General features: G+C 31.4%; 7 protein-coding genes, 1 long non-coding RNA gene and 1 pseudogene across 9 annotated transcripts; all 9 read right to left on the reverse strand.

Moving 5' to 3' along the window:
- Positions 1-9,441: 9,441 nt before the first annotated feature.
- Positions 9,442-14,005, reverse strand: LOC128187327 (protein draper-like). Its single transcript, XM_052857728.1, has 6 exons — positions 13,797-14,005; positions 13,146-13,195; positions 12,785-12,958; positions 11,105-11,252; positions 10,916-10,947; positions 9,442-10,267 (listed from the first exon to the last, which is right to left on the reverse strand). The coding sequence occupies exons 1-6, from the start codon at positions 13,874-13,876 to the stop codon at positions 9,834-9,836; spliced, it is 918 nt and encodes a 305-aa protein (XP_052713688.1). The 5' UTR covers positions 13,877-14,005; the 3' UTR covers positions 9,442-9,833.
- Positions 14,006-14,785: 780 nt separating this feature from the next.
- Positions 14,786-17,744, reverse strand: LOC128187982 (protein draper-like). Its single transcript, XM_052858732.1, has 6 exons — positions 17,544-17,744; positions 16,588-16,637; positions 16,273-16,431; positions 15,749-15,920; positions 15,539-15,570; positions 14,786-15,258 (listed from the first exon to the last, which is right to left on the reverse strand). Exons 1-6 carry the CDS (start codon positions 17,621-17,623, stop codon positions 14,846-14,848), a joined length of 906 nt encoding a protein of 301 aa, XP_052714692.1. The 5' UTR covers positions 17,624-17,744; the 3' UTR covers positions 14,786-14,845.
- Positions 17,745-20,354: 2,610 nt separating this feature from the next.
- LOC128187985 (uncharacterized) lies at positions 20,355-21,202 on the reverse strand. The gene is made up of 3 exons (XR_008244117.1): positions 21,040-21,202; positions 20,837-20,868; positions 20,355-20,701 (listed from the first exon to the last, which is right to left on the reverse strand). It is a non-coding gene; the product is annotated as an uncharacterized LOC128187985 (long non-coding RNA).
- A 6,942-nt stretch (positions 21,203-28,144) lies between these two features.
- Positions 28,145-37,073, reverse strand: LOC128187984 (uncharacterized). The gene is made up of 6 exons (XM_052858733.1): positions 36,866-37,073; positions 36,325-36,374; positions 36,077-36,235; positions 33,329-33,509; positions 33,142-33,173; positions 28,145-29,229 (listed from the first exon to the last, which is right to left on the reverse strand). Exons 1-6 carry the CDS (start codon positions 36,943-36,945, stop codon positions 28,784-28,786), a joined length of 948 nt encoding a protein of 315 aa, XP_052714693.1. The 5' UTR covers positions 36,946-37,073; the 3' UTR covers positions 28,145-28,783.
- A 1,067-nt stretch (positions 37,074-38,140) lies between these two features.
- Positions 38,141-42,464, reverse strand: LOC128187987 (protein draper-like). Its single transcript, XM_052858735.1, has 6 exons — positions 42,262-42,464; positions 40,812-40,861; positions 40,499-40,660; positions 39,975-40,146; positions 39,768-39,799; positions 38,141-38,649 (listed from the first exon to the last, which is right to left on the reverse strand). Exons 1-6 carry the CDS (start codon positions 42,339-42,341, stop codon positions 38,237-38,239), a joined length of 909 nt encoding a protein of 302 aa, XP_052714695.1. The 5' UTR covers positions 42,342-42,464; the 3' UTR covers positions 38,141-38,236.
- A 5,850-nt stretch (positions 42,465-48,314) lies between these two features.
- LOC128187990 (uncharacterized) lies at positions 48,315-56,771 on the reverse strand. 2 transcript variants are annotated; one of them, XM_052858738.1, is made up of 6 exons: positions 56,545-56,771; positions 50,645-50,694; positions 50,391-50,549; positions 49,290-49,464; positions 49,085-49,116; positions 48,315-48,928 (listed from the first exon to the last, which is right to left on the reverse strand). In XM_052858738.1, exons 1-6 carry the CDS (start codon positions 56,622-56,624, stop codon positions 48,483-48,485), a joined length of 942 nt encoding a protein of 313 aa, XP_052714698.1. In that variant the 5' UTR covers positions 56,625-56,771; the 3' UTR covers positions 48,315-48,482. The 2 variants fall into 2 exon arrangements, 1 of the variants encoding a protein (XP_052714698.1); XR_008244118.1 differs by lacking the exons at positions 48,315-48,928; positions 49,085-49,116; positions 49,290-49,464; positions 50,391-50,549; positions 50,645-50,694 and adding exons at positions 55,527-55,868; positions 55,956-56,005.
- Positions 56,772-57,832: 1,061 nt separating this feature from the next.
- On the reverse strand, positions 57,833-61,083 carry LOC128187989 (multiple epidermal growth factor-like domains protein 10). The gene is made up of 6 exons (XM_052858737.1): positions 61,004-61,083; positions 59,555-59,604; positions 59,248-59,403; positions 58,719-58,896; positions 58,513-58,544; positions 57,833-58,292 (listed from the first exon to the last, which is right to left on the reverse strand). Exons 1-6 carry the CDS (start codon positions 61,081-61,083, stop codon positions 57,880-57,882), a joined length of 909 nt encoding a protein of 302 aa, XP_052714697.1. The 3' UTR covers positions 57,833-57,879.
- Positions 61,084-68,053: 6,970 nt separating this feature from the next.
- LOC128187986 (uncharacterized) lies at positions 68,054-71,206 on the reverse strand. Its single transcript, XM_052858734.1, has 6 exons — positions 70,693-71,206; positions 70,197-70,248; positions 69,946-70,102; positions 68,865-69,039; positions 68,660-68,691; positions 68,054-68,499 (listed from the first exon to the last, which is right to left on the reverse strand). The coding sequence occupies exons 1-6, from the start codon at positions 70,836-70,838 to the stop codon at positions 68,054-68,056; spliced, it is 1,008 nt and encodes a 335-aa protein (XP_052714694.1). The 5' UTR covers positions 70,839-71,206.
- Positions 71,207-71,490: 284 nt separating this feature from the next.
- Positions 71,491-72,089, reverse strand: part of LOC128187988 (multiple epidermal growth factor-like domains protein 10) — a 4,827-nt pseudogene continuing 4,228 nt past the window's right edge.

The raw sequence follows: 72,089 nt of genomic DNA on the forward strand, positions 1-72,089 counted from the left end.
TTTTGTAGGAGTATGACCGGTAGAAATTCACAAGTCGGTATGTCGAATAACATTTATTAACGATCCAAACTTGTCGTTTCTACACGATCTATGCAGTCGGCATGGACAATACAAGGTCCAGTCTCCAACTGACGATCATTGTGGATAACGACTAATCTATAGGTAAAACATACATGAGTTACTCTTGACACAATAGATAATTAATTTAAAGGATTACTCAAGATATATAATTAGTTCAATAACAGGTGACATCTTAATGTCCGGCGGTGAAGGTCTAATTAGAAATAATTAGCACTAAATCAAGAAACATTATGTCACTCGAAATAAGTATTTTTCACACGGTGACAATACCCTCTTGCCCCCCGAAACACGTCCTCGTGTTTCCGATAGCTCCTTGCATTCCCGGTGGCACTTCCGGTACATGGATGGTTCGAATAAGCATAGTGAGGATTTTGTTGTCCTTGGTGACGTTTTGATGCGGTACGAGGGCGGTATGAAGCTCTTGGTCTCTCGAGTAACGCTTTTTGGTCTCCTTTCGAATGCATTGATTCAAATTTGTCTTGTAAAGCCTGCAATGCGACTTGGAGCTCTGCTTGTTTTATCCTCGCTCCCGCCAGATCTTCTTTTTGGGCACCGAGTTCTTCACTCTGTTTCTTGATGGTATTGTCTTTTTCCAACATTTGACGTTCGAGGGTTTTTCGGTCACGTTTCCATTTGTTTCTGAAAAAGTCCGCTTCTGCTTTCATGGATGACGCCTGCTCTCTATATTTTTCGATTTCTGTTTCGATCATTTCACAGTGAATTTCACTTACATTTACGGTTGCAAATGGCATTTCGCGTAAATTATTTCTTTCACTTCGATCTTTGTTGAATCTTTTAATACGTTCTTTATCCCTAGCTCGTTTTCTGTCCGATTTTCTTTTCCCAACTTCTTCTGTTTGCGTTCCAATTGTGCGATTTGGAATAGAAGAGACGGCGTTGATGGCAGCTCCGGAGTTCCTAGTTCTGCACATCCGCGCATAATGTCCTTTTCTACCGCACTTGAAACATTGAGATGAAATGGCGCTGCAGATGTTCCATCCATGCCTTAATCCGCAGCGTCCACACGGTTGTAGAGGGAAGCGCGGCCGGACTGGATGCATCCAAGCAGGGCTTAGGGGGGAGAAGAAATCCATGGACTGGGGATTGCTCGCTGCTGTGAGTAGGTACTGGGATCCGACTACTACAAAGTATATGTAGCAGCCCCGGGAATCTTTACCCTTAGGAATTCTCCACCAAATATGACCGGTAGAAATTCACAAGTCGGTATGTCGAATAACAATTTATTAACGATCCAAACTTGTCGTTTCTACACGATCTATGCAGTCGGCATGGACAATACAAGGTCCAGTCTCCAACTGACGATCATTGTGGATAACGACTAATCTATAGGTAAAACATACATGAGTGAATAAATAGAGTTACTCTTGACACAATAGATAATTAATTTAAAGGATTACTCAAGATATATAATTAGTTCAATAACAGGTGACATCTTAATGTCCGGCGGTGAAGGTCTAATTAGAAATAATTAGCACTAAATCAAGAAACATTATGTCACTCGAAATAAGTATTTTTCACACGGTGACAGGAGCATGTAATAAATGAAACTGCAAATAAGGAATTGAAGTTACAGATAGGTTTTTTTTTCATGAATTTGAGAATTCATCCTTTTAAGCTCACCTGAGCTGAAAGCTCAAGTGAGCTATTCTGATCACATTTTGTCCGTCGTCCGTCTGTCCGTCCGTCTGTCCATCTGTAAACTTTTTACATTTTGAACTTCTTCTCTAAAACCGCTTATCCAATTTCAACCAAATTTGGCACAAAGCATCTTTATGGGAGGGCGAATATAAATTGCAGAAATAAAAGTCCGATCTGTTTTCAAAGCGGAGAAAACCTTGAAATTGTAGAAAAAGGGGGGTGCATTTTTAAAAATCTTCTTCTCAAGGACTACCGAGGCAAATTCAACGTAGTTTAGCATATATTATCCTTATGGGAAGGAAAATATAAATTGCAAAAAATAAGAGGTAATTCTGTTTCAAATCTGACTTATTACGAAAATAATAATAAAGGAAAGGCGTGTTTCAATCAGTTTAATAGCTTCGGGCTCGGCATCCGGTAAAATGGGTAGGCAAGACTTGGCCAGGGCAAAACAAAAGATTGGCAGTTATTAATCTGCCAATCTCATTAAAATTTCAGGATATTTGATGGACTAGTATATTTGTATTCGCTGTAAATATTGCTGCAAAATAATGCGTATTTGGAATTGACGATTGCCGATCTGCCCCGGCTTTTATTTTGCCACGGCTCGGGTTTGCATACCCATATTACCTAGACTCGTATTCCATACTTCTAAAACGAGGTTCTTTGTTTAAAGCAGCCATGACATTATACGAAAAAGGGTCGATCTGACTATGATGAATTTGCTTTTTTTTTTTTTTTTTATTTCATAACATACAAAAGAGATTTTGAGGCAAAACCTCCACAGAGGCCCTCTAACTATTCCTCACCTGGGGTGCCAGGGGCCCCCTGGATCGGAAGTTTGTTATATACAAAACATTTTTAAATATAATCATAAATGACATAAGTTGATAACATAACATACAAAAGAGATTTTGAGGTAAAACCTCTACAGAGGCCCTATAACTACTCCTCAACTGGGGTGCCAGGGGCCCCCTGGATCGGAAGTTTGTTATATACAAAACATTTTTTATATGTAATCATAAATTGATAAAGTTTACATTCTTATATTGGTATCTGGTTCAAAAGTAGATAAAACTGAGAAATAAGAATATACGTGTCTATAAATCTATACATATAATGCCTTTTTAAGCATACGCATGCGTAGTTATATAAATATTCTGATATATAATTATGTTATATAGTTCAAAATATAAATATGCAGTATAGTAAGGTATAACAAAGCAAGTGCAAAGTAGCAAAATATAATGTATTAATACATGAGCCACTCTCTTTCAACCGGAGGTAGCATCCCAACACATCTCCAGAGTCTCTATAAAGCTACCCCCGGACTGAATTACCTACATGGTGGCTGATCTACCATGTAGTGAGTTTTGTACAATTATAGCTTTAAATATAATTTTTTAAAGAAGATTCCATCACAGGTCTTACGCATATATTTTAAAACATTTGAGTAGATCAAAACAGAATCTTTTACCGCATAAAACAAAGATTGTTCTGTTTCTTCAGTGTTCTCAAGTCGACAGTACATTTTATGTTTATATATTTTATATGAAATAAAAGAGAAAAGTAGGTTGTACATTTTGATTGTGTTGTTTTGTGATGAGTAAAAACCTATAATCACATGTTTCCACTGAACTTGAAAAGTTACAAAATCACTGATTGCATTCCATATTTTCTGAACATTTTTACAATCAAAAATTAGATGTCTTATATTCTCTGTGTCATTTTGACACACTTTACATTTTTTATTTACTTGACTATTCCATTTGCTTAAATACAAGTTATTACATAAAATGTTATTAAGAAGTTTATAATTAAATTCTGCTATTTTTTTATCTTCCATTGATTTTATTTTATTGAAATAGATACGTTCCCAATCTGACTTCGAGCTAATTTGGAACTCGTTACTTAATTTTTGCTGTGAACAAGAGATTTGAAATTTCTTTTTTTTTAGTATGGAATAAAAAAAATTGGTGTTCTGTTTTTCTGGAATCAATTTATCAATCTCTAGATGAATGTAATTTTTCTTTGAAAAATCAAAGTTTTTTTCATATTTCCTAAATACTTTTTGTAGTATGGTATATTCACAAAGCCAATTACTTTTGTTATGTATAACAGTTGCAAAATCATCTAAGGATTTTAGTTTTCCATTTGTATTGAAAAGGTGTTTTGTAAATAAAATTCCACTTTTTATCCAATTTTTAAAACAAACAGTTTTGCCCTTGTAAGTAAAAGAGCTATTAGACCAAATAGGTTGCTTCAAAAATGATTCTGTAGTTTTAAATTCAGGTCTCGTTTTGCAAATATTAAAACACGAAAAAATTTCTTTGTAGAATTGGGGCATTTTTTGAACAATATCGAATTTCTTAATTGATATTTCTGATGTGATTGAGATAAAGCGAATGTCTATGTTTAATTCTTTGAAAAAGCTGTTTACAAAGTCGTTTATAGCATGTTTAGTTTCTAATAATCTTGGTACCCATGCAGCTTTTAAAGCTTTTAATTTTGATTCAATATCTATTAAACCTATTCCTCCGTCTTTTATATCCCCTATCACAGTATTTCTCTTTATTCTATCATGGTTGTTCCATAGAAATTTAAAAATTAATCTATTTATATTTTTTATATAGTTTTCTTCCGGTAATTCTAGTATTGTGGATAAATATATTAATTTCGGGACTGCTAGAGTATTTATTATAGAGCATTTACCAAAAAGTGTTAATTTTCTTTTCTTCCAAGATTCAAATAGTTTTTCTATGTCATGATAGACTTTCATCCAATTTTGTGTATAACATTCTGTTTTGTCGTGGCCTAGGTATATGCCTAGGAATTTTACATGCTTTGAGACATTAATTCCGCTTATGGTTTCGTATTGATCTTTTAAAGTACCCAAAAGTATACATTCCGTTTTGTTTAAATTAATTTTTGACCCAGCATGTTTACCGAAGACCTTGATTGTATCAATTGCATATGCCAAAGATTCAATATTTTTAAGTGTTAGCGTCATGTCATCTGCATGTTGTATATTTTTAATTTCTTTATCTGAATTTCTGTGTTTAAACCCCTGAATGTTTACATTATTCTTAATTTTTGCCGATAGGATTTCCGCTACAAAAAGATATAGAATCGCGGATATAGGACACCCTTGCCTGATTCCTCTTTTCATCTGGCATGTTTTTGACATCCAACCATTATTTTTTAATCGAAAGAGTGGGTTTTTATACAATATTTTTATCCAGTTTATGAAGCATTTCCCAAAATTGAATTTTTCTAGGGTTTTAAACAGAAAATTCCATTCAACCGAATCAAAGGCTTTTTCAAAATCTAGAAATAAGAGTATCCCTTCCTGATTGTTATTTTCGCAATATTCAAAAATGTCTAAAATCAATCTTGCATTTATACCTATAAATCTACCTTGAATATACGCTGTTTGTTCATTGCTGATGTATTTGTCTATGATATTTTTTAAGCGTCGAGCGAAGATAAAAGCGATTATCTTATAGTCCGTATTTGTTAAGCTGATTGGCCTGTAATTTTTTAACAAACGTTTACTTCCCTTTTTATGTATAAGTGAAATAACTGAGAGTTTTTGTGTGTAGCTCATTACGTCATTTATGTATGTTTCTTTCATCATACCATAGAATATGGTAGATAAATCTTTCCAAAAACTTTGATAAAATTCATTTGGTATTCCGTCTAGGCCCGGGGATTTATTTGATTTTAGATTCATCACTGCATCTTTACATTCTTCAAGTGTTGGAAAACTATCACAAATTTTTTTATCGTTTTCTGTTAAGTGTTTTATTTCACAATCACCTAGATATGAATTTATTTCGTTATCGGGTATTGAGTTAGAATTGTATAACTTTTCATAAAATCTGCACATTTCTCCTAAAATATCACTGGTGGAAGAGCGAATTTCTTTTTTTTCTGTTTCGATTTCATTTATCACATTGTTTGATTGATGTTTTTTTTCTAGTCCTAAAAAGAAATTGGTGTTTTTTTCACCCTCTTGGATCCATTTAGCACGAGATCGAATTTGTGCACCGTTTGCTTTTTTATCGATAAGATAACTTAATTGAGTTTCCAATTCTCGTTTTCTATTCATATTTATTAGATGATGAGGTAGAAGTTCGATTTCTGATATTTCTTTTTCAATATTCAAAATACTTTGTTTCAGTGTTTTCTGACGGTTTTTCGAATAATTTATTGAAAAATCTTTGACCCTTTCTTTAAGCGTTTCCCATTTTTCAACACATGATTTTTGTAATTTTTCTATATCTCTTATTATTTGAATAATATTCCTTTTAAAATCATCTTCATTTAAAATTGAAACATTCATTTTCCAGTATCCTTTCCCTCGTTGGTTATTATAAATATTAAGTTCAAATTTAAGCGCTCTGTGATCTGACATCCTTGTACCGTTGCTATGGGTACCAGGGATTTTTCTAATTAAGATGTTTCTAAATTGATTTAGCAGGTCATTATTTACAAAAACAAAATCTATTCTACTTCTTGGTGTATCAGATGCATCGCACCATGTAAATCCATTTAAATCTTTGTGTTTGTCAAACCATAAATCGGTAATGTCTAAAATTTGTAAACATTCTTTGAGAATTTTTGTACTTTTATCATTCATGTTATTCATGTTGCAGTTAAAGTCTCCACAAAGGATAACATGAGACTCATATAATTTATGAATGTTAATATAGGTCTTCAATCTTTTTAAAAAATCTATTCTACTCGATTCTTTGTTTGGAGCATAAACATTAACCAAAGTAATGTTTTGTTCATTAATCTTGACATTGACAAGTAGTTTTCTACCATCTACTGATTTATGAATATCTATAATTTCTACATGTGTGTTTTTTTTAAATAAAATTGAAACTCCTCTGCTAAAATTGGATTCTGAAAATGCATGAATTGATTTTCCTGACCAATTACAATTGTACTGGAATTCGTTTTTTTTCAATGTAGTGTGTTTCTTGTAAAAAACATATGTCTATATTTGTGTCTGATATCCAGCTATAAAGTTTTTCTCTTTTTTCTTTTAAAATTGATGAATTTGCTTGTTGTGCAACAGTTCGCGGATGAAGGGAAATTTTGAAACATGCAAAATATATTGGTGCCGATTTTGTGAAGTAAATTGAGGCTAAATATTTCAATGCGTTGACAGTTTTCACACATGACGTTGGTGTTCGCTTTTTCGGATTTTCGTTTCGTTTTCATTATTTATGCTTTGTAATCTGGAAACTATCGTCTGTATTTCGTGATTTTTACGTATTAAATCAAACAGAGACTTCGGTAAATCAAACAGTTAACTGTTTACCTGCGCAAATTCAGCAAAATCTGATGTAGGGGTAGGTGCCTACTGAAATACAATTCATTCTATCGGTAATTCGGCATTATCTTTTGCGTAATGATAGATTAATGCAATAGGTTTTGTTGAGATGCTCGGCATTTTCTCGAGTTTATTCAGTTTAAATAGAGTTTGATATCGCTGACGGAAATATGTAGGTATATATGATTCATTTCGAAAAAATAAATTGTGTTCTTTATTTGTTATACATGTAGTTCATGTTTCTTGTGTTTAATTGTTTACAATTTCTATTTACTAACCATATTTGAGTGTTAAGCTTCGAATTATAAGTAAGATACAGAGATTTGCTAACAATTCTATGTTTGTACACAGATCTTAAAACCTAAAGATTAAAAAAGTAAAAAATTGTCAATATTTATTAAGAAAATTTTCAAAGTCTGTTCTTCCAGAAACCAACTTTAACAACTTATTGTATTGTAAACTTTACCTTTTTTAGCTCACCTGAGGGTGGGGCCACAATTGGGGGTCGAGCGAAGTTTAACAAATGAATATATAGAGTAAATCTTTAAAACTCTTCTTCTCAGAAACTAATCAGCCAGGAAAGCTAAAACTTGTGTGAAACCATCATCAGATAATGTAGATTTAAATTTGTGAAAATCATGACCTCTGGGGGTAGGGTGGGGCCACAATAGGGGATCAAAGTTTAACATAGGAATATATATAGAGTTAATCTTTAAAAATCTTCTTCTCAGAAACTAATAGGCCAGGAAAGCTGACACTTGAATGGAAGCATCCTCAGGTAGTGTAGATTCAAAATTGTCAAAAATCATGACCCCCGGGGGCACGGTGGGGCCACAATGGGGGGTTGAAGTTTAACATATGAATATATAAAGTAAATCTTTAAAAATCTTCTTCTCAGAAACTAATCGGCCAGGAAAGCTGACACTTGTGTGGATGCATCCTCAGGTAGTGTAAACTCAAAGTTGTGAAAATCATTACCCCCGGGGGTAGGGTGGGGCCACAATGGGGGATTGAAGTTTAACGAAGGAATATAGAGTAAATCTTTAAAAATCTTCTTCTCATAAACTAATTATCCGGCAAAGCTGAAACTTGTGTGGAAGCATCCTCAGGTAGTGTAGATTCAAAGTTGTTTTAAAGTCGTGAAAATAATAACCCCTGGGGGTAGGGTGGGGCCACAATGGGGGTCGAAGTTTAACATATGATTATATAGAGTAAATCTTTAAAAATCTTCTTCTCAGAAACTAATCAGCTTGGAAAGCTAAAACTTGTGTGAAAGCATCCTCCGGTAGTGTAGATTCAAAGTTGTGAAAATCATGATCCCCAGGGGTAGGGTGGGGCCACAATGGGGGTTCAAAGCTTAACAAAGGAATATATAGGGTAAATCTTTAAAAATCTTCTCAGAAACTAATCAGCCAGATGATTCTTTATCATTGTTAAGACTTTGGCCCCAGGACAATTCTTTGGCCTCACGAGAAGGTTCAGAGGTTGATGTACGTTTATATCCCACATATAAACTATTGTTAAGGATCTTTTTGAGAACTGCAATACTCAACATATGATATGACTATAAAATCATCCTGTTAGAAAAGGGACTAATGATTATAAACATAAGAATATCCAGGGGAAAATGGATTTTATTTATACAGGATCTACATGTATTATTGTACTATGTCCAGATAGTTTGTATTATGACTCCATTAAGCTGATTTTATCATACCTATTGTTCCTCAGGTGAGCGATGTGGCCCATGGGCCTCTTGTTAAATTGCTTGTCAAGATGATTTTGATGAAGCTGTCCCACACACATTCAAAAACAAAACGTGTTTGTATACCCTTTCATATTTTATATGGTTGGTAATTTTTAAAAATGCCTTTTAGTTGATTTTGCATCTTAATATAACAAATACAATTTTTTTTTAAAAAATGACTATTTAATCTCCAGCTTTCAAGCTTACATGCACTTATATGATATGTGTACATTCCTAAAAAAATGAATTAATAAAATAATGGAAAATTAAGAAATTCATTACTGATAAGAAGCCTAATTGATACATGCATGCTTCCATTGAATAATTTTGTTTAGTCAGGCAAGCTTTTTGGAAAGCTATTACTTGTGTGAATGTAAAGCATTAGCGCCCTCATTTAGCAGCTCTGCGTGTATGCTTCCAAGGGAGTTGAGGATGCTATGGATTGTACAGGTCTCGCAAGGGGGTAATATGTAAAAGTCGTGCGAGGCAATTTACTTGGCGAGCAATACTATAACCCCCTACTTTTACCTTTGGATTAACGTAAGTATTTTAGCGGGTATTATGAAATACTCTTTTTTATCCACACAATATATCTCATTTGATGATCAATTCATTTATTGAGTTACAAATACATTTTTATTTGTTGCCAATAAATACTCTGATTCTCATATAACAAACGACCTAGCTTGCAGAACCCCAACAAAAACAAGAGTTAACAATGCAGTACCAATCACCAAAATATTTCCAGAACCTGCTGGAATAATTTTTTAATTGCACACGAATTAGAATATTGATAAAAATGAAGTTGTTCACTTCCGTTTGAAATTTAGATATAATTGTGATAATGCAAATCTTCCTGTTTTCCCGACAATTGTTTTTAACCTTATAAACTTTAAGCCATGAAAATGTATTTCAATTTTAATCTGTCTATGTTATATAATATTTTAGCAGAATAAAACCGTCCAATTTCCCCAAAAAATCCAAAGGACACGTACATACTAACTAAAGTCTCGTGCTATGATACGATACATTTTCCCCATCGAGTTCAGATTGCATAATATCCGGATTAGACGAGCGACAAGGTGCCTTATCGCCTTCCTCCTCTTTGAACAGATTCAATAGGCACTCTGGCTCTATATCAAAGTCAAAATCTCTTCCTTCACTTTCACAACCACTGAACTTTGAACGAGGCGGTAGCATGACTGAATTACAGTCTTCGTCATAGTCATTTATTGTCGATGGGAAATTCCTGAGGGAGAGAATATTGTAGGTGACTGTGTTGGACTGGTCCGACTGGTCGTACATGTTGTTATCAAGTATCGGTGGGAGAGTGCTGCTCGGAGCGACAAAGGAGCCAGTGTAATCGTACACAGAGTATATGTTTGAATCATCCCCAGCTGTAGACTCGTTAGATTGCCAAAGATTTTGTAGTTTTCCTTCAAAATAATAAATATGGACATAACATCTTACTTTATAATAGCACAAACAAACAACAAGTATAAATGCACACCAATTAATTTGAATATCAATAAAGTATTTTAATGACAATAATACAGTTATAACCGTGGAAAATATTTTGTAGTAGAACTAAGGAATTGATCCGTGAATGTGTAACTGGGGCATAAACCAGCAGTAACTTTCGAGAGAATTGCGGGAGCAACATTAATTGTTGCATATCCAAGCACAGGAGCTTGTGTAAAAAAAAAACAGTGGGTACCTCAGAGGAAAAATAACCCGAGGTACCCACTTTTTTAACGATGTTTTTTCTTCTACACAAGCCCCTGTGCTCCAAGCATACGCTTGGTCGCGGAACAAGTCGCACTGAATTGGTAATTAACATTGGTAAAAGGTAAAAATAAAGTCATTGCGAAAAAATTTGGTTTACAGCAGTTTTAATTTTTCATATTTTAATTTCTTTTGAAAAGATGTGCGCAGTTTTTAGAAAATTTAATGTCATACTAAATATGTAAAATTTTTACAAAAATTTGTTTCATTGCAGACATTTTTTAAACATTATATTTCGATTCCCTTTGCATGCACCATTTTGTAGCTGTATAACTGTCATCGTCTATATAAATACTTACGATATTCACGCTTGTAAAACCGTTTGCTTACTCTAGAATTTAAAAGGAAAAACATATTTAAATTAAACCAATTCAGATATACGTAATAAAAAACAACAAATATATTCTTAAACAATAATAATTCGTTTAGCTATGAAACAGCGTGAATAACAATATTTGTAACTTTGTAAAAACGCTATAAGAGTATACCTGATGAGAATACAGGCGCATATCGTGCTGAAGACGATGACGGTCATAATGGACACGATCAGTGACGTGGTGAGGCTCTGTAGGGGAGTCACCACGGACTCCGTGGGTGGATTGTGTTGATTGGCAGAATTTGAAGAAGAAAGGGTAACTACAGACAAATGATGAAGTCATTGTAAACTTATGTGAACTAATTCAATATTAATATCAATCAAAAAATAATTAGTCGAATCTGAAAGCTTCTCTATTAGTTATTTGCATCTGATAGTTGGAAATTTTCATCTACGCTTGATTGTAAATGGTTCATTATTTGAATATATTATACACTAGCTGTGTATACTCAAGCCTTTACTTAATACAACTTACATGTAGCATATGGTCATACATGTAATTATGCCATAGAGAATAGACCATACAAGCAACCTCCAAACGCTTGAAGACAGACTGAATTGATGGTAATTATTATAGATTAAATATCTTTATCAATACTTATAACATTTTCAAACATAAAGCTTCATATACCCAGAAACCACTCTATATCCTATCAGTGCCAGTCTAGTGCACTGACCGCTCTAAAACCTTGCCTATAAAATTTGTTTTCAATTGTATGCGAATGACACAGCACTATTAGCTGAAACCTCAAAAAGGATAACAAATTTGGATCAATTAAGTCATATTTGTAACAAAGAATGGTCACGTTCTGCCAATTAAGGTAGAAAAATGTCATATTTAGTTTACAGCCTAGAACAGCTTAGACCAAGATAAAGTAAACTTTACTTCCTTTTTTCTTTGTTTTTGTTATGATAGTAAACAAAATTAAATTCTGTGCATTAGCAAATCGTTCTCTGAATAATCATCCCGGGAGAAATTAAAAGCAGAATAATTTGAAAACTAACTTGATAAGTTCATTATGTAAAATTTAATTCAATGTGATTTTTTAAATTTAAAAAAGTTCTTTATGGGGAATATTAGACCATACCCAGTGTTTTAGAAACTGTTGACCCATTCGTCACATTAATCTGTGTTATTAATAATAAGGCATACGATCTCAAATAGCTAAATTATGAATTTCTTCAAAGACGTTGGTTAAAAAAACTTTTAGAATTCATTTAAGTAAGTATATTCATATTACATGTAACTTCACCTTTAACAAAAGGCTTTCTTTATCTGAATTGCAGCAATGGTAGATCTCGAGTGAATATATCATACTTGCACATGACATTTTGATTGTTATAAAACTTTTAAAGTGAAAGTAAGCAGTTTCAAATTGAAATTTTCATATTTAAGGCGTTAGAGGCATGTTTGAAACTAGAAGTTACAATATTCAACTCTTTGACATTGTCAAAAAATAACAGCTAATTTTTGAACTAACAAAAATTTACACTTCATGTTCAATTTATGCATAACTGCAAGTTATATTTTTATAAGATGTGCACCCCAAAAAGGCAAACAAAATCAAAAACAAATTAAAAAAACACAAAACAAAATAAAAATAAACAAACAAACACTTTTACATATTTATGATTTGAACTGAAATTGCCACGGGGAAAAGTCATTCATATATCACTCAAAAGTACCCTAAGACGTTGAAACTCCCTCTGGTATTGTCAGCATGTTCACGCGTTTTATTTTATTAATTTTTTTTTGCCTGGATGACGTAATAATTATATTTACTATATTTACCTGTCGTTATATCTGTAGTTGTATTATCTACAGTCCTACTGTTGTTGGTACAACCTACTACAGGATCACAGAATTGTTCATCAGAACAATCACAAACATGGTAACATCCCTGACCGTATGTACCATAGGGACATGGTTCTGAACAGTTACAGCCATAACTACCCGACTCGCAGGCTGTAATTAACAATACCCAGTTTCATGTAAACAAATAAACATTGTGTTGCGTATATAATCAAAGTTCCTTACATACAAGTATTTTTCTCATTATGCAATTTATTTTAACTGAAAGTTCTATACAGTTTTTAAAAGGTTAACTATTATTAATGTTAATTAACGATCCTCATGCTAAGAGTATGCTCACGTTCACATCTCTGAGGTCCTATTCTGAAGTTGGCTTGACATGAGTGCGGCCTAGGCAACAAAAATGTAGGAATTAATTATTTAGTTAATGCAAATGCTATCTTTCAGTCTGTTTTAAAGAAACAAGGATGAGTTAATTCATTGTATAATAACATAAATATATAATTATTTATTAGGTAGGTACCAGATTATTGCACTGATTATGTGTAAATTATTTTGATTAAAATGTTTCATTGTTGCATAATAATTTATTAACATTCCATTTGAAATATTGTTTTATTTTTAAAAACTATTTTTTGGGGGGAGGGGGGGGGGGGTGGTTAGACTCCAAAATCAAAACCAAGATTTCTGACCAAGGATATTTGACTGTAAGTATATGACCCCTCTTCTCAAAACTTTGAACAAACAACCCCCATAAAAGTTTTATCTTAGTATTTTAATTATTTGCGTAAGCGGGCCCAGGAGGGGGCGTCAATATAGTAACCACCATTTGTTTGTATGAAACTTCAAAATGAGTGGGAAGAAGAAATTGATACTTTATTCTAGGTTCATTAGAAATAAACATATAAAGCATGGATTTATAGAAATTATTGATTTCATCGGCACATCGGTGTTTGATGCATTATAACCATATACAATTAGATTTACTTACCAATCGTTTACATGACATCCTCCATTGATATTACTTACATATAGTGAAAGAGCAGCTAGTATTCTAAATCGAACAATCATATTCTTGCAACAATAAAAGTTAACCAAGGTGAACTCATATCTTGAGGTAAGTATGAAATCTTTGAAGTCCCAATAGTAATATTCACTTCATATCGACTGCTTAATAACAGCTGATCATGATTAAAATTTCTGCGAATTGCCGGTGACCGGCGTAATTTATTCCGGAATTTCCTTCTTCATATGTGACGGTGTTAAAAATAGCATAAATAAATGCAGTTGACTATAAATCATGCATCTACATACATGTATTGTATTTTTTAGACTCGTAATATAAACGGGACATGGTGCACGTAGCAACCATCTATACCATCCATAATCTTTATGCTATTTCATTTGAGACTTGTGTATGAGAGTTGCTAAACTGCAATACAGGATGAGGATAACATTTTAATAATGAAAAATTTAAAAAGAGAGGAAACACACACAGGAATTGGTTTTTAGCAAAATTTAAAGAAAAACACCACAAATTGATTGAAAAATGTTTAATTTGCTTTTATAAAGCATTTTTGTGTTCACTTAGAATGCATTGTTCCCACTGAATTAGAGTGATTATTATATGGAAAAAATATTCATTAAATCTTTACTTTTCACATGGATTTATACGAAATGATCTAATGTAATATGTGGTGTTGCATCAAACTATTGATGATAGAAATATCAACACAAAACCGCTTAATTGAGTCAATCCATAAACATAACACGGAAATTTTAATAAATTGAAAAAGCATTGAAGTGGCCAACAATGCTCAATAACCAATAACATTTAATTTTCAATACAAACTTTATTTAACTTCAATACAAAATTTATTTCAGATAATTTTAATGCTCTGTGTGTGTGTGTGTGTGTGTGTGTGTGTGAGAGAGAGAGAGAGAGAGAGAGAGAGAGAGAGAGAGAGAGAGAGAGAGAGATTGATTGCTGACATTAATCTCATTAATTAATGTATCAGAATAGAATTAAAACATCAAAATCTAAAGTTTTGTTTCACTGATGAACTCAGATTGCACATTGTCTGGATTTGATAAGTGACAAGGTGACACGTTCGTTTCTTCCTCTCGGAAGAGATTAAACAGGCACTCTGGCTCTAACTCAAAGTCCAACTCCTTGTTTGCATGATTGATACGCGAAGATTTGTAAACTGGCTTTGAACGCGATGGTATAATATCAAAATTACAATCTGAGTCATAGATATTTACTGTCAATGACTGATTCCTTAGGACGAGAATATCGTAACTCGCTCTGCTGGACCGGTCATATATGTTTGTTTCAGTATGGAGAGAATCATTGCTTGAAGTGCCCCTATAATCGGTGAATTCGTAGTCAGAATATATGTTCGTGTCTTCAGCTCTAATTTCGCTGGATTGTAACTGATTTAATAATTTACCTAAAATGTAAGATAAAAGTACATTTAAACAAAGAGCAGTAGGAAAAATAGGTACTTGTAAGACTTGTTAGATTACTTTCAAGTTTGTTAAAGTACATGTGCTTTTGATAGGTTTGTTAAATTCAGTTGATGGTATAGAAATCAAATCTTATGCATGGAACGGCACCGGTTAAAAATAATTACGAAGTTTATACTTACGACTTGCAATTTCACTTCTGTGTTAAACGTACTTATATTTATATTTTATTTACTAGATTTAATGTAATTACGTTTTACTTACTATATTTGCGCCTGTAGTAGCATTTGCTTACTCTGAAGCAAAAAATAGAATCATGATGTAAATGTATTGAGATTGCATGAGAGAAATCTCAACAAAAGTTGGTATTATCAGTATGAGTTTGTTTCAGTTAAAAAAGGATGAATATTTTGAAGAATAACAACTTGTTATTGTACGAAGAACGACATAAAAAGATTTGCATTCACAACCTACCTGATTAAAATACAAACAGAAAATGTACTGAAGACAATGACAATAACAGATGAAACAACAAGGGACATTGTTAGGTTCTTAAGAGGATTTCCACCAAATATTTGTTGTTTTGAAGTCACATATACATCTTCCTTATATTGAGAAACAGAAGAAAAATCAACTGAGGGTCTGTCTGTTGAAATAAAGACATACAACAATATCTTATTAACTATTTAATGTAAAAATGTTCAATCTTTCTGGCTGTTAAGTTTAAAGTCTGTTCATATGTACTTCCTTTTGATAGCTTAGTATATTTATTGTATATCCAGAATTTGGAAACAATGTTGTTTGACCAATGAAATATGTGAAATTTACTTTATATTTAATGATGAATTATATGATATATTATGTAGCGACCGTTATGTATTGAAACAAATAGTAATTACAAATGAATGAACTGTAGGTGAAAAAAAAATAATCGAATCTTTTTGACAATAAAGTTGCAATTTTCTGGAGTAACAATGGTTTTATTGGTGTTTATTTACCTGTAGGCTCTGTTGAAACACTACTATTCTTTGTACAACCTCTCACGTGATTACAGAATTCGTCATCAGAGCACTTACAAACGTGGTAACATCCCTGTCCATATGTATTATCTGGACAATATTTTGAACAATTACAACCGTAACGACCTGACTTGCATGCTGAAATAAAAATAGATGTTTAGGTATACATGCATATGTTGTGGAAATCAATTCAAAAGTTTCAGCGTCAAACGTTTACTTAACATTTTTATTAAAATTATTCATTTGATAGCACGGATGATAATGTTTAATAAGGTTTATGTAAGCATTGCTTACGTTCACAGCTCTGAGGTCCTATTATAAAGTTGGCTTGGCACGAATGTGGCCTAAGTAACAATAGAAATGGTACACCAACGTATTATTAGTTTACGAAAACGTGAATATAATTTGAAATATTTTCTGTTTTCTCTCTGTGTATCTCTCTTACTCCCTCTGGATGTGTCTGTATGAGTTTATATGAACATGTAAATGGTTTCGTTTTAATTAATTTCTTCCTTACAGTAAAATGGAAGTGTTTTTCCTGGTAAGCTCTGCTCTTCATATTAGCAGTTTATTAGAAAAAGTACATATTAATTCGTACAAATTGTAAATAAAATGCCTAAAACATACAACAGAATGAGTTAAATCAAAAATATTTAAAACGTAAATCAAACCACAGATATATAAAACAGTATATATTAGAGTAGGAACAGAAATCTCCATGATTCATAAGATTAACTTTTGATGGAAAAGACGTACGTTTTCTATTCCTTTGACATAATTATTGATGGAATGTTGGATACGTATTAAAACCAAGGAAGAGCTTTCATCTTATTTGATAAATTACCATAAATGATTGATTTTAAGACAATGATAGTTATTCCAATGAAATAATATAATAAACTATTGAGTTCATTTTAGTGTTAGAATACGTTTAACACTTAGATAAACAATATGTTTTTGAATGAATTTGAGTAATTGTTTATCTTTTATATACGAATATTGCTTATATGAAATTAAGAGAGCTCCATCATCGTGATTATTTTACGGTAGTAAAATGCCAAAATTTTAGAAGACAAAATGTAATTATGGATATTTTAAACTAAATAATAGTTTAAAGCTAAAGAAATCACATATTTTAGTTTTTAGTAGATCTAACGTTTAATATATAAAATTGATATAAATAATGAGCACCTAGCCTCCTTAACTGTTACATGAGTTATGATTGTGTACTTATAGGAGTAGTAACTGACCAGTCGTTCACATGGCATCCTCCATCATTGCTAAGCACGGGTACTAGAAATACAGTCAAAACACAACCGTAGATCATCATATCTTACAAACAGTAAGATCCTGTGTAACTAATAGGCAAATCTTTGGATTTTCTATGGTCCAATGTTCCTATTCAACCTGAAATTTTTTTTAAGTAAATGTAAAAATGTTTAAATGATCGGTGAAACTCGATCCGCGAACAAAAATCGACTTCGACCGGAACTTCCTTTTTCCATCATAATTTAAACAAAAGTCAAATAAAAATAGCAATATTTTCAATTAACTACATTAGGTACTTGTAAAACACTCAGAGATATGATCGATTTTTGGTTCTATTGTTAATGTAACAATAAAAAGGAAAAGATTAATTCAGACATTCAAAACATTTTAAAGAGCTCATCTTAAAAAAGTAAGATAAGGGCATATTTTTAACCGGGTATTCCAAAGTCAAATGCAGGTAATGAAGTGCTGTAAATGGTGGGCGGGTGGCTGACAAAAGGGTACCCCTAGTGTACGGATAACTCCTACCGTTTTCAAGATGCATATTACTTGGATTTTGATTTTTGATAATTTATAAAAAATACTAGCTGTTGAACTTCGTCATTTTCTCGCAGAATAATGCATACATGGTCCCCCCCCCCATCCTCCTACAGTTTTCAAGATATGGAGTTGTTCTTTTGCAAATCAATTGAACATATATCAGAATTGTGCTTATTACTTGGATTTTGATTTTTGGCATTTGATGAAAAAATTACCAGCTGTTGAACTTAGTAGTTATTTTCTCGTAGAACTTTGCATATTGTGTACCCCTCTTCTCTGGATAGGTATTGTTTATTAATTCAGGGTTGACAAATGACTATAGATACTGTTCACACAAAATACAACCCAATTTACTGAGACATTTACAGCTTTTGTCTTGTTTTTTTTTTAATAAGGAAGAGAAATAGACTTGGTATTCCATTGCCTGAACAGGACAAACACATAGTTGTGTAAATATAAATGTAAAAACAAACAGGAATATAATGATTTACCCTTATAATAATAATAATTAAATAATGAAACAAGAGGCCCATGGGCCACATCGCTCACCTGAACAACAGTTCCTTGTAACATTCAATTTGGTATCATATGCTACTTCTATTTTAAACTTTGAAACCCTTTCTGGGGCCCCAGTATTGGTCCAGGGTTTATGGTTGGCTTAAACAATTTAGAATCTACACTATTTGAGGATGCTTGCATTGTAATCTCACAAACTGTAGGATTGTAATTCTCGAGAAGAAAATTTTTAAACATTTTCCATATATATTTCTATGTTAAACTTTGAACCCCTCTTGTTGCCCCAGTATAAGTCCGGGGCTCACAATTTTAACAATTTAGAATCTACAATAGCCAAGGATGTATGCATAGTAATATCTCAAACTGTTGCATTGTAGTTCTTGAGAAGAAGATTTTTAAACATTTTCCCATAAATGTTAAACTTTGAACTCCGCCTGGGGCCCCATTTTTAGTCCGGGGGTCACGATTCTTACAATTTATAATCTTCACTATATGTGCAAGCTTTTGTGTAAATATTGGCATTTCTGGTGCAGTGGTTCTTAAGAAGAAGATTTTTAAACATTTTTCCTATGTATTTCTATGTTAAACTTTGAACCCCGCCTGGGGCCCCAGTTTTGGTCCGGGGGTCACGGTTTTTGCAATTTAGAATTTTCACTATATATACAAGCTTTTGTGTAAATATTGGCATTTATGGTGCAGTGGTTCTTGAGAAGAAGATTTTAAAACATTTTGTTTACGTATTTCTATGTTAAATTTGAACCCCGCCTGGGGCCCCCGTTTTGGTCCGGGGGTCACGATTTTTGCAATTTATAATCTTCACAATATATACAAGCTTTTATGTAAATATTGGCATTTCTGGTGCAGTGGGTCTTGAGAAGAAGATTTTTAAACATTTTTCCTATGTATTTCTATGTTAAACTTTGAACCCCGCCTGGGGCCCCAGTTTTGGTCCGGGGGTCACGATTTTTGCAATTTAAAATCTTCACTATATATACAAGCTTTTATGTAAATATTGGCATTTCTGGTGCAGTGGTTCTTAAGAAGAAGATTTTTAAAGACATGCACCCTATTTTCACTGTTTCGCAATTATCTCCCTTTTAAAAAGGGATTAGCCCTTTATTTTAGCAATTTATAATCCCCTTCCCATAAGGATGCCTTGTACTAAGTTTGGTTAAATTTGGCCCAGTGGTTTTAGAGAAGAGGTCAAAAATGTGAAAAGTTTACAGACGGACGGACAGACAGACGGACAGACGGACGGACAGACGGACGACGGACAACGGGTGATCAGAAAAGCTCACTTGAACCTTCGGTTCAGGTGAGCTAAAAACGATAATCAAGAGAGCAAACTGTATTAACATACATTTACATCTATCGAATATGATTTCTTCTATTTCTAACGGAAACTCACTGAAATTAGCTCTGTAAAAACTGACAGGACTGAAATAAACCCGTTTATTGATTGGTCGAAACCTACAGCGACTAAAAAAATCGGACTGCATGAAATAATCCTGATTATGTCAAACTCAAATTCCCATGGGATACAATTAGGTTTGGCTAAGGTGCTGATGTACAATTACTTACTTTTTACAATCAGTGTATTAATTTGTTCAAAGAAAGAAACTTTCTTTGACGATTCACGAGTATTACATTGAGACTAAAGTACACTAAATTTTTAAGCTTAAGAAAATAAAATAGTTTTATGTTGACTCATTTAGCATTTTAATTTTTTGCTTGCCTTATAAATAAAACATATATATTAACTATTTAAATATAACCCAAATTGTATGAGTAAATGTTTAGGTTTTTGTATTAAAGTTCATTTCCTCATAATCACTGGGTGCTTGTCAGTCAGATTTGACCCTTAAATCACCCTCTAAAATATTAACAGTGTCACATTCGTTGTTAGTTTCCCCTTTTATGCAGCAGAGTGATGCAGTAGGACTCTTTCCGCTTTGTTCCACGTCGTCATAGTTTACATCTGCATAAGATCTTGCAGACCTGTCACTTATTGTTAGATACGAACAAACATCTTTGTTTTCTTCATCAGTCCCAGATGCACGTACATTTTCTTTAGATTTTGCTTCTAGAATTTTAAACACACATCACATTTTTAAAATAGAAAATATAACACAAAATAAACCTATTGAATTATATGTTTAAAACATTTTATTATATCATTTGATTATTAGCAATCTAATTTTAAAAAGTTTTTTTTTACCTGTTCCAAGGGAAAATTTGTCTGATTTCCGTCTACAGAAAAAATCAGTTTGTGTAATCATCATTATTGTACTATGTTAGAGATATTCGATGAATACGTACAGTTGTTGTGATATTACATAAACGTGCATCAGTCTTTCTGTTTATAATTTTTTTTTTGTAAACATATCATGTATAAGTTACTCGTGATAATTTAGTTATTACCTTTATAAGACACAAAAGCAAAACACGTTGAATATAACACCTAGCACCATAGTGTGGCTATGGTAATTCCGACAACTTTCAGCAATTGGTATGCATCACCCTTTGCATATGGAATAGTTAAATTATTCCTCCTAACGTTCAGCGGGTATTGCGTAGTGTTATGCAACTCTCTAATAAAACATTAAAACATAATGATTTCATAAAGACAACATCGTCCATACAAAAATGATTAGTCTTGAGTCTTATTACATATGATGGGAATTAAGATACTGATTATTTTGTAAATATCTGATTTTTTTCTAGAACTGTCAGATATAAGTGATTATAAATGTTATATTTGGACATACATGTACATAAAAATGATATATTTATAAAAATATTATTTTTGCTTTACATATTGCGTTTCAAATGTATTTGAGTTTGTATAAAAATCATGATGTAACACTAAACTTACATTTACATCTTCCTGTTTTGTAGATCAAAAACATGTTTTTTGAATAAAATAAAATGATTTCTTCTTTTGATAATTATATGATATTTTTAATACAACATGCGCATTTGGTTGATTGGTATTTTGAACGAAAAATCGGCTGGTATTATACCATTCCATTGTCATATATAAACATTTTTAAATACTAGCAAATGCAGTTAATTATATAAGTTTGAGCTTTACTGAAAATCAATTCAACCGAGTTTTCAAATTTATTCGGAAAATATATCTTGTTATCTATAGTTTTGCTGGCATTGATACAGTTTACAAACATTGGATTGCAGATCAATTTAAGTTCAACCTTTTATATCAGTCGCCTATAGAAAAGGGAAGTGAAATCTTTAGAACACAATATTACCTTTTGTTTGGTTTATTGTACTACCGTTGATTGTGCAACCTTCAACGGGATCGCATTATTCATCTGCAGAACAGTTACAAACATGGTAACATCCCTGACCACATGTATTATCTAAGCACCGTACAGAACAGTAACAGCCATAACTACCAGTTGCGCAAGCTGAAATGATTTTATAGGTATCTAAATAAATGCTTCTAAACTACATTCGATTGTGTTAAATTTTCAAATAGTCAAATAGTTAAATAATTAAAACTTACGTTCGCAGCCCTGAGATCCTATCATAAAGTTGGCTTGACAGGAATTTGGCCTGTTTGAGATCACGAAGAGTGAAACAGAGCAGACATATATTGCATGTTAATTTAAGCTTCCTATAACTTTTAATCTTTCAAACTTATCGTAGATGATTAGAGCAAAATTAATTTTATACGCAATGTTAGAATATGATCAGGTGCCTATTCTGGAGAGAGAAAAAACCCAACGCACGTCAATGAAACACATCAAAAGATTATAATAATAGTGACTTATTATGAGTTTGTCTTACACCTAAGTTACGTATCTACATGAACAACACCTACCAATCATTTACATGACATCCTTCATGGATACTCCACGTGCATATAATGACACTCACTAATACACTTTCACAATTAATCATTTCTGCTGTTTGCCATATATATTAAATAGACTTTTTCTACAAATCTACTTAAGGCGTGTTTAACAATTTCAGTTCCATCAGAGCATTCTGAACAGATCATTTAGCATATGTAATTTGAAATAAACAGGAATTTCCGCTTTCAAGAATGTTGCATTTAAGAGTGTTGTTTACTCAGGGTTTGAGTTCTCAAATTCCGATTGTTATTAAGTTCAATGTAATGAGTGATATTTGTTCTAAACACAAAAAGTATTTATGAAATGAATTATTATTGACAAAACATTCAATATTTTTACTTTATTATGGAATTAGGCTCAAACAAAAATTGACTTTTAGCCAAACAGAGGAAATTCGGACTAAATTTTGCAGATTTTGTTTTCTGCTAAAATTTTATTGGCAGTAGTCTATTATTAAAAGTTAGGATTTTATATTTAAGTCTATGTAATTTTGCATATTTTCCGTTGGTTTTACCTCACTTATTCATTAAAATAATCTTATGGCACGAATTATAAAAATATTGAAAAATGCTTAAAAACGATAAAAGACACCATATCTCAAAATTTTGATCATTGACCTCATATAAATTTTATGACAACAGAATAAGGTCAATATAAGTAGTTTAATACCATAAATGTTTTTGTATTATCATCATTCAATTTTTTGTAAAATTGGATCAAAAATGGGAAGGGATTTGAAAACTGATAGAGGAAATTCGGACTGGATTATTTCTTAAAATTGTTGCTGAAATCTTAATGCTGTGTACTTATTTAGTGCCACTACCATTCATAAACTGTATCGTATTTTTTAAAGTGTTTAATTATTTGTTATATTTTTATCATTAAGAAAATTTCAATCGTGTAGTAAAATTCTATGGGATTTTTCTTAATTGTTCAATAAATATTCAATGGCCATTAACTCAAAAAGTAGGTCATTGACCTACTTTTCTGAAAGTGAAAAATATCAATACAAGCAAAGGTCTATAACACACAATAGATGGTTTTTCATTATCATCAGTGGATTTTTTTTTCATTCTGAGTAAACGTCATCCTTAAATTAAACAAAATTACATTTCTCCTAGAGATTTCACATGTTACAGAGTTTTAGAAAAGTGGTGTTAAACAAGGCACCATGGTTTATAATATTGTTGAAAATTTAATTGTGAATGATTTCTCCGTGTAAGAGCAGTTTTCCATTAAAACCGAATCATTTGTATCTTCCATATTTATCATATTTTTATCTCTGTATCATATTTGACTCCATTGCATGCACAAATGTATGTTTTTGGTCTTTCTTATTTTTTTTTTATTAAAAAGATACCCAACATATCCTTTAAAATCCGTTTAAAGTATACAAGTAGGCAGACATCGTTTGTTTAAACAATCTTACATGTATATATTGAGCCAAGCCCTTTAGTATACTAAACAACTTAAATTGAGTTGAGAAACTAACGAAGTCGAGACAAATCATCGATACGATCAATTTTGAATAGCCATACTGTTTGATTTACATACATGAACAATTTCTGCTGCTATTTAAACGCGAGTGTTTGTTGTTTTTTTTTTCATATTTTTATATATTTATGTTTTAACTTTAAAAAGACCAAAACATTGCAATTCAGACAAGGTCGTCTTGAAGTTGTGACATTTCAATGATTTTACAATGCTTTTTTTATAAGATCGATGTACATTTATAGTTAATTCTTTGACATCACATTACAACGCACAAGTACAAGTAGAATAGCATGGATGGTAGCGTTGCCATTTGTCGACGAAAAGTCCGATCAAATTTTCTTTTTCAAAGATTTGCAATTTCACTAAGCTATTTTATATTAACATATAGACTTTTATATAAACGTGATGAAAAAGTTTAATTTTTCTGCATGTAACATTTCAAAGATTCCATTGGCTAATTTTTCATAAAAATTGAATTCTGTCAATTATCAAAAGTGTACTGAATTTGAACCTAGAACTGGTTATTAAAATTTTTCTGCACACTTTGTGATTACTTGAATTTTTCATCATCACTCCACTGGTGTCACAGCAGGTGACTGACAGTAGTGTGATACCGATATCTTACTGGTATCACTTTTAATACTTCTATTTTCTTCTTTTTTCTGTGGAGGAATAAGGGAGGATTTGTTTTCCTTTCGACCTTGTGGCCCTCTTTTTATTCATTGTGTAGTGATAAGGACGGACTACTTTTTCCCTCCTCCGCCTCGTCATAATGGACGCTGCATACAATATGACCGATCTTTCACTGATAGTAAAATAGGAATGAACTTCGATGTTTTCGTCATTGGTACTCTTCCAGTTGATTTCAAATTTGGATTGACTTAAATAGTTTAACATGGTAATTATATAAACGTATACGTTGAGATTATTTTATTGGACATTAAAAAAACCGATATGTTTGCTATGATTTATCTTGTTATAATACTTACATATGTAATAATTTCACTAATGAACGAAAAAGTTCTACATAGTCTATAGCTTGGCCAAGAAATGTTCATCCTGATCTGCGTCTGCATAAAAAAGCATCTTTAAATACTCAATCATACACTGGTATTGCAGTCATAAATGAATGTGCTGGAGTGTTTGACAATCAAGATAAGAATTTGTCTTCTTATATGTTATGTTGGAACAAGAAATTGCGATTAAGCTGCTGAATGTACATCTTTAATTTATAAAGATAATTGGTAAGCATAAAGTACTGTAATTTTGTGGTTTTGTGAAAAGTAAAAAATCAATATTTACGTTGGATACAATATTTGTACACCCACAACTCATAATATTTGTTTTAATCACTTCTACATGCATTGAAATAGGAAACAAAGTACATAGGAAAGAACACCAATTGACATCTATTGTATTAAAATATTAAAAAAATTAATATAATGATTAAATTTTTTAAATGAATAATTTTTTTCTAAAATACTTACACTTTATTATATCTGTAGTCCTAGTATTTAAGAAATGAAGATAATAATTTTTCTATTGATCGACGTATCAAAGAAAAAAATTGACCGGAAAACTTCATCAATGCGCGTTATCATTTAATAAAACATTTTTAAATAAAAAAAATGTGAAGTGTCATTGATCAAAAATGTAAATAATGTAAATGAAGCGGCGCGTATGAATACAAAACAACAACAGCAACAATATTCAAAACAGATGCACCTTCAGCTGATGCAGAGCTATTGAGCTGAATTTAATGGATTTAACACAAATAGTGAGTTAAAATCTGAACCGGCCGAATTGAAAACGAAACGAAAATACATGCGATAGCTTGTGATATTATTCACTGTGCAGAAAAACTCGTAATAAAACTAGTTTTCATGTGAGATCGCTGGAATATGCAACTGGACATAGCCATCCAAGGAGAGGCGATCGTGGACGAAAATAGTTTATATGTCGACAAATAATAGTATGTAAAAGCGACTTTTGTAAACGTTGTGAGAACTAGATAGCCAGTGATGTACTTAAACGGTGTATCTGCCGATTGGAATGCGCTGAAGGAGTTGATGCATTACTCATAGCTTTTCTTTACGACGCTTATTCTGATGACCGATCATGTACGTGTGTAAATTTTAAAATTATCGGTACCAAATTTGAACAGCAGTGTTACCGTGAAAGTTTATAGGCCTATCTGTTCATTATAATATTCCTGGAAAAGGAACAGCCAGCCTCGCTGTAAATGTTGATTGATCTCAAGCAGACGAAATCTTGAGAAGACGCTTAATTTTCCATTTCGTGAATCAAATAATGTGTTTTGTTTATTTTTGAAGGTTAAACTTTAAAGTTTTTATATTCACAAGGTTGCATTTTGTGTTTATCTTCTAAAAAAAATTGTATCTTGTTCGCATGTATTGTTATAATCAAAATGAAAAAATCATTCCTCAACCCCGATATGCAATGATTTGCTTGTATGTTATTTTAATACTTATAAATGCCCGCATTGATCACTCATTTACAATCGCTTAAAGTTGGAGTTAACATCAACTTTACTGTATGCTTACACAGTAACACATATTTATCCATGCAGTGGTAGACCCAAGCCGCACTACATACTTTAGCATGCATAAAATATATTGCGTACCCTCACCAGTCATTAACAAGGCACCCTCCATCGTTATGTCGCACAGCTATCATAAGAATGACGATATTAGAGAGGTTGAGATTTCAAACGTGTACGTGTACGTGAACTAAGGGAATCACCTAAATTCTTCGCGTATTACGTCATCAGTTTTTGTGACGACATGGTTTCTACAGGTTTACTAAACTTGTAGAGTGCGGTCTAAACGTTAGTACAAACGTGTAGCTTTTTACAACAAATAAAATTTTATTGATGAGTGAATGTATTATTGTGATACATGTTATAGATTTTTAAACTTCATTTGCATGAAAATTGATAAGACATTTACCATTTATTTGGAATTAACTAAATAAATTCATGTCACAAAACTGCATCGATTTACGTACACGTTTATATCCTACAAGTTAAGAAATTTCAACTGATAAATTACAAAAACGTGTACGTGTAGTTTTAACACGCGTATCCGTACACGTTTTAAATCTCAACCTCTCTAATATATGACGTCATTATAACGATAGAACAATATAAAACGTAGATATATCTGGATGAAATTGTGATCGAAGAATCCATTTCGAAGCATTTTTTTTCCCAACATGTCACAAGAATACAATACAAGCCAAAAATAAGCATGTTTTTTTTTATCTATCACTTGGTTTTGTCCCTAAGAAAGTTTATACATGTCAGCTATTTTAAACTGAGGAAGAGAACGCTTCGGGTCAAACAAAAATTAATGTATGTATTGCTACTTTTTACTAAAATGATTTTTATTAACATTCAGAATAAGATTTTTTCAAAATTTAAATCAAATAAGATACATTTTAACCTTTCAAACTATGTCCATTCTGTTGATTCAACTTGCACTGAAAACTAAATTCTGCTGATTTTGATAGTTACTGTAGCAGTAGGCGAATAGTATTGTTCAAATGGTCGAGCACATCGCGTACAGCAAAAAATGATTACAGCTCATGATATTTTGGAATTTTCCAACTTTTATTCACAATAGCATAAACACAGACTTAATTTATCATTTTGACATATATACGAGGGTTGTCCAAAAAGTTCGTGGACATTCGCGTTTTTGTCATTTAAAATGGGTATATTATACATATTGTATATCTAAATTTTTGTCATAAAATTTCAAATCAAACTAAAGTGGTTTTGAATGTTTTCCATAGAAATAAAGTAAAAATTTAATATATCAAAGGATTGCGAAAAGTACGCACGACCCATCGTCAAAATTGTCCAAACTTTGTAATTGAGTTTTTAGATATGAATATTTATAGATTTTATAAAACATTTGAAAACTTCATAATCTTCTAATGTGAAGTAGTATGTATGGTGTACGTCATTTTCATACGTCGTTTGAAAATATTTTCAAACCAGCAAAGGGCTTTTAAAAGATATTACGGAAAGAATATGTCTTTAAAAATGCCTGAAAAAGCGACGTCATCTGACCGCACGGAACAGCGACATCGATAGAAACCAGGCAAACGATTGAGGAAACAGAAAAAACATCAAAATAGTTCGAGTCTACTTATTCACAAGTGACATTTTGATGGAATATGCGATTGTACCCTCTGACCAGAGGGTGACTGCGGCATATTACTCTCAGGTAGACCCAGGACTACGACGTTATGGAAACATCGTTGTAACTCAACGTCAGACTAGGCCGTGCGGCCTGTATAGACAATGTATATTGATAACCCCATTACAAAAATCTACATTGATCTGATTTTTATACATACACATTATCATACTCTATATTACAATATTTTAATACTTTCCTGATAATGGTGCTGCTATTTTGAATAAAATTACATGTGTCCACGAACTTTTTGGACAACCCTCGAATGTATATATCTACCTATACAAATCACCGATTAGGGCGTAAAATTTGTTTTTTCCACATAGTAATCAAGAGTAGTGAAACTTTCAATATTATAATGATTTTTAATTCCATATATGCATTACACTCTATTTAAGGCACATAAAATTTCAAATTAAGATTAAAGTTGCCTTTTCTAGTAGAAAAATAAATTCTAGTTAACGTCTTTAACAAAAAGAGCATAACCTAGGTATTCATATGAATAGAGGGAAGGAAAAACTTTCATCTTGAAGTATTATTTTAGCGATTCCGTTGGCTTATCCTTAATCAAAGTTGAACACTGTCAATTTTGACCAGTGTACCCAATTTGAAACTCAGGCTGGCTGGAGATTCGAAATTTTCTGAACACTTTGTGACTTCTTGAAAATCTTCATAATCACTAGATCGTTGACTATCCGATTTGGTTTCCTCGGCTGTTGTCACAACAGGAGTCAAATATTCCTGTGATATCTTACTGGTATCACTTTTAATGCTTGCATCCTCTTCTTTCTTGCTGTGAAAGGATACGGAAGGACTTGTTTTACTTTCGATGCTTAAGTCCTCTTTTTCACTGTGTAGTGATAACGAAGGACTACTTTTTTTGTCCTCTGCCTCGTCGTAATGGACAGCTGCATACATTCTGACTGATCTATCACTGATAGTGAGATACGAATGAACATCGATGTCCTCTTCATTTGTTCCAAGTTCAAGTACCCCCTCAGTTGATTTTACATCTGTGGTGTCATTCATATATTAACAAATATGTTTTTATATGTATAGTAAAAACATTTTGTTTAATTTGAATTAAACAATTTTTTTGCATTGTTTTCATATTCATTTATCAATATACTCAATAGAGTTAATTTGTTTTTAAAAAATATTTAAAATATATACCTTTTTTAAGAGAAAACGAGTCTGATTTTCGTCTGCAGAAACAAAAAACAAAATAGTACATTTTTCGTTTTGTATAGTCAGCATCGATCAACGTAAAATTATTTTCAGCAGTTATTTTGGCTTTTGAGAACACAACTTTGTTTAATTTTCATAAATAACATTACTTGTACAACAGCTACTCATGTATATTTTGTTTTTAAGTTACCTGCATAAGAAATAGAAGCAAAGTACATTGGAAATAACACCTATTGACAGTAACGTGCCAGTGGTTATTCCGACAATAGTCAAAATCGTCAGTTGGTCTTTATCACTCTTCAACGAAGGAGTGCTTTTCACATCTCTTGTATTACTTCCAATATATGGCGTAGATTCAACTTTACCTACAGTAGAATACAAGACTGTTTCACAATTAATTGTATTCTATCAAAAGTGACATTCAAATTTATTTTGTAAATTTATCAAAATATTAATATTTTCATTTAACCACATGTATATAGCAAGTGATAAGATACAATTTTAAATTTTCACTACTCTTTCAATTTTAAGCGACATGTATTATTAGTTTTCTGTTTTCAATACAAATTTAGAATATGATCGATTCAAAAAGATTTTTTACAAAAACTCCAGGGACCAATTATGTGTTTTGGAGTTTATGGCATAATCTTTATAGCTTTTTAAAATTTTTACATGTACCTAAAATATAAAGCCATATTAAATGTTAAAACATGAAAATAATGAAGTCATGTACCCCAGAATGGTTGTAATTATAAAAAAAGTACTTTTACTCTAAAATGGGTTTGATTAAAAACAAACGTAAAAACCAGCGTAAACAGATATTTTCATATTTATTCAATATTTTTAATGTTCACAACTAAAATAGTGATTGACAAATTACACTGCCCGCCAAACCAGTAATCATTGCACAAAAAGGAATTGTCCGTACATCATGTGACGCTATAGTATGGTTTACAAGCTTAGTTATTTCAAGTCTGAATAGAAAACTTCTGTGCAAACTTCAATCCTGTTTCATATCTGGTGCAAAAACATTCAGTGTTCGATTTAAATTTTTGCTTTTAATCTGACTTATACCTGGAATCACATTATACTCTTGTCTTTTAAACGAGGTTTAACAGTACATGTAATTTACAATATATTAAAATGTATGTTACATGTTATAGGTTAAATAATTTCTTAAAGATATATTTGTTCCTTAATTTTTAATCTGACTTGACTTCGAGGTACACCATACTTAACCCATAAGCAATTTTATTGCACAGTACCTAATATGCTTAATGTTTTATTACCGGTTGTTATACTCTGTAGTCCTACTGTTGTTGGTACAACCTACTAAAGGATCACAGAATTGTTCATCAGAACAATCACAAACATGGTAACATCCCTGACCGTATGTACCATAGGGACATGGTTCTGAACAGTGACAGCCGTAACTACCAGACTCACAGGCTGTAATGACACGTAAATATGTACAAAATGATATTGATAGTACGTACATTTGTTGTGGCTTATTTTTAAATAACCAATCTTTTAAAAAAGCATACGTTCACATCTTTGAGGTCCTATTCTAAAGTTGGCTTGACACGAGTGCGGCCTGTTAAGAAAATAATATAAGGTATGATAACATGTCATTGTCGTAGTTAAAATTGTGTCATATTTACATGTTGAATTAAAAACAAGGTTCCCTCTTTTATACAACCTTGTTCATAAAAAATATATTATATCAAATAAAATTTGATAATCATAACAATGATGTGATATAAAATTTATTTTTAAATTTTAACCTAAATAAATTGAGAAGCAACATCGATCTTTTTCGAATATTGAATGTAACATGATCAGATCATATTTAAGATTATTTTAAATTTAATAGAACTTGCATGGCATGAATATGTTTAGTGCGCGTTGATTTTCTATTTTCATGGTTAGGTCAATATAAAAGCTGCTTACATACACCATGCAAAATACGTTCGAATTCTGGAATAGACATAATACATATAAATACAGATAACTAAAAAGTAAAATACGTCTAAACAAACACCTACCAGTCATTAACATGGCATCCTCCATCACTATAGTGTACAACTACCATAAGAAGTGCAGTAACAATACAATATGCCATCGCTGTTGGAATGGTATAATGACTTGTATTCTAACTATCAATAGTCCTTATTTCATATTTACATCTCATATGTCACTTCCTATTGTTTGGCCAAGCTATATATTTAAGATCTATTATCTCTATAGATTTTGCAATAATTTTTTTTAATTCACTGATAAAATATATTTCACGATTTAGAGAATATTCAAGCGGTTATGCATTTAAAAACCATGCATATTTGTAAGGTTGTGCAGTAAGCATACAGTACTGTAGGTTCCAACATGTGTATTGTTTAGGTGCTTTAATAAGACATACTTGACACGATATACATGTCTATCAATGCGCTAAGATTGTATGAAAGTTCTCGTAAGTGGAGCAGCGACTCGAACCGATTGCATCAAACCCAAAGCAAACTTTATAAAAAAAGTTGATTACTTGAGGTTTTACGTATAACGATATTGTAATATGAATAGTGAACTTAGTTAAGACTTCTTTAATTCAAAATTTGAAATTCAGATATCAATTTGATAATGCAAATCTTCCTGTTTTCCCGACAATTTTTTTTTACCTAATAAACTTTAAGCCATGTACATGTATTTCACTTTTAATCTGTCAATGTTATATAATATTTCAGCAGAATAAAACCATCTAATTTCCCCCAAAAAACAAAAAAACCAAAGGACACGTACAGACAATAGCCATTATTAACTAAAAACTCGTGCTATGATACGATCATTTTTCCCTATCGAGTTCGGATTGCATAATATCCGGATTAGACGAGGTACAAGGTACCTTATCGCCTTCCTCCTCTTTGAACAGATTCAATAGGCACTCTGGCTCTATATCGAAGTCAAACTCTCTTCTTTCATTTTCACAACCACTGAACTTAGAACGAGGTGGTAGCATGACTGAATTACAGTCTTCGTCATAGTCATTTATTGTCGATGGGAAATTCCTGAGGGAGAGAATATTGTAGCTGACTGTGTTTGACTGGTCCGACTGGTCGTACATGTTGTTATCAAATATCGGTGGGGGAGTACTGCTCGGAGCGACAAAGGAGCCAGTGTAATCGTACACAGAGTATATGTTTGAATCTGCAGCTGTAGACTCGTTGGATTGCCAAAGAGTTTGTAGTTTTCCTTCAAAATAATAAAAATGGATATAACACCTTACTTTATAATATAACAAACAAACAACAAGTGTAAATGCACACCAATTAAATTGAATATCAATACAGTAAATTAATGACAATAATACAGTAATAACTGCAAATCAACAGTAACTTTCGAGAGAATTGCGGAAGCAACATTAATTGTTGCATATCCAAGCATAGTCTTGGTCGCGGAACAAGTCGCACTGAATAGGTAATTAACATTGGTAAAAGGTAAAAATAAAGTCATTGCGAATAAAATTTGGTTTACAGCAGTTTTAATTTTTCATATTTTAATTTCTTTTGAAAAGATGTGTGCAGTTTTTAGAAAATTTAATGTCATACTAAATCTGTAAAAATTTTACAAAAATTCGTTTCATTGCAGACATTTTTTTTAAAGATTATATTTCGATTCTCTTTGCATGCGCCATTTTGTAGCTGTATAACGTGTATTTTGTTACTGTCATCGTCTATATAAATACTTACGATATTCACGCTTGTAAAACCGTTTGCTTACTCTAGAATTAATAAAAACATATTTAAATTAAACCAATTCAGATTTAGGTAATAAAAACAACAAATATATTCTAACAATAATAATTCGTTTAGCTCTAAGAAACATAATGAATAAGAATAATTGAGACTTTGTAAAAACGCTATAAATACGGTGTACCTAATAAGAATACAGGCAAATATTGTGCTGAAGACGACGACGGTCGTTATGGACACAATCAGAGACGTGGTGAGGCTATGTAGGGGAGTAACTCCGGACTCCGTGTGTGTGTTGTGTTGATTGTCAGTATTTGAAGAAGAAGAAGAAAGGGTAACTACAGACAAACGTGTTGCATCTGTTGCTGAAGAAATGATGAAGTCATTGTAAACTTATGTAAACTAATACAATATTGATATCAATCAAAAAGTTATTACGTTAATTAGTCGAATATAAAAGGTTCTCTATTTGGTATTTGCTTTTGATAGTTGGAAATTTTCATCTACGCTTAATTGTTAATGCTCCAATGTTTGAATATTAATATTATACACGAGTTGTATATACTCAAGCCTTTACTTAATACAACTCTCATGTAGCATATGATCATAGTTTTACCATAGAGAATAGACTACACAAATAAGGCCTATAAGAAAATTTGTGTTTAGGGTAACACTGATGAAAAAATTAGGTTAGGTGGTAGGGATTTTTTGTTTATTTTATCATATTTTTTTCTGCATGAATCATATGAATGTTTGTTTGTATCATATTTAAAAACGGGTTTTTAATAGAAATAATATAAAAATTACAATCGGATAAAAACAGAAATCTAAAAATGATAGGATCGGGGCATTTCTGTAGGTTAGGTCGGGTTACCCTAAACACACAACTTTTCTAGGCCTAACCTCCAAACGCTTGAAGACAGACTGAATTGATGGTGTTATCCGCTTAATTATAGTTTAATTATCTTATCAATACTTTCAACATTTTCAAACGTAACGCTTCATATTCACATACACCACAATCTTATTAGTGCTAGACTTATGCACAAGCGGTTTACCGCTTTCAAACCTTGCTTATAAAACTTGCTTTCAAATGCCAACCCGATTGATATATCAAGGGGAATACACATGATTAACACTGTTATTGTATGCGAATGATACAGCACTATTAGCTGAAACCTCAAGAAGGATAACAAATTTGATCAATTAAGTCTTAGTTTTACCAAAGAATGGCCCCGTTCTGCCTGTTTAGATAGAAAAATGTCATATTTAGCAATGTTTGTAAACTGACACTAAAGAAATCCAATGTAAGCATGCTTATCATTTGTAGGATTGAACTCTGTTCAGTAACCCTTCTTAAGAACTGGTGACAGTTTTGATCAACAAATGCTTAATATTTAAGCATTTTTATTTCTTCTAATAATGTTTCGCATTATGATAACATAAAATAGATAAGTTTATTTATAATACCCGTGTCAGTCAAAACACATTAATTATAGAATAAATACTTTAAGAAGACTCATGTTTGATTCAAATTTGGAAAGAGGTAGATATAGGTAGATTTCAAAGCAACAGATAAAGTGCACCTTTTGTGATATGTGGTAGAATCGGATTTTAAATAGAAACTATGAAACTTTGAAAAAAAAATTACATCAGTCGTTATATCTAGTTAAAACATCATGAAATTATGCAACCTTGGAATAGATCAAAAGTGAAAGCAAGAAGATAGAAAGCTTTTTAATGACATGATGCCTTGTGGTCAAATGATGGACAACACAAAAAGGTCAATATGCAAGGCTAACAATTTTGGAACATAAGAATATATTATTCTTTTATATTTGACATCTAGCAGGCAAACTGAAAAACTTATAGCATGATAGAGTCTACACTTGCCTCGTAAAATTCAACGTGGGTTAAAATCTTTTGTCTGGTAAATTAAATTCACTGCAATCTACTGTATATGAGATAATTTGTCACAATTTATAAACTCTAGCAATCGCTTTAGACCAAGATAAAGTAAATATTACTTCTATTTTTCTATGTTTTTGTTATGATAGTAAGCAATATTATATTCTGTTCATTAGCTTTTCATTTTCTTTGAATAATCATCCCGGGAGATCGAACTTAATAATTGAATTATGTAAGATTTTATTCAAAATATTTTTTAACTAAAAAAGAAAAGTTCTTTATGTGGGATTTTTAGCTAGAGATGAAAAAATGTTAACCCATTCGTCACGTTACTATGTGTTATATCCTTAAGGTAAGGCATAAAATCTCAAATAGCTCAATTATGAATTTGATGAACAGTGTAAGAATTCATACAAGTGAGTAGAAATATTTAGACTAACTTCACATTTAACTAGAAGCCTTCTTTATCTGAATTGCAGCAATGATAGATCTCGAGTGATTTTATTAAACTTGCACATGATAACTTGGTTGTTTTAAAACTTTTTATGTTAAAATAAGCAGTTTACGTTCTAATTGAAATTTTCAAATTTAATGAGTTATAATATGTTTAGAACTGGAAGTTACAATATTCAACTCCTTAACAAAGTCGAAAAACAACTAATTTATGAACTAAATTTTGCACTTAGTGTTCAATTTATTATCTGCATAACTGCATGTTATTTTTATAAGAAATAAAATAATAATAATAATAATAATGATAATAAAAACCAAACAATTAATCAAACAAACAAACAAAATAAAAAACAAATATAAACACATTAGCAAAACAAAAACAAAAATAAACCAACACTTTTACATATTTATGATTTAAACTGAAATTCCTTTGGCGAAAAGTTATTCACATATAACTCAGAGGTATCATAAGAAGTTCTCTCTGGTATTGTCAGCATGTTCACGCGTTTTATTTTATTTATTATTTTTTTTATTGCCTGGATGACGCAATAATTATATTTACTTTATTTACCTGTCGTTATATCTGTAGTTGTATTGTTGTTTGTACAACCTACTACAGGATCACAGAATTGTTCATCAGAGCAGTCACAAAAATGGTAACATTCCTGACCGTATCTACCATCGGGACACGGTTCTGAGCAGTTACAGCCATAACTACCAGACTCACAGGCTGAAATGTCAAATAAATATATATTTATAGATCGATACCTCCATGATTGTATACCAAAATAAATCGATTTGTAAAGTTAAATATCTTACGTTCACATCTTTGGGGTCCTATTCTAAAGTTGGCTTGACATGAGTGTGGCCTAGCGAACAATAATGTAAGATTTAATTAATGCGGATGCTATCTTTCAGTCTGTTTTAAAGAAACAATAATAAATCAATTCAGTCCTTATATTATATGAATTCACATTTACTGGGTTTGTATTAGTTCATTTAATGATATTATATGAACTATTTTGATTCAAAATATGTTTTCCTTGTTGCATACTAATTCAATTACAGTCCATTAAAAATATTGTTTTACGTTGGGTTAAAACTCCAAAACCACAAGCAAGATTTTTGACAAGGACTTTTAACGTTGAACGAACATTCCTATAAAAGTTTATACAATCTAAAAATGATCTGTTTCAATAAAACTCCAATATGAATAGGAAATGCAAAGCGATACTTTTTTAGATTCATTAGAAATTATTATATAAAGCACGATTTTATATGATGTGTTATAGTATTAATTTTTTTCATCAGCACATCAGTCTTAGATGCAGTAAATACGAGTACAATTAGATATACTTACCAATTGTTTACATGACATCCTCCATTGATATCACATACATGTAGAGAAAGAACAGCCAGTATGCTAACGCGAACACTCATATTCTAGTCACAATAAAAGTTAATCAAGGTGAACTCATATCTTGAGGTAAACTTAAAATCTTTAAATTCCTAACAGTAATATTCACTTCATATCGACTGCTTAATAACAACTGATTATGATTAAAATTTCTGCGTATTGCCGGCGTTATTTATTCCGGAATTTTCCTCTTCATATTTGACGGTGTTAAAAATAGCAGACAATAATTGAAATGAATAATAAATCATGCACATACATGTTGTATTTTTTAGAATTGCAAAATAAACGGGACCTAGCAGAACCCATCTATACCCTCCATAATCTCACAGGATTGGTGCTGTTTCATTTAAAAACGTTTGTATGAGAGCTGTATGAGAGCTGCTTAACTGTAGTACAGGATGAGTATTAACTTTCAATTATGAGAGAAAACACACATGCATCCTCTTTGTTTTTATCCCATGAGACAAATTTGACTTTACTAGAAAAAATTTCTTTTTGCTATACAGAATGACAAACGTACGTAATATGTGTTAAATGAACTGTCCTTTAACACGAGAATGGTCTTATCCTGTTGAGATAAAAATGTGGTTTCTTCAATTATTGTTGAACACCAATTTTTGTGGATTTATATGTCAGTGCTCATGTTCACTGAAGTGCAATATCCATTAACGTAATGTTTTGCAGTTATTTTCACTAAATCCACCAACACTGATGCCCACAAATGTAGATAAAACAATCGAATTTGAATAATTTTGTAAATGTTTATTATCATCCTGGTCTCCTAGCGAGAAGTGGGCCAGTAAATGTTTTTTCGCAAAATGAAAAAAACTCTACCAATTGATTGAGGAATGATTGCTTTTTAAACATTTTTTTTTGTTAATTTAGACTGCATTGTTCCCACTGATATAGAGTGATTATATCATGGCAAAAAATATTCATTAGATTTTCACTTCTCACATGGATTTATACTAAATGATCTAATATTATATTAGCTGTTGAATTCAACCATTCAACTGTTAATGTTTTAAAAGCTCAATACAAAACTGCTTGACACCATCCATAAATATGACACGGATATTCTAATTAATTGTCAAAGCAGTGAAGTGGCTAACACTGCTCAATAACCAATAACATTTACTTTTAAAATTAACTTACAAACTTTATTAGCCTTTCAATACATAATTGATTTCATACATAAGTTAAATGCCTATTGAGAGAGAGAGAGAGAGAGAGAGAGAGAGAGAGAGAGAGAGAGAGAGATATTGTTGACTTTGATTTTAATAATGTATCATATTAAAATGAAAACATCAAAATCTAAAGTTTTGTTTCACTAATGAACTCAGATTGCACATTATCCAGATTTGATAAGTGACAAGGGGACACGTCCTTCTCTTCCTCTTTGAAGAGATTCAACAGACACTCTGGCTCTAATTCAAACTCCAAATCCTTTTTTGCATGATTGATAGGCAAAGATTCGTAAACTGGCTTTGAACACGGTGGTATAATATCAGAATTGCAATCTGAGTCATAGATATTTACTGTCGATGACTGATTCCTTAGGACGAGAATATCGTAACTCACTCTGTTAGACTGGTCATATATGTTCTTTTCAGTATGGAGAGGATTGCTACTTGGAGTTCCTCTATAATCAGTGTAATCGTAGTCAGAATATATGTTCGTGTCTTCAGCTCTAATTTCGTTGGATTGCAACTGATTTAATAATTTACCTAAAATAAAAAATAAAAGTACGTTTAAGGGTGTTGTTTACTCAGGGTTTGAGTTCTCGAATTCGGATTGTAATAAAGTTCAATGCCATGAGTAAAATTTGTTCTAAACACAAAAAGTATTTGTGAAATGAATAATTATTGACATAACATTCGATATTTCTACTATATTATGGAATTATGCCAAAACAAAAATAGACTTTTAGCCAAACAGAGGAAATTCGGACTAAAATTTGCAGATTTTGTTTTCTGCTAAAACATTTTTGGAAGTACACTACTATTAAAAGTTAAGATTTTATATTTTAGTCTATACAATTTTGCATATTTTCTGGTAGTTTTACCTCATTTATTCATTATAATAACCGTATGGCATGAATTTAAAAAATATCGAAATATGCTTAAAAACGAGAAAAGACACCATGTCTCAAAATTTTGATCATTGACCTCATATACATTATATGCCAACAGAATAAGACCAATATAAGTAGTTTAATACTATAAATGTTTTCGTATTATCATCATTCAATTTTTTGTAAAATTGGATCAAAAATGGGTAGGAATTTGAAAAGTGATAGAGGAAATTCGGACTGGAATATTTATAAAAATTGTGAAAGAAAACTTAATGCTTTGTATGTATTTAGTTTCACTGCCATTCATAAATTGTATTTCATTTTCAAAAGTGTTGAGCAATTTGTATTATTTTTACAATTAAGAAAATCTCAATCATAGTGTAAAATTTTAAGTGATTTTCCTTAAATTTTCCAAAAATATACAATGGCCATTAACTCAAAAAGTAGGTCATTGACCTACTTTTTTGAAAATGAAAAATAACACTACAATAAAAGGTCTATAACACACAATAGTTGGTTTTGCATTATCATCAGTGGAATTTTTTTTCATTCTGAGTAAACGTAATCCTTAAACAAATAGCAGTAAGAAAAAATTGATACTAGTAAGATATCTCTAAGACAGAATACTTTTAAGTTTGTTAAATTTCTTTGATAAGTTTGTTAAATTCATTTGATGGTATAAAAATCAAATCTTATGCATGAAACAGCACCGATTGACAATTTTCCTTATATGATTTTTTACTAGATGTTATGAAATTACGTTTTACTTACTATATTTACGCTTGTAGTAGCATATGCTTACTCTGAAACAAACACAAAATCACGACGGATGTGTATTTATATTGCATGAAAGAAATCTAAGCAAAAGTTGTATTATCAGTATCAGCTTGTTTCCTAAAAAAAGGATGAATATTTTGAAGAATAAATTTTTTTTATTCTACGTAGAAAAACATATTAAGATTGGTATTCACAACCTACCTGATTAAAATACAAACAAACAATGTACTAGAGACAATTACAATAACGGATGAAACTACCAGGGACATTGTTAGGTTCATTAAAGGATTTCCACCTAACAGTTGTCTTGATGATGTCACGTATACACCTTCTTTGTATGGAGTAACAGAAGAAGATTCAATTGGGAGTCTACCTGTTCAAATAAAGAAGAAATAGAACAATCCATTACTTGCTTTTTTATGTAAAAATGTTTAGTCCTTCTTTCTGACTATAAAGTGTAAAGTCTGTTCGTATGTACTTAATTTTGATAACTTAGTATATTTATTGCATATCCAAAATTTGAAAACTATGTTGTTTGAACAATAAGATATGTGAAATTTACTTTATATTTAATACAGAATTATATGATATTATGTAGCAGCTTTTTGTATTAAGACGAATAATAATTACAAAAGCATAAACTTTAGGTGAAAAAAAATAATGGACTGTTTTTCACAATAAAATTGTTGTTTTCTGGAATTATGTTTTTACTTTTGTTTATTCACCTGTAGATTTTTTTGAAACTGTAGTTCTGTTCTTTGTACAGCCATTAACATGATCACAGAATTCCTCATCAGAGCAGTTACAAACTTGGTAACATCCTGATCCATATGTATTATCTGGACAGGAGTCTGAACAATTACAACCGTAACGACCTGACTCGCATGCTGAAATGAAATAAATGTTTAGAAATAAATGCATAGGTTGTGGAAATCACTTCAAAAGCTTCAGCGTCAAATGTTTAAATTTAACTATTTAACTATTCATTTGATAGCACAGATAATAAAGTTTAATACGAATTATGTGAGTATTGCTTACGTTCACATCTCTGAGCTCCTACTATAAAGTTGGCTTGGCACGAATGTGGCCTAAGTAACAATAGAAATGGTACAATCAATTTATTATGGATTATTTATTTGCGAAGACGTGAATGACATGTGGTGATATAACGAATACTGTTCAAAAACAAAATTCCAAAAGAAAAAATACAAAACAGGAGCAGAGCAAAAACATTTAAGGTAGGATCAGGTGCCATGGAGGTGTGAGCATCTTCTGCTGACCTGTCACACCCGCCGTGTGCTCTTTGTCGTAATCGGGGAAAACGGAAAAATTCGTAGACAATTAGGTAATTAATTACGGTCACAATAAGTATGAAGAAGTCAGTGAGCATGCGATCCAGTGGAAGATTGTATTCGCTGACAAGATCGTTATATCGACCATAGAACTTTCAACAAGATGACCTCAATCAAGACTGTTGATAGTCCTGTGTTATCAACTTGTTTGTCAGTAGCTTGCCTTGTCTTAGAAACTGTTCATACATAGACCATGGCCCTGCATATCGAATTAAATGAGAGACAAAAACTCCATAAGCAGGTGATGAAGGTATATTGCTACACAAGTAAGGAAAGTTGCCTATAGAAAAATTTAAGTCATTACGTGTATCATAAAGAATATCATTTGTAAAATATTTTATTTTTCCTGTATCTCACTTTCTCCCACTGTGTATGTCTTTATGTGTATGCATACGCATGGTTTCGTTTTAATTATTTCTTCCTTATAGTATGATACAAGGCCGTTTCCTGGTAAGCTCTTCATTTTAGCAGTTTACTACCAAAAAGTACATATTGATTTGTACTAATTGTAAAAAAAAAATGCCAAAAACATACAACAGTGTGAGTAAAATCTAAATCAACTAAAAGGAAAATATTAAAACAATATATATTGAAATAGGAACATAAATCTCCATAATTCATAAAATTCAACTTTAATAGAAAAGGCGTATGTTTTTCATTCCGTGAGCATAACTATTGATAGAATCTTATCTACAAAATTAAAACAAGGAAGATCTTTTATTTTTATTTAATAGTTTATCATAAATGATTGATTTTAAGACAATGGTAGTTATTCAAATGAAATAATAAAATATTGAGTTCATTTTGGTGTTAGAATAAGCTTAACACTTCAATTACCAATGTGTTTTTGAATGAACTTGAGTAATTGTTTATCTTATTCGAATATTGCTAATAAGAAATAAAGAGGGCTCGATCGTCGTGGCTATTTCACGCTAGACAAAAGCAATCCAAAAGACAAATTAAATGTAATTATGAATCTTTTATTTGCTAAATAATAGTCTAACGCTAAAGAAATCACATATCTAAATTTTTTAAGTAGATCTAATGGTTAATTTATAAAATTGATATAAATAATGACCACCCAGCCCCCTTAACTGTTACATGCGTTATCATTGTGTACTTATAAGAGTACTGACCAGTCGTTCACATGGCATCCTCCATCTTTGCTAAGCACAGGTACTAGAAATACAGTCAAAACACAACTGTAGATCATCATATCTTACGAACGGTAAGATCCTGTACAACTTTTTGTTAAATTTTGTGATTTTCTAAGGTCTAATGTCCCTTTTCAACATTAAAATCTTTTTAGTAAAAATAAAATGTTTAATTGATCGGTGAAACTCAAGCGAAAATAGACTTCGACCTGATCTTCCTTTTTCCATCATGATGTAAACAAAAGTCACGTGATTATTTTAGTATTTTCAATTAACTACACATTAGGTACTTGTACTTGTAAAACACTCAGAGATATGATTTGGTTCTATTGTTAATTTAATTTTAAAAAGGAAAAGATTAATTCAGACATTCAAAATATCATAAAGTGCTCATCTTAAAAAAGTAATATAAGGGCATATTTTTAACCGGGTTTTCCAAAGTCAAATGCAGTTATTGAAGTGCTTTAAATGGTGGGCGGGTGGCTGTCAAAAGGGTACCCGTAATGTACGGATAACTCCTACAGTTTTCAAGATGCATATCACTTGGATTTTGATTTTTGATAATTTAAGAAAAAATACCAGCTGTTGAACTTTGTCATTTTCTCGCAGAATATTGCATACATGGTTCCCCCTATTGTACGGATGACTCCTACATTTTTCAAGATATAGAGTTGTTCTTTTGCAAATCAATTGTACGTGTATCAGAAATGTGCATATTACTTGGATTTTGATTTTTGGCATTTAATGAAAAAATTACCAGCTTTTTAACTTACTAGTTATTTTCTCGTAGAACTTTGCATATTTGGTTCCCCGCTTCTCTGGATAGGTAGTGTTTATTAATTCAGGGTTGACAAATTAATGATTATAGATACTGTCCACACAAAATACAACCCAATTTGCTGACACATTCTTGCCTCGTCTTGTTTTTAAACAAGGAAGAGAAATAGCCTTGTTATTCCATTGCCTGAACAGGACAAACACATAGTTGTGTAATATAAATGTAAAAACAAACAGGAATATAATGATTTACCTTTATAATAATTAATGAAAAAACGATAAACAAGAGAACAAACTGTATTTACATAGATTTAAATCTATCGAATATAATTACTTCTATTTCTTACGGACACTTACTGAAATTAGCTCTGTAAAAACTGACTGGACTGAAACAAACCCGTTTATTGATTGGTCGAAACCTACAGCGACAAAAAAAAAATCCCGGACTGCACGAAATAATCCTGATAATGTCAAACTCAAATTTCCATGGGATACGATTAGGCTTTTTCTTTTGGCTAAGGTAACTGATGTACAATTACTTACTTTATACAATCAGTTTATTAATTTGTTCAAAGAAAGATGTGCTTTCTTTGACGATTTATGAGTATTACATTGAGACTAAAGTACACTAAATTCTTGGGCTTAAGGTGAGACGACACGTTTCTCAATTTTAGATAACTTTTTCCAGGAATTTGTTAATGGTTTACTACTACTTAGACAAGCTTTCTTGCAAAAAATTAGGGTACCTTACCAGGCATTTCTGCAAAATACTACAGTATGCAATTTCCTATGTAATCTTCTTGAAAATACACTTGAATTGCTGATATAAAAATAAATATATCTACATCACAGCGAAATTCACTAAATTAGAACTATATCTCCGCCGGGGCGGGGCTTTGAACTCACGACCTCTAGAACCTATACGCTTCTGGCAGTGAGCGGCCACGGTTCTAACCACTCGACCATGTACACATGTATTAACTAATTTCAAGTAAATTTTGATCATTTTTAAAGTAATTATAAAATTAATATTTTTTATTGGAACTCTTTATTACGAGGAGATACAAAAAAGATTCTCGAGGAACGTGTCGTCTGACCTTAAGAAAAAAATAAAATAGTTTTATGCTGACTCATTTAGCATTTTATTTTTTTAATTTTTTGCTTGCCTTATAAATAAAACAAACATATTAACAATTTAAACATAACCAAAATTGTATGAGTAAATGGTTAGGTTTTTGTATTAAAGTTCATTTCCTCATAATCACTGGGTGGTTGACAGTCAGATTTGACCTTCAAACCACCCTCTGATATATTGATAGGGTCATATTTGTTGCTAGTTTCCCCTTTTATGCTGCAGAGTGATGCAGTAGGACTCTTTCCGCTCTCTTCCACGTCGTCATAGTTTACATCTGCATAAGATCTTGCAGACCTATCACTTATTGTTTGATACGAACAAACATCATTGTTTTCTTCATCAGTCAAAGATGCACGTACATTTTCTGTAGATTTTGCATCTAGAGTTTAAAACACATATCACATTTTTTAAAAGAAAATACAGCACAAAATAAAAATAATAATAAAATTAAATTTTATGTTTAAACATTTTATTTCATCATTTGATTATAAGCAAGCTAAATTCTTATTTTTTCTTTACCTGTTCCAAGTGTTTTGTCTGATTTCTGTCTACAGAAAAAATAGTCTGTATTATTATCAATATCGTTTTATAGATATAGAGATATTAGAGATATTCGATGAATTTGTACAGTAGTTGTGATATTACATCTTCATGCATCAGTCTTTCTGTTTATAGCTTTATTTTGTTGTAAACATATGTATAAGTTACTCGTGATAATTTAATTGTTACCTGTATAAGACACAAAAGCAAAACACGTTGAATATAACACCTAGCACCAGTAGTGTGGCTATGGTAATTCCAACAACTCTCCACAATTGGTATGCATCACCCTTTGCATATGGAATAGTTAAATTATTCCTCCTAACGTTCAGCGGGTATTGCGTAGTGTTATGCAACTCTGTAATAAAACATTACAACATAATGATTTCATAAAGACAATATCGTCCATACAAAAATGATTAGTCTTGAGTCTAATTACATAAGATGAGAATTAAGATACTGATTATTTTGTAAATATTTGAATTTTTCTAGAACTGTGAGATATAATTGATTATATTAAATGTTATATTTCGAAATACATGTACATAAACAATATGATATATTTATAAAAATATTTATTTTTGCTTTACATATTGCGTTTCAAATGTATCTGAGTTTGCATAAAAATCATGATGTAACACTGAACTTATATGCACATCTTCCTGTTTTGTAGATCCAAAACATGTTTTTATTTTTAAAATAAAATAAAATAAAATAATATCTTCTTTTGGTAATAATATAATATTTTTAATACAACATACGCATTTGCTTGATTTGTAGTTTAAAGGAAAAATCGGCTGGTATTATACCAGTTCATCGTCATATATAGACATTTTTAAATACTAGCAAATGCAGTTAATTATACAAGTTTGTGCTTTACTGAAAATCTATTCAACCGAGTTTTAAAATTTATTCGGAAAATATATCTTGTTATCTATAGTTTTGCTGGCATTGATACAGTTTGCAGATCAATTTAAGTCCAACATTTTATATCAGTCGCCTTTAGAAAAAGTTTAGACAGAGGAAGTGAAATCTTTAGAACACAGTATTACCTTTTGTTTGGTTAATTGTACTACCGTTGATTGTGCAACCTTCTACGGGATCGCAATAATCATCTGCAGAACAGTTACATACATGGTAACATCCCTGACCATAGGTATTATCTCAGCACCGTACAGAACAGTTACAGCCATAACTACCAGTTGCGCAAGTTGAAATTATTTTATTGGTATCTAAATGAATGCCTCTAAACTGCATTCGATTGGGTTAACATTTGAAATTGTTAAATAATTAAAACCTACGTTCGCAGCCATGAGATCCTATCATAAAATTGGCTTGACAGGAATTTGGCCTGTTTGAGATCACGAAAAGTGAAACAGAGCAGACATATATTGCATGTTAGTTTTAAGCTTACTGTAACTTTTAATCTTTCAAACTTATCGTAGATGATTAGAGCAAAATTAATTCTATACGCAATGTTAGAATATGAACAGGTGCCTATTCTGGATAGAAAAGAACCCTAATGCACGTCATTTTTCCTCGATAGTTTGTGTTTAAATGAAACACATCAAAAGATTATTATAATAGTGACTTATTTATTATGAGCTTGTCTTATACACGTAAGTTACGCATCTACATGAAAAACACCTACCAATCATTTACATGACATCCTTCATGGATACTCCACGTGCATATAACGACACTCACTAATACACTTTTACCATAAATCATTTCTGTTGATGACTTTTTCTGCAAGTCTACTTTAGGCTTTTTTAACAATTTCAATTCCATCAGAGCATTCTGAACAGATCATTTAGCATATGTCATTTGAAATAAACAGGAATTTCCGCTTTCAAGAATGTTGCATTTATATTACATAAAATTACATTTCTCCTGGAGATTTCACATGTTACAGAGTTTAAGAAAAGTGGTGTTATACAATTTACTTGTGGATGATTTGTCCGTGTAAGAGCAGTTTTCCATCAAAACCGAATCATTCGTATCTTCCATATTTATCTTATATTTTTTCTCTTTGTATCATATTTGACTCCATTGCATGCACAAATGTATGTTTTGGGTCTTTCTTAACCTTTTTTTCATAAAAAAGATACCCAACATATCCTTTAAAATCCTTTTAAAGTATACAAGTAGGCAGATATCGTTTGTTTAAACAATCTTACATGTATATTATGGATCATTGAGCCAAGCCCTTTAGTATACTGAACAACTTAAATTGAGTTGACAAACTAACGAAGTCACCAAGCCGCACTACATACTTTAGCATGCATAAAATATATTGCGTACACTGACCAGTCATTAACAAGGCACCCTCCATCGTTATGTCGCACAGCTATCATAAGAATGACGATTAGAGAGGTTGAGATTTCAAACGTGTACTGGTACGTGTACGTGAACAAGGGGAATCACCTAAATTCTTTGCGTATTACGTCATCAGTTTTTGTGACGACATGTTTTCTACAGGTTTACTAAACTTGCAGAGTGCAGTCTACACGTTAGTACAAACGTGTAGCTTAAAATTTTATTGATGAATGAATGTATTATTGTGATACATGTTATAGATTTTTAAACTTCATTTGTATGAAAATTGATAAGACAGTTACCATTTATTTGGAATTAACTAAATAAATTCATGTCACAAAACTGCGTCGATTTACGTACACGTTTATATCCTACAAGTTAAGAAATCTCAACTGATAAATTACAAAAACGTGTACGTGTAGTTTTAACACGCGTACCCGTACACGTTTTAAATCTCAACCTCTCTAATATATGACGTCATTATAACGATAGAACAATATAAAACGTAGATATATCTGGATGATATTGTAATCGAAGAATCCACCCATTTTCAAGAAATCGTCACCACAAAGAATACCCTGTGCAAACGACTAGCTAATTCATTCAAAGGACTGGATTGCATTCTACAGAAACAATTGTTTTGATAAAATCATTTTTCGAAGCATTTTTTTCCCAACATGTCACAAGAATACAATTACAAGCCAAAAATAAGCATGTTTTTTTATCTATCACTTGGTTTTGTCCCTAAGAAAGTTTATACGTGTCAGCTATTTTAAACTGAGGAAGAGAACGCTTCGGGTCAAACAAAAATTAATGTATGTATTGCTACTTTTTACTAAAATGTCCAACAGATTTTTATTAACATTCAGAATAAGATTTTTTAAAAATTTAAATCAAATGAGATACATTTTATCCTTTCAAACTATGTCCATTCTGTTGATTCAACTTGCTCTGAAAACTAAATTCTGCTGATTTTGATAGTTAGTGTAGCAGTAGGCGTATAGTATTATTCAAATGGTCGAACACATTGCGTACAGCAAAAAATTATCACAGCTCATGATATTTTGGAATTTTTTAACTTTTATTTACAATAGCATAAACACAGACTCAGTGTATCATTTTGACATATATATGTATATATCTACCTATACAAATCACCGATTAGGGCGTACAATTTGTTTTTTGCACATAGTAATCAAAAGAAGTGAAACTTTCAATATTATAATGATTTTTAATTTCATATATGCATTACACCCTATTTAAGGCACATAACATTTCAAATTAAGATTAAAGTTGCCTTTTCTGGTAGAAAAATAAATTCTAGTTAACGTCTTTAACAAAAAGATCATAACCTAGGTATTCATATGAATAGAGGGAAGAAAAACTTTTATCTTAATGTATTATTTTAGCGATTCCTTTGGCTTATCCTTAATCAAAGTTGAACTTTGTCAATTTTGACCAGTGTACCCAATTTGAAACTCAGGCTGGCTGGAGATTCGAAATTTTCTGTACACTTTATGATTTCTTGAAAATCTTCATAATCACTAGATCGTTGACTATCCGATTTGGTTTCCTCGACAGTTGTCACAACAGGAGTCAGATATCCCTGTAATATCTTACTGGTATCACTTTTAATGCTTGCATCCTCTTCTTTCTTCCTGTGAAAGGATGAGGAAGGACTTGTTTTACTTTTGATGCTTAAGTCCTCTTTTTCACTGTGTAGTGATAAAGAAGGACTACTTTTTTTGTCCTCTGCCTCGTCGTAATGGACAGCTGCATACATTCTGACTGATCTATCACTGATAGTGAGATACGAATGAACATCGATGTCCTCTTCATTGGTTCCTAGTTCAAGTACACCCTCAGTTGATTTTACATCTGTGGTGTCATTCATATATTAACAAATATGTTTTTATAGGTATAGTGAAAACATTTTGTTTAATTTGAACTAAACATTTTTTTGCATTGTTTTCATATTCATTTATTAATACACTCAATAGAGTTAATTTGTTTAAAAAAAATTAAAATTTATACCTTTTTCAAGAGAAAACGAGTCTGATTTTCGTCTGCAGAAACAAAAAACAAAATTGTGCATTTTTCGTTTAGCATAATCAGCATCGATTAACGTAAAATTATTTTCAGCAGTTATTTTGGCTTTTGAGAACACAACTTTGTTTAATTTTCATAAATAACATTACTTGTACAACGGCTACTCATGTATAGTTTGTTTTTAAGTTACCTGCATAAGAAACAGAAGCAAAATACATTGGAAATAACACCTATTGACAGTAGCGTGCCAGTGGTTATTCCAACAATAGTCAAAATTGTCAGTTGGTCTTTATCACTCTTGAACGAAGGAGTGCTTTTCACATCTCTTGTATTACTTCTAATGTATGGCGTAGATTCAACTTTACCTACAGTAGAATACAAGACTGTTTCACAATTAATTGTATTCTATCAAAAGTAACATTCAAATTTATTTTGTAAATTTATCAAAATATTAATATTTTCATTTAACCACATGTATATAGCAGGTGATAAGATACAATTTTAAATTTTCACTACTCTTTCAATTTTAAGCGACATGTATTATTAGTTTTCTGTTTTCAATACAAATTTAGAATACGATCGATTTAAAAAGATTTTTTATAAAAACTCTAGGGACCAATAATGTGTTTTGGAGTTTGTGGCATAATCTTTATAGCTTTTTGAAATTTTTACATGTACCTAAAATATAAAGCCATATTAAATGTTAAAACATGAAGATAATGAAGCTATGTACCCCAGAATGGTTGTAATTATAAAAAAAAGTACTTTTACTTTAAAATGGCTTTGATTAAAAACAAACGTAAAAACCAGCGTGAACAGATATTTTCATATTTACTCAATATTTTTAATGTTCACAACTAAAATAGTAATTGACAAATTACACTGCCCGCCAAACCAGTAATCATTGCACAAAAAGGAATTGTCCGTACATCATGTGACGCTATAGTATGGTTTACAAGCTTAGTTATTTCAAGTCTGAATAGAAAACATCTGCGCAAACTTCAATCCTATTTCAAATCTGGTGAAAAAAACATGAAGTGTTCGATTTAAAGTTTTGCTTTTAATCTGACTTATACCTGGAATCACATTATACTCTAGTCTTTTAAACGAGGTTTAACAATACATGAAATTTAAAATATATTAAAATGTATGTTACATGTTATAGGTTAAATAATTTCTTAAAGATATATTTGTTCCATAATTTTTAATCTGACTTGACTTCGAGGTACACCATACTTCACCCATAAGCAATTTTATTGCACAGTACCTAATATGCTAAATGTTTTATTACCGGTTGTTATATCTGTAGTCCTACTGTTGTTGGTACAACCTACTAAAGGATCACAGAATTGTTCATCAGAACAATCACAAACATGGTAACATCCCTGACCGTATGTACCATAGGGACACGGTTCTGAACAGTTACAGCCATAACTACCAGACTCACATGCTGAAATGACACGTGAATATGTACAGAATGATATTGATAGTAGGTACATTTGTTGTGGTTTATTTTTAAATAACCAATCTTTTAAAAAAGCATACGTTCACATCTTTGAGGTCCTATTCTAAAGTTGGCTTGACACGAGTGCGGCCTGTTAAGAAAATAATATATGCTATGATAACATGTCATTGTCGTAGTTAAAATTGTGTCATATTTACATGTTGAATTAACAACAAGGTTCCCTCTTTTATGCAACCTTGTTCATAAAAATATATCATATCAAATAAAATTTGATAATCAAACAATGATGTCATATAAAATTTATTTTTAAATTTTAACCTAAATAAATTAAGAACCAACATCGATCTTTTTCGAATATTGAATGTAACATGATCAGATCATATCTCAAATTATTTTAAATTTAATAGAACTTGCATGGCATGAATATGTTTAGTGCGCGTTGATTTTCTATTTTCATGGTTAGGTCTATATAAAAGCTGCTTACATACACCATACAAAATACGTTCGAATTCTGGAATAGACATAATACATATAAATACAGATAACTAAAAAGTAAAATACGTCTAAACAAACACCTACCAGTCATTAACATGGCATCCTCCATCACTATAGTGTACAACTACCATAAGAAGTGCAATAACAATACAATATGCCATCGCTGTTGGAATGGTATAATGACTTGTATTCGAACTATCAATAGTCCTTATTTCATATTTGCATCTCATATGTCACTTCCTATTGTTTGGCCAAGCTATATTTTTAGGATTTCAACAGGAAAATTATCTCTATATATATTGCAATTAATTTGTTTAATTCACTGATAAAATATAGTTCACGATTTAGAGAATATTCAAGCGGTTATGCATTTAAAAACCATGCATATTTGTAAGGTTGCGCAGTAACCATACAGTACTGTAGGTTCCAACATGTGTATTGTTTGGGTGCTTTAATAAGACATACTTGACACGATATACATGTCTAGATTGTAGGAAAGTTCTCGTAAGTGGGGCAGCGACTCGAACCGATTGCACCAAACCCAAAGCAAACTATATAAAAAAAAAGTTGATTACTTTAGGTTTTACGTATAACGATATTGTAATATGAATAGTGAAGTTAGTTTAGACTTCTTTAATTTAAAATTTGAAATTCAGATATCAATTTGATAATGCAAATCTTCCTGTTTTCCCGACAATTTTTTTTTTAACCTAATAAACTTTAAGCCATGTACATGTACATGTATTTCACTTTTAATCTGTCAATGTTATATAATATTTCAGCAGAATAAAACCGTCCAATTTCCCCCCAAAAACAAAAAAACCAAAGGACACGTACATACAATAACCATTATTAACTAAAAACTCGTACTTTGATACGATCCTTTTCCCCCATCGAGTTCGGATTGCATAATATCCGGATTAGACGAGCGACAAGGTGCCTTATCGCCTTCCTCCTCTTTGAACAGATTCAATAGGCACTCTGGCTCTATATCAAAGTCAAACTCTCTTCTTTCATTTTCACAACCACTGAACTTTGAATGAGGCGGTAGCATGACTGAATTACAGTCTTCGTCATAGTCATTTATTGTCGATGGGAAATTCCTGAGGGAGAGAATATTGTAGCTGACTGTGTTGGACTGGTCCGACTGGTCGTACATGTTGTTATCAAGTATCGGTGGGAGAGTACTGCTCGGAGCGACAAAGGAGCCAGTGTAATCGTACACAGAGTATATGTTTGAATCCGCAGCTGTAGACTCGTTGGATTGCCAAAGAGTTTGTAGTTTTCCTTCAAAATAATAAATATGGATATAACACCTTACTTTATAATATAACAAACAAACAACAAGTGTAAATGCACACCAATTAAATTGAATATCAATACAGTATATTAATGACAATAATACAGTAATAACTGCAAACCAACAGTAACTTTCGAGAGAATTGCGGGAGCAACATTAATTGTTGCATATCCAAGCATAGTCTTGGTTGCGGAACAAGTCGCACTGAATAGGTAATTAACATTGGTAAAAGGTAAAAATAAAGTCATTGCGAATAAAATTTGGTTTACAGCAGTTTTAATTTTTCATATTTTAATTTCTTTTGAAAAGATGTGTGCAGTTTTTAGAAAATTTAATGTCATACTAAATCTGTAAAAATTTTACAAAAATTCGTTTCATTGCAGACATTTTTTTTTAAAGATTATATTTCGATTCTCTTTGCATGCGCCATTTTGTAGCTGTATAACTAGTATTTTGTTACTGTCATCGTCTATATAAATACTTACGATATTTACGCTTGTAAAACCGTTTGCTTACTCTAGAATTTAAAAAAAAACATACTTAAATTAAACCAATTCAGATTTAGGTAATAAAAACAACAAATATATTCTAACAATAATAATTCGTTTAGCTCTAAGAAACATTATGAATAACAATAATTGAGACTTTGTAAAAACGCTATAAATACGGTGTACCTGAAAAGAATACAGGCACATATTGTGCTGAAGACTACGACGGTCATTATGGACACAATCAGAGACGTAGTGAGGCTATGTGGGGGAGTAACTCCGGACTCCGTGTGTGTGTTGTGTTGATTGTCAGTATTTGAAGAAGAAGAAAGGGTAACTACAGACAAACGTGTTGCATCTGTTGCTGAAGAAATGATGAAGTCATTGTAAACTTATGTAAACTAATACAATATTGATATCAATCAAAAAGTTATTATATTAATTAGTCGAATCTAAAAGCTTTTTTATTTGGTATTTGCTTTTGATAGTTGGAAATTTTCATCTACGCTTGATTGTAAATGCTCCAGTGTTTGAATATTAATATTATACACGAGTTGTATATACTCAAGCCTTTACTTAATACAACTCTCATGTAGCATATGATCATAGGTTTACCATAGAGAATAGACTACTTAAATAAGACCTATAAGAAAATTTGTGTTTAGGGTAATGCTGAAGAAAAAATTAGGTTAAGTAGGTAGGGAGTTTTTGTTTATTTCATCATATTTTTTTCTGCATGAATCATATGAATGTTTGTTTGTATCATACTTAAAAACGGGTTTTTAATAGAAATAATATAAAAATTACAATCGGATAAAAACAAACATCTAAAAATGATAGGATCGGGGCATTTCTGTAGGTTAGGTCGAGTTGACTGAATTGATGGTGTTATCCGCTTAATTATAGTTTAATTATCTTATCAATACTTTCAACATTGTCAAACGTAACGCTTCATATTCACATAAACCTCAATCTTATTAGTGCTAGACTTATGCACAAGCGGTTTACCGCTTTCAAACCTTGCTTATAAAACTTGCTTTCAAATGCCAACCCGAATGATATATCAAGGGGAATACACATGATTAACACTGTTATTGTATGCGAATGATACAGCACTATTAGCTGAAACCTCAAGAAGGATAAAAAAAATTGATCAATTAAGTCATAGTTTTACCAAAGAATGGCCCCGTTCTGCCTGTTTAGATAGAAAAATGTCATATTTAGCAATGTTTGTAAACTGACACTAAAGAAATCCAATGTAAGCATGCTTATCATTTGTAGGATTGAACTCTGTTCAGTAACCCTTCTTAAGAAATTGTAACAGTTTTGATCAACAAATGCTTAATATTTAAGGATTTTTATTTCTTCTGATAATGTTTCGCATTATGATAACATAAAATAGATAAGTTTATTTACATTACCCGTTTCAGTCAAAGCACATTAATTATAGAATAAATACTCTAAGAAGACTCATGTTTGATTCAAATTTGGAAAGAGGTAGATATAATTAGATTTCAAAGCAACAGATAAAGTGCACCTTTTATGGCATGTGATAGAATCAGATTTTAATTAAATGCCGAAACTATGAAACTTTAAAAAAAAATTACGTCAGTAGTTATATCTAGTTAAAACATCAACATATGCAACCTTGGAATAGATAAAAACTGCAAGCAAGAAGATAGAAAGCTTTTTAATGACCCGATGCCTTGTGGTCAAATGATGGACAACACAAAAAGGTGAATATGCAAGGCCAACAATTTTGGAACATAAGAATATATTATTCTATAATATTTGACACCTAGCAGGCAAACTGAAAAACTTATAGCATGATAGAGTCTACACTTGCCTCGTAAAATTCAACGTGGGTTAAAATCTTTTGTCTGGTAAATTAAATTAACTGCAATCTACTGTTTATGAGATAATTTGTAACAATTGTGAATTCTAGCAATCGTTTTTGACCAAGATAAAGTAAACTTTACTTCTTTTTTCTATGTTTTTTTTATAATAGTAAGCATAATAATATTCTGTTCATTAGCTTTTCATTTTCTTTAAATAATCATCCCGGGACAACGAACTTAATAAGTGAATTACATAAGATTTTATTCAAAATATTTTTTAACTAAAAAAGAAAAGTTCTTTATTTGGGATTTTTAGCTAAAGATGAAAAAAAATGTTGACCCATTCGTCACATTACTCTGTGTTATATCCTTAAGGTAAGGCATAAAATCTCAAATAGCTCAGTTATGAATTTGATGAACAGTTTAAAAATTCATACAAGTGAGTTTAGATATTTAGATTAACTTCACATTCAACAAGAAGCATTATTTATCTGAATTGCAGCAATGATAGATCACGAGTGATTTTATTAAACTTGCACATGATAACTTGGTTGTTTGAAAACTTTTAAAGTTAAAATAAGCGGTTTACGTTCTAATTGAAATTTTCATATTTAACGTTTTATAGGCATGTTAAGAACTGGAAGTTACAATATTAAACTCCTTCACAAAGTCGAAAGCAACAACTATTTTTATTTATTTTTTATTGCCTGGATGACGCAATAAATATATTTACTTTATTTACCTGTCGTTATATCTGTAGTTGTATTGTTGTTTGTACAACCCACTACAGGATCACAGAATTGTTCATCAGAACAATCACAAACATGGTAACATCCCTGACCGTATGTACCATAGGGACACGGTTCTGAACAGTTAATGGCACCTTAGCTCTGGCAAGATTATCCGGCACAGTGTAATTTGTTCCTTAATTTTTTGCTTAATCTGACTTGACTTCGAGGTACACCATACTTCACCCATAAGCAATTTTATTGCACATTACCTAATATGCTGAATGTTTTATTACCTGTTGTTATATCTACAGTCCTACTGTTGTTGGTACAACCTACTACAGGATCACAGAATTGTTCATCAGAACAATCACAAACATGGTAACATCCCTGACCGTATGTACCATAGGGACACGGTTCTGAACAGTTACAGCCATAACTACCAGACTCACATGCTGAAATGTCAAATAAATATATATTTATAGATCAATACCTACATGATTGTATACCAAAAAATCGATTTGTAAAGTTAACTATCTTACGTTCATATCTTTGGGGTCCTATTCTAAAGTTGGCTTGACATGAGTGTGGCCTAGCGAACAATAATGTAAAGATTTAATTAATGCGGATGCTATCTTTCAGTGTGTTTTAAAGAAACAATGATAAATCAATTCAGTCCATATATTTTATGACTTCACATTTACTGGGTGTGTAATAGTTCATTTTATGATATTGTATGAACTATTTTGATTACAAATATGTTTTCGTTGTTGCATACTAATTCAATAACAGTCCATTTAAAATATTGTTTTACGTTGGATTAAAACTCCAAAACCACAAGCAAGATTTTTGACAAGGACTTTTAACGTTGAACGAACGAAACGTATGCAAGTTTTATACAATCTTTTGAATTACTTATTTAAGCAGATTAAGGGGGTTGATATAGCAAATAAAAATGATTTGTTTCAATAACACTCCAAAACGAGTCGGAAGTACAAAGCGATAACTTTCAGATTCATTAGAAATGATAATATGAAGCACGAATTTATATGATGTATTATAGTATTCATTGCTTTCATCGGCACATCAGTCTAAGATGCAGCAAATACGAGTACAGTTAGATGTACTTACCAATCGTTTACGTGACATCCTCCATTGATTTTACATACATGTAGTGAAAGAACAGCCAGTATGCTAACGCGAACACTCATATTCTAGTCACAATAAAAGTTAATCAAGGTGAACCCATATCTTGAGGTAAACTTGAAATCTTTAAATTCCTAACAGTAATATTCACTTCATATGGACTGATTAATAACAGCTGATTTCTGCGCATTGCTGGCGTAATTTATTCCGGAATTTCCTTCTTCATATGTGACAGTGTTAAAAATAGCAGACAATAATTGCAATGGATAATAAATCATGCACATACATATTGTATTTTTTAGAATTGCAAAATAAACGGGACATAGCAGAAACCATCTATACCCTCCATAATCTTACAGGCTCGGTGCTGTTGCTTTTTAAAGCGTTTGTATGAGAGCCGCTAAACTTTAGTGCAGGATGAGTATGAACTTTAAATTATGATAAATTTATAAAGAAAGAAAACACACATTCACCATCTTTGTTTTTATCCCATGAGACATAGACTTTACTAGAAAAAAATTCTTTTCGCTATACAGAACGACAAACGTTCGTAATATGTGAAAAAATAAAATGTCCATTAACATGGTAATAGTCTTATTATGTTAAAATGAAAATGTGGTTTCCTCAATTCTTGGTGAACACCAATTTCTTTGGATTTTGATGTCACTGAATGGCAATGTCCATTTACGTAATGTTTTGCTGTTATTTTCACTAAATCCGCCAACATTGATGTCCACAAATGTAGATAAAACTATCGAATTTGAATAATTTTGTAAATGTTTTTTAGCATCCTGGTCTCCTAGTGAGAATTGGGCCAGTGAATGGTTTTTCGCAAATTGAAAAAAACCTCTACAAATTAAATTGTTTGAGGAATGATTGCTTTTTAAAACTATTTTTAGTCAATATAGAACACATAGTTCCCACTGATATAGAATGTTTATATCATGGTGAAAATATTCATTAGATTTTTACTTCTCACATGGATTCATACTAAAAGATCTTATATTATATTAGCTGTTGCTTTCAACCATTTGACTGTTAATGTTTTTAAAAAATCAACGCAAAACAGCTTGACACCATCCATAAATATGACACAGATATTCTAATAAATTGTAAAGGCAGTGAAGTGGCTAACACTGCTCAATAACCGATAACATTTACTTTTAAAATGAAATTACAAACTTAATTAACCTTTCAATACAAATTTCATAAATAATTTAAATGCAGAGAGAGAGATAGAGAGAAAGAGAGAAAGAGAGAGAGAGAGATTGTTGACATTGATTTTAATAATGTATCATATTAAAATGAAAACATCAAAATCTAAAGTTTTGTTTCACTAATGAACTTAGATTGCACATTATCCAGATTTGATAAGTGACAAGGTGACACGTCCTTCTCTTCCTCTTTGAAGAGATTCAACAGACACTCTGGCTCTAATTCAAAGTCCAAATCCTTTTTTGCACGATTGATAGGCAAAGATTCGTAAACTGGCTTTGAACACGGTGGTATAATATCAGAATTGCAATCTGAGTCATAGATATTTACTGTCGATGACTGATTCCTTAGGACGAGAATATCGTAACTCACTCTGTTAGACTGGTCATATATGTTCCTTTCAGTATGGAGAGGATTGCTACTTGGAGTTCCTCTATAATCAGTGTAATCGTAGTCAGAATATATGTTCGTGTCTTCAGCTCTAATTTCGTTGGATTGCAACTGATTTAATAATTTACCTAAGATAAAAGTACGTTTAAACAAATAGCAGTAAGAAAAAATTGATACTAGTAAGATATCTCTAAGACAGAATACTTCTAAGTTTGTTAAATTTCTTTGATAAGTTTGTTAAATTCATTTGATGGTATGAAAATCAAATCTTATGCATGAAACAGCACCGATTGACAATTTTCCTTCTATGTTTTTTTACTAGATGTTATGAAATTACGTTAAACTTACTATATTTACGCTTGTAGTAGCATTTGCTTACTCTGAAACAAACACAAAATCATGATGGACGTGTATTTAGATTGCATGAAAGAAATCTAAGCAAAAGTTGTATTATCAGTATCAGCTTGTTTCCTAAAAAAAGGATGAATATTTTGAAGAATAATTTTTTTTATTCTACGTAGAAAAACATATTAAGATTTGTATTCACAACCTACCTGATTAAAATACAAACAAACAATGTACAAAAGACAATGACAATAACGGATGAAACAACCAGGGACATTGTTAGGTTCGTTAAAGGATTTCCACCTAACAATTGTCTTGATGATGTCACGTATACACCTTCTTTATATGGAGAAACAGAAGAATATTCAATTGGGAGTCTACCTGTTGAAATAAAGAAGAAATAGAACAATCCATTACTTGCTTTTTTATGTAAAAATGTTTAGTCCTTCTTTCTGACTATTAAGTTTAAAGTCTGTTCGTATGTACTTAATTTTGATAACTTAGTATATTTATTGCATATCCAAAATTTGGAAACTATGTTGTTTGAACATTAAGATATGTGAAATTTACTTTATATTTAATACAGAATTATATTATATTATGTAGCAGCCTTTTTGTATTAAGGCGAATAATAATTACAAAAGCATAAACTTTAGGTGAAAAAAATAATAGACTGTTTTTCACAATAAAATTGCTGTTTTCTGGAATTATGTTTTTACTTTTGTTTATTCACCTATAGATTTTTTGAAACTGTAGTACTGTTCTTTGTACAGCCATTAACATGATCACAGAATTCCTCATCAGAGCAGTTACAAACTTGGTAACATCCTGATCCATATGTATTATCTGGACAGAAGTCAGAACAATTACAACCGTAACGACCTGACTCGCATGCTGAAATGAAATAAATGTTTAGATATAAATGCATAGGTTATGGAAATCACTTCAAAAGCTTCAGCGTCAAATGTTTAAATTTAACTATTTAACTATTCATCTGATAGCACAGATAATAAAGTTTAATACGAATTATGTGAGTATTGCTTACGTTCACATCTCTGAGCTCCTACTATAAAGTTGGCTTGGCACGAATGTGGCCTAAGTAACAATAGAAATGGTACAATCAATGTATTATGGATTTTTATTCGCGAAGACGTGAATGACATGTGGTGGTATAACGAATAGTGTTCAAAAACAAAATTTCAAAGGAAAAAATACAAAACAGGAGCAGAGCAAAAACATTTAAGGTAGGATCAGGTGCCATGGAGGAGTGAGCATCTTCTGCTGACCTGTCACACCCGCCGTGTGCTCTTTGTCGTAATCGGCGAAAACAGAAAAATTCTTAACAATTAGGTAATTAATTATGGTCACAATAAGTATGAAAAAGTCAGTCAGCATGCGATCCAGTGGAAGATTGTATTTGCTGACAAGATCGTTTTATCGACCATACAACTTACAACAAGATGACCTCAATCAAGACTGTTGATAGTCCTGTATTATCAACTTGATTGTCAGTATCTTGCCTTGTCTTAGACAATGTTCATACATAGACCATGGCCCTGCATATCGAATTAACTGAGAGACAAAAACTCCATAAGCAGGTGATGAAGGTATATTGCTACACAAGTAAGGAACGTTGCCTATAGAAAAAAGTTAAGTCATTACGTGTATCATAAAGAATATCATTTTAAAAATGTATTCTTATTTCTGTATCGCACTTTCTCCCACTGTGTATGTCTTTATGTGTATGCATACGCATGGTTTCGTTTTAATTATTTCTTCCTTATAGTATGATACAAAGGCGTTTCCTGGTAAGCTCTTAATTTTAGCAGTTTATTACAAAAAAGTACATATTGATTTGTACTAATTGTAAAAAAAATGCCTAAAACATACATTAGTGTGAGTAAAATCTAAATCAACTAAAAGTAAAATATTAAAACAATATATATTGAAATAGGAGCATAAATCTCCATAATTCATAAAATTCAGCTTTAATAGAAAAGGCGTATGTTTTTCATTCCGTGAGCATAACTACTGATAGAATCTTATCTACAAAATTAAAACAAGGAAGATCTTTTATTTTTATTTAATAGATTACCATAAATGGTTGATTTTAAGACAATGGTAGTTATTCAAATAAAATGAAATAGTGAAATATTGAGTTCATTTTGGTGTTAGAATAAGCTTAACACTTAAATAACCAATATGTTTTTGAATGAACTTGAGTAATTGTTTATCTTATACGAATATTGCTTGTATGAAATAAAGAGGGCTCGATCGTCGTGGCTATTTTACGCTAGACAAAGCAATGCAAAAGACAAATTAAATGTAATTATGAATCTTTTATTTGCTAAATAATAGTGTAACGCTAAAGAAATCTCATATTTAAATTTTAAATAGATCTAATGTTTAATTTATAAAATTGATATAAATAATGACCACCAAGCCCCCTTAAATGTTATATGCGTTATGATTGTGTACTTATAAGAGTACTGACCAGTCGTTCACATGGCATCCTCTATCATTGCTAACCACAGGTACTAGAAATATTGTAAAAACACAACCGTAGATCATCATATATTACGAACGGTAAGATCCTGTACAACTTATTGTTAAATTTTGTAATTTTCTAAGGTCTAATGTTCCTTTTCAACATGAAATTTTTTTAATAAAAATAAAATGTTTAATTGATCGGTGAAACTCAAGCGAAAATAGACTTCGACCGGAAATTCCTTTTTCCATCATGATGTGAACAAAAGTCACGTGATAATATCAGTATTTTCAATTAACTACACATTAGGTACTTGTACTTGTAAAACACTCAGAGATATGATTTGGTTCTATTGTTAATTTAATTTTAAAAAGGAAAATTCAAAATATCATAAAGTGCTCATCTTAAAAAAGTAATATAAGGGCATATTTTTAACCGGGTTTTCCAAAGTCAAATGCAGTTATTGAAGTGCTTTAAATGGTGGGCGGGTGGCTGTCAAAAGGGTACCCGTAATGTACGGATAACTCCTACAGTTTTCAAGATGCATATCACTTGGATTTTGATTTTTGATAATTTAAGAAAAAATACCAGCTGTTGAACTTTGTCATTTTCTCGCAGAATATTGCATACATGGTTCCCCCTATTGTACGGATGACTCCTACATTTTTCAAGATATAGAGTTGTTCTTTTGCAAATCAATTGTACGTGTATCAGAAATGTGCATATTACTTGGATTTTGATTTTTGGCATTTAATGAAAAAATTACCAGCTGTTGAACTTACTAGTTATTTTCTCGTAGAACTTTGCATATTGGGTACCCCACTTCTCTGGATAGGTATTGTTTATTAATTCAGGGTTGACAAATGATTATAGATACTGTCCACACAAAATACAACCCAATTTGCTGACACATTCTTGCCTCGTCTTGTTTTTAAACAAGGAAGAGAAATAGCCTTGTTATTCCATTGCCTGAACAGGACAAACACATAGTTGTGTAATATAAATGTAAAAACAAACAGGAATATAATGATTTACCTTTATAATAATTAATGAAAAAACGATAAACAAGAGAACAAACTGTATTTACATAGATTTACATCTATCGAATATAATTACTTCTATTTCTTACGGACACTTACTGAAATAAGCTCTGTAAAAACTGACTGGACTGAAACAAACCCGTTTATTGATTGGTCGAAACTTACAGCGACAAAAAAAAATCCCGGACTGCACAAAATAATCCTGATAATGTCAAACTCAAATTTCCATGGGATACGATTAGGCTTTTTCTTTTGGCTAAGGTAACTGATGTACAATTACTTACTTTATACAATCAGTTTATTAATTTGTTCAAAGAAAGATGTGCTTTCTTTGACGATTTATGAGTATTACATTGAGACTAAAGTACACTAAATTCTTGGGCTTAAGGTGAGACGACACGTTTCTCAATTTTAGATAACTTTTTCCAGGAATTTGTTAATGGTTTACTACTACTTTGACAAGCTTTCTTGCAAAAAATTAGGGTACCTTACCAGGCATTTCTGCAAAATACTAGAGTATGCAATTTCCTATATAATCTTCTTGAAAATACACTTGAATTGCTGATATAAAAATAAATATATCTACATCACAGCGAAATTCACTCAATTAGAACTATATCTCCGCCGGGGCGGGGCTTTGAACTCACGACCTCTAGAACCTATACGCTTCTGGCAGTGAGCGGCCACGGTTCTAACCACTCGACCATGTACACATGTATTAACTAATTTCAAGTAAATTTTGATCATTTTTAAAGTAATTATAAAATTAATATTTTTTATTGGAACTCTTTATTACGAGGAGATACAAAAAAGATTCTCGAGGAACGTGTCGTCTGACCTTAAGAAAAAAATAAAATAGTTTTATGCTGACTCATTTAGCATTTTATTTTTTTAATTTTTTGCTTGCCTTATAAATAAAACAAACATATTAACAATTTAAACATAACCAAAATTGTATGAGTAAATGGTTAGGTTTTTGTATTAAAGTTCATTTCCTCATAATCACTGGGTGGTTGACAGTCAGATTTGACCTTCAAATCACCCTCTGATATATTGATAGGGTCATATTTGTTGCTAGTTTCCCCTTTTATGCTGCAGAGTGATGCAGTAGGACTCTTTCCGCTCTCTTCCACGTCGTCATAGTTTACATCTGCATAAGATCTTGCAGACCTATCACTTATTGTTTGATACGAACAAACATCATTGTTTTCTTCATCAGTCAAAGATGCACGTAGATTTTCTGTAGATTTTGCATCTAGAGTTTAAAACACATATCACATTTTTTAAAAGAAAATACAGCACAAAATAAAAATAATAATGAAATTAAATTTTATGTTTAAACATTTTATTTCATCATTTGATTATAAGCAAGCTAAATTCTTATTTTTTCTTTACCTGTTCCAAGTGTTTTGTATGATTTCTGTCTACAGAAAAAATAGTCTGTTTTATTATCAATATGGTTTTATAGATATAGAGATATTGGAGATATTCGATGAATCTGTACAGTAGTTGTGATATTACATCTTCATGCATCAGTCTTTCTGTTTATAGCTTTATTTTGTTGTAAACATATGTATAAGTTACTCGTGATAATTTAATTGTTACCTGTATAAGACACAAAAGCAAAACACGTTGAATATAACACCTAGCACCAGTAGTGTGGCTATGGTAATTCCAACAACTCTCCACAATTGGTATGCATCACCCTTTGCATATGGAATAGTTAAATTATTCTTCCTAACGTTCAGCGGGTATTGCGTAGTGTTATGCAACTCTGTAATAAAACATTACAACATAATGATTTCATAAAGACAATATCGTCCATACAAAAATGATTAGTCTTGAGTCTAATTACATAAGATGAGAATTAAGATACTGATTATTTTGTAAATATTGGAATTTTTTCTAGAACTGTGAGATATAATTGATTATATTAAATGTTATATTTCGAAATACATGTACATAAAAAATATGATATATTTATAAAAATATTTATTTTTGCTTTACATATTGCGTTTCAAATGTATCTGAGTTTGCATAAAAATCATGATGTAACACTGAACTTATATGCACATCTTCCTGTTTTGTAGATCCAAAACATGTTTTTATTTTTAAAATAAAATAAAATAAAATAATATCTTCTTTTGGTAATAATATAATATTTTTAATACAACATACGCATTTGCTTGATTTGTAGTTTAAAGGAAAAATCGGCTGGTATTATACCAGTTCATCGTCATATATAGACATTTTTAAATACTAGCAAATGCAGTTAATTATACAAGTTTGTGCTTTACTGAAAATCTATTCAACCGAGTTTTAAAATTTATTCGGAAAATATATCTTGTTATCTATAGTTTTGCTGGCATTGATACAGTTTACAAACATTGCAGATCAATTTAAGTCCAACATTTAATATCAGTCGCCTTTAGAAAAAGTTTAGACAGAGGAAGTGAAATCTTTAGAACACAGTATTACCTTTTGTTTGGTTAATTGTACTACCGTTGATTGTGCAACCTTCTACGGGATCGCAATAATCATCTGCAGAACAGTTACATACATGGTAACATCCCTGACCATAGGTATTATCTAAGCACCGTACAGAACAGTTACAGCCATAACTACCAGTTGCGCAAGCTGAAATTATTTTATTGGTATCTAAATGAATGCCTCTAAACTGCATTCGATTGGGTTAAAATTTGAAATTGTTAAATAATTAAAACCTACGTTCGCAGCCCTGAGATCCTATCATAAAGTTGGCTTGACAGGAATTTGGCCTGTTTGAGATCACGAAAAGTGAAACAGAGCAGACATATATTGCATGTTAGTTTTAAGCTTACTGTAACTTTTAATCTTTCAAACTTATCGTAGATGATTAGAGCAAAATTAATTCTATACGCAATGTTAGAATATGAACAGGTGCCTATTCTGGATAGAAAAGAACCCTAACGCACGTCATTTTTCCTCAATAGTTTGTGTTTAAATGAAACACATCAAAAGATTATTATAATAGTGACTTATTTATTATGAGCTTGTCTTATACACGTAAGTTACGTATCTACATGAAAAACACCTACCAATCATTTACATGACATCCTTCATGGATACTCCACGTGCATATAACGACACTCACTAATACACTTTTACCATTAATCATTTCTGTTGATGACTTTTTCTGCAAGTCTACTTTAGGCTTGTTTAACAATTTCAATTCCATCAGAGCATTCTGAACAGATCATTTAGCATATGTCATTTGAAATAAACAGGAATTTCCGCTTTCAAGAATGTTGCATTTATATTACACAAAATTACATTTCTCCTGGAGATTTCACATGTTACAGAGTTTAAGAAAAGTGGTGTTATACAATTAACTTGTGGATGATTTGTCCGTGTAAGAGCAGTTTTCCATCAAAACCGAATCATTCGTATCTTCCATATTTATCTTATATTTTTTCTCTCTGTATCATATTTGACTCCATTGCATGCACAAATGTATGTTTTGGGTCTTTCTTAACCTTTTTTTCATAAAAAAGATACCCAACATATCCTTTAAAATCCTTTTAAAGTATACAAGTAGGCAGACATCGTTTGTTTAAACAATCTTACATGTATATTATGGATCATTGAGCCAAGCCCTTAAGTATACTGAACAACTTAAATTGAGTTGACAAACTAACGAAGTCACCAAGCCGCACTACATACTTTAGCATGCATAAAATATATTGCGTACACTGACCAGTCATTAACAAGGCACCCTCCATCGTTATGTCGCACAGCTATCATAAGAATGACGATTAAAGAGGTTGAGATTTCAAACGTGTACTGGTACGTGTACGTGAACTAGGGGAATCACCTAAATTCTTCGCGTATTACGTCATCAGTTTTTGTGACGACATGGTTTCTACAGGTTTACAAAACTTGCAGAGTGCGGTCTACACGTTAGTACAAACGTGTAGCTTTTTACAACAAATAAAATTTTATTGATGAATGAATGTATTATTGTGATACATGTTATAGATTTTTAAACTTCATTTGTATGAAAATTGATAAGACATTTACCATTTATTTGGAATTAACTAAATAAATTCATGTCACAAAACTGCGTCGATTTACGTACACGTTTATATCCTACAAGTTAAGAAATCTCAACTGATAAATTACAAAAACATGTACGTGTAGTTTTAACACGCGTACCCGTACACGTTTTAAATCTCAACCTCTCTAATATATGACGTCATTATAACGATAGAACAATATAAAACGTAGATATATCTGGATGATATTGTAATCGAAGAATCCACCCATTATCAAAAAATCGTCACCACAAAGAATACCCTGTGCAAATGACTAGCTAATTCATTCAAAGGACTGGATTGCATTCTACAGAAACAATTGTTTTGATAAAATCATTTTTCGAAGCATTTTTTTTCCAACATGTCACAAGAATACAATTACAAGCCAAAAATAAGCATGTTTTTTTTATCTATCACTTGGTTTTGTCTCTAAGAAAGTTTATACGTGTCAGCTATTTTAAACTGAGGAAGAGAACGCTTCGGGTCAAACAAAAATTAATGTATGTATTGCTACTTTTTACTAAAATGTCCAACAGATTTTTATTAACATTCAGAATAAGATTTTTTAAAAATTTAAATCAAATGAGATACATTTTAATCTTTCAAACTATGTCCATTCTGTTGATTCAACTTGCTCTGAAAATTAAATTCTGCTGATTTTGATAGTTACTGTAGCAGTAGGCGAATAGTATTATTCAAATGGTCGAGCACATCGCGTACAGCAAAAAATGATTACAGCTCATGATATTTTGGAATTTTCCAACTTTTATTCACAATAGCATAAACACAGACTTAATTTATCATTTTGACATATACGAGGGTTGTCCAAAAAGTTCGTAGACATTCGCGATTTTGTCATTTTAAATGGGTTATTTATACATATTGTATATCTAAATCTTTGTCATAAAATTTCAAATCAAACTTAAGTGGTTTTGAATGTTTTCCATAGAAATAAAGTAAAATTTTAATATATCAAAGGATTGCGAAAAGTATGCACGACCCATCGTAAATATTGTCCAAACTTTGTAATTGAGTTTTTAGATATGAATATTTATAGATTTTATAAAACTTTTCAAAACTTCATAATCTTCTAATGTGAAGTAGTATGTATGGTGTACGTCATTTTTATATTTTCAAACCAACAAAGGGCTTTTAAAAGATATTACGGAAAGAATATGTTTTTAAAAACGCCTGAAAAAGCGACGTCATCTGACCGCACGGAACAGCGCGCCATCATAAAATTGTGTCGACTAAGGTAAAACACCGATAGAAACCAAACAAACGATTGAGGAAACAGGAAAAACATCAAAATAGTTCGAGTCTACTTATACACAAGTGATATTTTGATGGAATATGCGATTGTACCCTCTGACCAGACGGTGACTGCGGCATATTACTCTCAGGTAGACCCAGGACTACGACGTTATGGAAACATCGTTGTAACTCAACGTCAGACTATGCCGTTCGGCCTGTATACACAATGTATATTGATAACCCCAGTACAAAAATCTACATTGATCTGATTTTTATACATACACATTATCATACTCTATAGTACAATATTATAATACTTTCCTGATAATGGTGCTGCTATTTTGAATAAAATTACATGTGTCCACGAACTTTTTGGACAACCCTCGAATGTATATATATCCCTATACAAATCACCGATTAGGGCGTAAAATTTGTTTTTTGCACATAGTAATCAAGAGTAGTGAAACTTTCAATATTATAATGATTTTTAATTTCATATATGCATTACACTCTATTTAAGGCACATAAAATTTCAAATTAGGATTAAAGTTGCCTTTTCTAGTAGAAAAATAAATTCTAGTTAACGTCTTTAACAAAAAGATCATAACCTAGGTATTCATATGAATAGAGGGAAGGAAAAACTTTTATCTTTAAGTATTATTTTAGCGATTCCGTTGACTTATCCTTCATCAAAGTCGAGCACTGTCAATTTTGACCAGTGTATCCAATTTGAAACTCAGGCTGGCTGAAGATTCGAAATTTTCTGAACACTTTGTGACTTCTTGAAAATCTTCATAATCACTAGATCGTTGACTATCCGATTTGGTTTCCTCGACTGTTGTCACAACAGGAGTCAAATATCCCCGTGATATCTTACTGGTATCACTTTTAATGCTTGCATCCTCTTCTTTCTTGGTGTGAAAGGATAAGGAAGGACTTGTTTTACTTTCGATGCTTAAGTCCTCTTTTTCACTGTGTAGTGATAACGAAGGACTACTTTTTTTGTCCTCTGCCTCGTCGTAATGGACAGCTGCATACATTCTGACTGATCTATCACTGATAGTGAGGTACGAATGAACATCGATGTCCTCTTCGTTGGTTCCTATTTCAAGTACCCCCTCAGTTGATTTTACATCTGTGGTGTCATTCATATATTCACAAATATGTTTTTATATGTATAGTAAAAACATTTTGTTTAATTTGAATTAAACAATTTTTTTGCATTGTTTTCATATTCATTTATTAATATACTCAATAGAGTTAATTTGTTTTTAAAAAATATTTAAAATATATACCTTTTTTAAGAGAAAACGAGTCTGATTTTCGTCTGCAGAAACAAAAAACAAAATAGTGCATTTTTCGTATTGTATAGTCAGCATCGATCAACGTAAAATTATTTTCAGCAGTTATTTTGGCTTTTGAGAGCACAACTTTGTTAAATTTTCATAAATAACATTACTTGTACAACGGCTACTCATGTATATTTTGTTTTTAAGTTACCTGCATAAGAAACAGAAGCAAAGTACATTGGAAATAACACCTATCGACAGTAGCGTGCCAGTGGTTATTCCGACAATAGTCAAAATTGCCAGTTGGTCTTCATCACTCTTCAACGAAGGAGTGCTTTTCACATCTCTTGTATTACTTCCAATATATGGCGTAGATTCAACTTTACCTACAGTAGAATACAAGACTGTTTCACAATTAATTGTATTCTATCAAAAGTAACATTCAAATTTATTTTGTAAATTTATCAAAATATTAATATTTTCATTTAACCACATGTATATAGCAAGCGATAAGATACAATTTTAAATTTTCACTACTCTTTCAATTCTAAGCGACATGTATTATTAGTTTTCTGTTTTCAATACAAATTTAGAATATGATCGATTCAAAAAGATTTTTTTACAAAAACTCTAGGGACCAATAATGTGTTTTGGAGTTTATGGCATAATCTTTATAGCTTTTTGAAATTTTTACATGTACCTAAAATATAAAGCCATATTAAATGTTAAAACAAAATAATGAAGCCATGTGCCCCAGAATGGTTGTAATTATAAAAAAAAAAGTACTTTTACTTTAAAATGGGTTTGACTAAAAACCAACGTAAAAACCAGCGTGAACAGATATTTTCATATTTACTCAATATTTTTAATGTTCACAACTAAAATAGTAATTGACAAATTACACTGCCCTCCAAACCAGTAATCATTGCACAAAAAGGAATTGTCGGTACGTTATGTGACGCTATAGTATGGTTTACAAGCTTAGTTATTTCAAGTCTGAATAGAAAATTTCTGTGCAAACTTCAATCCTGTTCCAAATATGGTGCAAAAACATTAAGTGTTCGATTTAAAGTTTTGCTTTTAATCTGACTTATACATGGAATCAAATTATACTCTTGTCTTTTAAACGAGGTTTCACAATACATGTAATTTAAAATATATTAAAATATAGGTTACATGTAATAGGTTATAGAATTTCTTAATTTTTAAGCTTAATCTGACTTCGAGGTACACCATACTTCACCCATAAGCAATTTTAGTGCACAGTAGCAATATGCTAAATGTTTTATTACCGGTTGTTATATCTGTAGTCCCACTGTTGTTAGTACAACCTACTACAGGATCACAAAATTGTTCATCAGAACAATCACAAAAATGGTAACATCCCTGACCGTATGTACCATAGGGACACGGTTCTGAACAGTTACAGCCGTAACTACCAGACTCACAGTTGAAATGACACGTGAATATGTACAGAATGATATTGATAGTAGGTACATTTGTTGTGGCTTATTTTTAAATAACCAATCTTTTAAAAAAGCATACGTTCACATCTTTGAGGTCCTATTCTAAAGTTGGCTTGACATGAGTGCGGCCTGTTAAGAAAATAATATATGCTATGATAACATGTCGTAGTTAACACGGTGTCATATTTACATGTTGAATTAAAAAACAAGGTTCCCTCTTTTATACAACCTTGTTCAGAAAAATACATGTATATCATATAAAACAATTGATAGTCATAACAATGATGTGATATATACTTTATATTTAAATTTTAACCTAAATAACTTGAGAAGCAACATTGATCTTTTTTGAATATTGAATGTAAAATGATAAGATCATATTTCAGATTATTTTAAATTTAATGGAATTTGCATGACATGAATATGTTTAATGCGCGTTGATTTTCTATTTTCGTGGTTAGGTCAATATAAAAGCTGCTTACATACACCATGCAAAATACGTTCGAATTCTGGAATAGACATAATACATATAAATACAGATAAAAAGTCAAATACGTCTAAACAAACACCTACCAGTCATTAACATGGCTTCCTCCATCACTATAGCGTACAACTACCATAAGAAGTGCAGTAACAATACAATATGCCATCGCTGTTGGAATGGTATAATGACTTGTATTCGAACTATCAATACTCCTTATTTCATATTTGCATCTCATTTGTCACTTCCTCTTGTTTGGCCAAGCTATACATTTAGGATTTCAACAGGAAAATTTTCTCTATATATATTGCAATTAATTTGTTCAATTCACTGATAAAATGTAGTTCACGGTTTAGAGAATATTCAAGCGGTTATGCATTTAAAAACCATGCATATTTTTAAGGTTGCGCAGTAAGCATACAGTACTGTAAGTTCCAACATGTGTATTGTTTGGGTGCTTTAATAAGACATAAGTGACATGATATACATGTCTATCAATGCGCTAAGATTGTAGGAAAGTTCTCGTAAGTGGTGCAGCGACTCGAACCGATTGCACCAATCCCAAAGCAAACTATAAATAAAAAAAGTTGATTACTTGAGGTTTTACGTATAACGATATTGTAACATGAATAATGAAGTTAGTTTACACTTCTTTAATTCAAAATTTGAAATTCAGATATCAATTTGATAATGCAAATCTTCCTGTTTTCCCGACAATTTTGTTTAACCTAATAAACTTTAAGCTATGTACATGTATTTCACTTTTAATCTGTCAATGTTATATAATATTTCAGCAGAATAAAAACGTCCAATCCCCCCCCCCCGAAAAAAAAACCACAAACAAACAAACAAAAAAAGCAAAGGACACGTACATACAATAACCATTTTAACTAAAGTCTCGTACTATGATACGATACTTTTTCTCCATCGAGTTCGGATTGCATAATATCCGGATTAGACGAGCGACAATGTGCTTTATCGCCTTCCTCCTCTTAGAACAGATTCAATAGGCACTCTGGCTCTATATCGAAGTCAAACTCTCTTCTTTCATTTTCACAACCACTAAACTTAGAACGAGGTGGTAGCATGATTGAATTACAGTCCTCGTCATACTCATTTATTGTCAATGGGAAATTCCTGAGGGAGAGAATATTGTAGCTGACTGTGTTGGACTGGTCCGACTGGTCGTACATGTTGTTATCAAGTATCGGTGGGAGCATGCTGCTCGGAGCGACAAAGGAGCCAGTGTAATCGTACACAGAGTATATGTTTGAATCCCCAGCTGTCGACTCGTTGCATGGATTGCCAAAGATTTTGTAGTTTTCCTTCAAAATAATAAATATGGATGTAACATTTTTGTTTCTAAAAACACAAGCATACAAAAAGAATAAATGCACACCAATTAAATAGCAATAAAGTATAATTATAATACAGTTACCACTATAAACCAACTATTATTTGCTTGCGAGAAACTTTCGCGAGAATTGCG

This window comes from Crassostrea angulata, chromosome 6 (assembly GCF_025612915.1).
Source record: "Crassostrea angulata isolate pt1a10 chromosome 6, ASM2561291v2, whole genome shotgun sequence".
In the NCBI taxonomy this organism is placed as follows: domain Eukaryota; kingdom Metazoa; phylum Mollusca; class Bivalvia; order Ostreida; family Ostreidae; genus Magallana; species Magallana angulata.

Excerpts from the sequence above, each read along its gene's own strand:
- LOC128187327 (XM_052857728.1), bottom strand. The coding sequence starts at position 13,876 with ATGATTGTTCGATTTAGAATACTAGCTGCTCTTTCACTATATGTAAGT. Across the intron at positions 13,196-13,796 it reads GGATGTCATGTAAACGATTG|GCCGCACTCATGTCAAGCCA; the intron begins GTAAGTAAATCT and ends TTTGTTGCCTAG. Across the intron at positions 10,948-11,104 it reads TGCGCCTGTATTCTCATCAG|AGTAAGCAAACGGTTTTACA; the intron begins GTATACTCTTAT and ends TTTAAATTCTAG.
- LOC128187982 (XM_052858732.1), bottom strand. The coding sequence starts at position 17,623 with ATGATGATCTACGGTTGTGTTTTGACTGTATTTCTAGTACCCGTGCTT. Across the intron at positions 15,921-16,272 it reads TGTTTCAACAGAGCCTACAG|ACAGACCCTCAGTTGATTTT; the intron begins GTAAATAAACAC and ends TTATTTCAACAG. Across the intron at positions 15,571-15,748 it reads TCTGTTTGTATTTTAATCAG|AGTAAGCAAATGCTACTACA; the intron begins GTAGGTTGTGAA and ends TTTTTGCTTCAG.
- LOC128187984 (XM_052858733.1), bottom strand. The coding sequence starts at position 36,945 with ATGAGTGTTCGCGTTAGCATACTGGCTGTTCTTTCTCTACATGTATGT. Across the intron at positions 36,375-36,865 it reads GGATGTCATGTAAACAATTG|GCCACACTCATGTCAAGCCA; the intron begins GTAAGTATATCT and ends ATTGTTCGCTAG. Across the intron at positions 29,230-33,141 it reads GTTTTACAAGCGTGAATATC|ATGTAAAATCAACTGAGGGG; the intron begins GTAAGTATTTAT and ends ATGACACCACAG.
- LOC128187987 (XM_052858735.1), bottom strand. The coding sequence starts at position 42,341 with ATGATGATCTACAGTTGTGTTTTGACTGTATTTCTAGTACCTGTGCTT. Across the intron at positions 40,862-42,261 it reads GGATGCCATGTGAACGACTG|GCCACATTCGTGCCAAGCCA; the intron begins GTCAGTACTCTT and ends ATTGTTACTTAG. Across the intron at positions 40,661-40,811 it reads AGGAGCTCAGAGATGTGAAC|CATGCGAGTCAGGTCGTTAC; the intron begins GTAAGCAATACT and ends ATTTCATTTCAG.
- LOC128187990 (XM_052858738.1), bottom strand. The coding sequence starts at position 56,624 with ATGAGTGTTCGCGTTAGCATACTGGCTGTTCTTTCACTACATGTATGT. Across the intron at positions 50,695-56,544 it reads GGATGTCACGTAAACGATTG|GCCGCACTCGTGTCAAGCCA; the intron begins GTAAGTACATCT and ends TTTTCTTAACAG. Across the intron at positions 50,550-50,644 it reads AGGACCTCAAAGATGTGAAC|CATGTGAGTCTGGTAGTTAT; the intron begins GTATGCTTTTTT and ends GTGTCATTTCAG.
- LOC128187989 (XM_052858737.1), bottom strand. The coding sequence starts at position 61,083 with ATGATGATCTACGGTTGTGTTTTTACAATATTTCTAGTACCTGTGGTT. Across the intron at positions 58,897-59,247 it reads TACTACAGTTTCAAAAAATC|CAACAGGTAGACTCCCAATT; the intron begins TATAGGTGAATA and ends TCTTCTTTATTT. Across the intron at positions 58,293-58,512 it reads CTACTACAAGCGTAAATATA|GTAAATTATTAAATCAGTTG; the intron begins GTAAGTTTAACG and ends CTTTTATCTTAG.
- LOC128187986 (XM_052858734.1), bottom strand. The coding sequence starts at position 70,838 with ATGAGATGCAAATATGAAATAAGGAGTATTGATAGTTCGAATACAAGT. Across the intron at positions 70,249-70,692 it reads GGAAGCCATGTTAATGACTG|GCCGCACTCATGTCAAGCCA; the intron begins GTAGGTGTTTGT and ends TTTTCTTAACAG. Across the intron at positions 68,692-68,864 it reads TGCTTCTGTTTCTTATGCAG|ACGAAAATCAGACTCGTTTT; the intron begins GTAACTTAAAAA and ends TTGTTTCTGCAG.